Below are 72089 nucleotides of genomic sequence, written 5' to 3'. Positions count from 1 at the left end.
TGGCAGCCGGATGCAGCCGCGGAGATTCGCCCTCAGTTTTTAAGTGTAAGAATTCAAATGTTGAACCCTTATTAAAGTTATATTTTATTGTCTCGTAATATTAATGGGGTTATGTTGTGCCAAAAAGTACCGTGTTTATCTTGTAGGGTCCGATGAAATAAAAAGTACAGTGTCATGCAGTGTCTTTTTTTAATGTTTTTCTTCTGATGTTTCTGTCTTAGATTTATAAGTTACCTTACTATAAACCCTTATGAAAATAAACACCTTTTACTACACTAACCATAGTTTAACCACACTGACTTATTTGTTTACTATAGTAAAAGCATGGTTCATTTTCATTGGGGTATTTTTGAGTATTATACATAAGTATAAAATACGTTAAACAATAGTTATACTATAAACTTTAAATATTTTAGCTTTCGTTACACACATCACGTCAGAACCAGGTCAGAACCAGCCGCCTCACAAACGACCTGCGTTTGGTTGATCTACGACGACGCCCTGCTTCACTCCTCAATTTGATAGGACACATTGTAAATGTATTTTGGAAAAAACTATGAGGAAAAAAAGATGGGAAAAGTAAATACAGTTATATTGGACATATAAGAATGAATGAAATGTAAAATGTTTTGTTAACAGTCATGGTGTGCGTAACTAGGCAACCACGTTCTCGTTCACGTTGCATGACGTCATCGAAGTATGTCCCAGAACGTGCATACTCTTTTGCTACACACTCAAAAGTATGTACTTTTTCCTCACAAAAAAAGTACATACTTTTAGGTCGTAGTGTATAAGTAGGTGAACTGGGACTCAGCCTCAGTTCACTGTTGCACGTCAGTTTTGGCAAACACTCACTGTCCACAGGCCAGGACGAGAAATTGACATTGGTCAAACTTCTTCAAAGTACTCCAGCATTTTCCAAGCCATGCCAGTGGTGCTGACAGCCTTAAAACACACACTAACATTTGGTGCATTGACTGCTATGTGCGAGAACTCTTTCTCAACGCTTAAGAATGTATTTTCTGAGCACAGACGCAGCATGTTGCATAGACGAAAAGCACATCTGATCCAGCTGGCATTTGTAGAAAATTCAGAGATGAATGAAAAGAGTTACTGCTGAGGAGGTTTCACTCATCGAAGATTGCAGCTCTACTGAGACTACAGGTAGCCTACGATCTAATATTTTGCTTGTGATTTAAAATGTTTGATAATGAGTCGCAGACAGTTGTTTCTAATACAATGCTAAAAATCAGATGTACAATAACATTAGACCTACGATGTCCAGCAATGGACTTAAATAGTAGCCTATGTAAGAATTGATAAATTAGGAGATTCCAGACGGTCTGTTTTGGGGGTGACCAGGCCCTGAGAGAACAAAAGGACCTCTCTGGAGATTAGCATTTGAACTGGCTCTCATGCACCATCGAGACGAAAGTCTCACCCCCGAGTCATCTAATCTGCATCTCCTTCCCTCTCCCCTCACCCCCTCTCTCTCATGCTCAGGTGACTACCTGATTTCACCCAAGAAAATGTACAGTTTAATGTGAATGATTATCACAGAGTATATTCATGTTTGGTATCGTTTAAAATGTCACAGTGCGACTGGTACAATTCTCTCATCTCAGAATAAGTAAAACACAAGGTAATAAGGTTTTTGAAGGTTTATGGATAACTAGCATACAAGGAGGGGTTGATCTCTCAAGCAAATGGTCACACCCCCCCCCAAGAGGTGCTACAGTGTACCTCAGAATGCAAATTTACTATTGTTAGCACATGTTTACATGTGAAAGAGGTCTGGCTATTTAATGGAGTACAGCAGGCAGATCGGGGCCCTTTTCTGTACTTCAGATCGGTCCGTTAGGCTGGGAGATATAGATCTCTCAGCCTAACGTATTTCTTAATGTTGGGTTTGCATCTTCTCTCTATTCCAGAGCATTTGATGTTTTGTATCGATTATCTTTGAATTGATTATGAAATTGGCATGATACATTTACCTGACATAATAAATTGTTACATTTGATTATTCTCACTGACTTTGATATTATTTTCATTGAAGAGTTAAACGGAATAGTCAAACACCCACTCACTTTAAGTGAGGCACAGATATTATTAAACCCTTTCATTTATGGAGTCAGATGAATTAACGAGAGAATACATGATTAATGTATTACAAATTTAATCAACCAATACTTCGCATGAGTGAGGACAGAGCACGTGAGACCTTCCCTGTGTTATTGGAAAACCTCCATTGGACCAATTTCACGGGCCTTACAAAGTGGTGACCTCCGAGACGTGATCTCTAAACAGATAAAAACAGTTTCACGAGAAAACGTCCTTTCCAGCAAGTATTTGGGATTCTAAAATCAGCATGAGGTTTTGAAACATCTTCTCTTTCTTCCGCCGGTATGGTAAGTAAACCTTTTCTGCCCTTTATAGAAGTGTTGAAGAAATGTTTGCATTGTTTACTGGTCGGAATTAAAGCCCTGCTTTGTTTAGAAATGTGATGCGGCAGCCAGATGAAGATTGAAAAACCTTGTGTATTAGATTTTAAAGATCGCCTTGTTTTGCCTAAGCAACAAGAAACGAAACCTAAAGTGAGAATAACATCTCCCAAATAATTAATAACTCGATGAAGAGCTGAAAAAGTAAAGCCTAAAAAGTTTTAAAATCAGAAGCATGTTTTCTGGCCATTGTTGTGTTGGCTTTGTTTAAACACTAGCAACACTTGATGACAATGAGCAAACAACAGAAAGACAAATCTAAGTTTGTAAACAGTTGGAAAACACGTGATTTTATAAATAAAAGGCAGATCGATGCATTGTTTATGAAAAAGAAAGATTTTTGGGAAAACAGGATGATATGATTTACAGGCTAAAAAACTCAAATATCAAGGCTATGCTAAATGTTAAAGCAATGCTGCACTCAAGGCTAATGCTAAATGCTATTGTCCATGTTGCTTTCAAAACGCTCAAGGCTACGCTAAATGCTAAAGCCATGCTGCATTCAAGGCTAATGCTAAATGCTAAAACGTTAACATTGATGGAATTAAATTAAGATATTTAATTTGGCTTATTTCAGTTCCTCTGAAAAGTAAACCTCTAAAGTATTTGATATGCTATCTAGTCAAAAATTCACGAAAATTAGAAAATTTTGCTTGGTTATCACTGTTAGGTGGTTGGGGATATGGCGAGACTGTAAAAACGATGGCAGAGTAATCTCTAAAATATATCCAACACAACTGACAGGAGCTGTTAGATGTGGCGAGTCTGTAAAAACGATGGCAGAATAAACTCTAAAACATTGTAACACGCTGGGGTAATACAAGTATAAAAAGGCGCCGTTATAACTAGCTATGATCGCGCGCATCCTGATTCTGACCGTCAAGCTGTTCAAATATTTGAGGATACTATTCTGAGCGATGAATAATTCTGTTAATTTTCAAATTTGTTTGTGCTACAACATGCACATAGGCTAATTTAAAGTTTATTCTTTAAACACAGGATTACTTTACTGTAAGTGTAGTTGAAACACTTAGGCAAAGGTGATATAGATGTTGTATTCTATTGCTTTGCTGTGAGTGTATTTGGAACACTTAGGTAAAAGGTTGTTGATGTTGTATTCTAGGCCATGTGTCCTGTGTATTTAACTGAATTAAACACGCGTGTCTATGCTGAATTCGGTGGCTATAGTGTGACTCACAATGAATTTGCAGAGAACTAAATATTGTTACGTTTGAACTCATTCTGGATTGCTCTGCAATTATTTTTCCCAAATAGATTACCGGATTCGTATATTTCCACAAGTTTGCGCCAGACATTAGTGACGACTAATACTGGATATCAGATTCAAGTGTACTTGAATGAGGGGGACGAGTTAATTTCCGTCCAGAATCAGCTAATGCTGTTTGATCAACCTGGATTCGGGTGCGTTCCATAACCTCTGTTCTAATTTAATGTTCTTTTAGATAAGTGTACGTGGATATCCCACGGGCTTGACTAAACCAAAGCATTTTTAAGAAAAGTAAGTTGATCGGCTAACGTCTTTTAATGGTGGTCTTGACCTCTACTAATTGAAACGATTGAATTAAGTTCCTGAGGTGGCATTCAAGGGGGCTATTTAAGTGTCTGTTATTTTGTACGTGTGAATACGGCAGATTCCAGATATTTAGCCAATTACCTCTGTTTTGGTAAGCCAGACTGGCGAGATTGTGTCGTGCATCCTTAGGAGAAGGACTGCAAAGCGATATAGTTTCCTAATCTATAAAAAGAAAATATAAAGTAAGAGCAAATAGAATAATCAAACATTAAAATGGCCATTTAAAAAAGACTAAATGAGAAGAAAAGGTATTTGAAACCTAGCAAAGAAAAAAGAGAAACAGCAAATGTACATCTTATCAGCCCTGAGCCAGAAAAGCCTTTTTCATATTCAAATGTATTGACATGAGAACAAGTAGAGATTTGACCATGCGTTAAGTTGTTCCAGACACTCTTCAGAGACTGAAAACAATATAATTTGACTTGTATTGTTAAAGAATATAATTATATTATAACCTGAATTATAATAAACATTATATTACACTCACAGAGTAGGATAATAATTGGAGAAGTGTGATTTTCGTCATTAAAACTGAATTTCTGAAACAGAATTTCATTTGTGTGCTACCCAGTGCCAAAAAGGGGCGGGGTATGCCTTTATTTTTCACCGTTAGAAAACACGGCTAGAATTGTGGCACAGGTAATAGCAAACCAAATTGCGCAACAACTATAATGTAATCTAATCAGAGAAGTAAATTTACAAGGAGGGTACCACAGTTTTTTGCAGGTCAAAAAATATCTGCACTAACTAAAATGTGTGAACGACACCATAACAGATCTGGCTGTAGTGAGAGAAAGCAATGAGCATTGCACATGCAGCGGACTGAAGGCTGAACTGAAAGAGCAGCTTCAGGTGTCACAACACACTGAAACAACAGCAACAATTCAGACTTGGTCAATGAAACTCGGTTTCATGTGACATCTGGAATTAAAATTGCAACTTACATGATAATGGAACCAGTAAAAGAATTCCACACGTCTGAATTTAATGTTTTTGAAATATTGGAATTATCTGTGGTTCGCTCTCCTCTGTTTTCTGTCTCAGGCTTAGGCTACTTCTGCAAAATGGTGGAGCCCACCTGGAGCAAATCCAGGACAGCGGAATTGTTCGAACATAACCTGAGACTCGGGAGATGGGTGAAAAGATATTATAAAAGGCCTTTTCACACGTCACACTATCACATTACTGCATAAATATGGCCTCCCAGTTTAGAACTGGATCGAAATTTGCAACACAATTGTTATAGATTAGATTCCACCCATCTCCCAGACATGAACACTGAACACACACCTCCATCACTACACCCTCACAGCATCACCACCTGGAGTAGATGGTCTATCCAGGCTGAACACTGCACATCAGACGAAGATGTGTCATCTTCACACTAACAGATCCAGATAGCTTCACACACACAGGGTGGAGCTGATCTCATGATCATGGTCTAACAGAGACACAGAGAATAGCATACGCTATTCACAACAAACTGCCAACTAATGCAACACACATGGACAACTGAATGGCTACAGTCACAAATCAAGACAAATTCTAAGGCAGACCTGCCATTAAATTTCAAACTCCATGATTGTTGGTGGGAGTTGGAAGATCAGAGGGCCCCTGATTTCTCAACTTACCACTAATAACAGAAACATAATTAAAATGGATAAATCTGAAGTGAGACCGCTTCAATTAATAACAAAAATTTACAATTTAACCGTCATCGACTGCGACTTAGCCAGCTCTCTCTCTCTCTCTCTCGCTCTCTCTCTCTCTCTCTCTCTCTCACACACACACACACTCTCTCTCACCAACACAAACACACATACACACACACACACAACACTGTTGCAATGAATTAACAATCTCCATTCTTATATGCCTAAACATGTTCCAAGTTACTTCTTAGATCTGCATATGTGGCTTGCATTGGAAGATTCATGAACAGACAAAGTGATTATTATATATATATATACGTGCACTTCAACTGTTATTACAAGATTTATTGATGCATACCATTGATTTTATTATTTAGGTTACACCGACCTCTTGCTGCATTTCCTTTGAATAATTCAGATCAAGAATATTTAAATTCCACTACCATTTAATATCACAGTGGTAGTGAAGAATTGGATATTTAAAACAAGACCATCCTACTTGACCTTGAGAAACACTTGAGACCAGATGTACCATTCGCACTCGCTGACATGAACATGATATTTTATATTAGACATGATATGATTTTGTTTTGTTGCATTATGTGTTCCCATGCATTTCCATACGACTTCAAGTTCATAAGTGCTCAATCGTGAAGTGGACATTTAAGATGCTTTTCAGGTGTCTCAGGCTTTTCACACAAAGCAGTGTGAACCAAGGAGAAGCCCTTCATCCACTGAGGTCTGCCCAGACAACCGCACCGCTGAAGGTGACAGGATTGGTCAAGAAGGGTCAGATCATCATCGTGGAGAAGGTGCCAGAGAAGCAGAAGTTTCTCCATGGAGGAGTGACACATCAACTGAACAAGTCACAAAGGTCCAGATTGACTATGAACTTTGCTCACGTCCCAGGATTACAGGAAGAGAACCTGAATGCATTCATCCACCTGCTGGACTCAAGCAACATACACCTGGTGAGACCAGGTGTTCTGCAGGTGAACACAGCCCTCTGCAAGCTTCTACAGATGCTAACATTGAAAAGACAATTTTCGGGTGGACATCTCAAGAATGACAACAGACGTTTATCAGTGACTCCATAGGAGCTCATTTGAATTTGACCCACGGAGTCAAGGAGGGAAAACTGTAAGAATTGATAAATTAGGAGATTCCAGACGGTCTGTTTTGGGGGTGACCAGGCCCTGAGAGAACAAAAGGACCTCTCTGGAGATTAGCATTTGAACTGGCTCTCATGCACCATCGAGACGAAAGTCTCACCCCCGAGTCATCTAATCTGCATCTCCTTCCCTCTCCCCTCACCCCCTCTCTCTCATGCTCAGGTGACTACCTGATTTCACCCAAGAAAATGTACAGTTTAATGTGAATGATTATCACAGAGTATATTCATGTTTGGTATCATTTAAAATGTCACAGTGCGACTGGTACAATTCTCTCATCTCAGAATAAGTAAAACACAAGGTAATAAGGTTTTTGAAGGTTTATGGATAACTAGCATACAAGGAGGGGTTGATCTCTCAAGCAAATGGTCACACCCCCCCCAAGAGGTGCTACAGTGTACCTCAGAATGCAAATTTACTATTGTTAGCACATGTTTACATGTGAAAGAGGTCTGGCTATTTAATGGAGTACAGCAGGCAGATCGGGGCCCTTTTCTGTACTTCAGATCGGTCCGTTAGGCTGGGAGATATAGATCTCTCAGCCTAACGTATGTCTTAATGTTGGGTTTGCATCTTCTCTCTATTCCAGAGCATTTGATGTTTTGTATCGATTATCTTTGAATTGATTATGAAATTGGCATGATACATTTACCTGACATAATAAATTGTTACATTTGATTATTCTCACTGACTTTGATATTATTTTCATTGAAGAGTTAAACGGAATAGTCAAACACCCACTCACTTTAAGTGAGGCACAGATATTATTAAACCCTTTCATTTATGGAGTCAGATGAATTAACGAGAGAATACATGATTAATGTATTACAAATTTAATCAACCAATACTTCGCATGAGTGAGGACAGAGCACGTGAGACCTTCCCTGTGTTATTGGAAAACCTCCATTGGACCAATTTCACGGGCCTTACACCTACAGTTGTGTTTATTTTTCGTTTAATGAGATCTTATATACTGTATTGTAGCAAGTCTAAAGACTTAAAGTTTATGTTCTATATCAGTTGTGATCTAGGTGCATGTATGTTCTTTCATCTGTTACGTGTTCTGGGTGTGTGGGCCTTAACCCTCTGGTCCTTCTCATTAGGAGTCACACTTGTTATCTTCGCGATCAAAAGTGAGCGGACACCTGAAAATGAAACTTCAAGTTCCCACCAGTAAAACCAATGTAATATAGGCTATTTTTGTTTAATAATATGTTTTCTTTTGTATTTTGATATTCTTTTTATTGTACTTATTAATGTTTATGGCCCATTTTTGCCATCGAAAATAATACATTTTCTTTCAATTTCAATATATTTTTCAATTAATGCAGTATTTCAGAATAATATAGAGAGACTAGGCCCTCGATACAGAATGATGCCCTTAAAAATGATCCAGAAACGATTTACGGTGAACAGGGAGACAATAGCACTGTTACTGTTTAGTGTTCTGGACCCAGATGGTGTTGCCTAGACGAGCACGAAGACATGTAGGCTACGAGTCAACGTGGCCCATAGGCTAAAGTTTGGACCAGGATTGTCGTGCTCGTCTATAGGCAACGCCACCTGGGTCGAAAAATATATAACAATATATACAAACTTTAGCCTATGAGCCACGTTGACTCGTAGGCCTACGTGTCTTCATGCTCGTCTAGGCAACACCATCTGGGTCGAGAACACTTAACAGAGCTATCGTCTCCCTGTTCACCGTTATTCATTTCTGGATCATTTTTAAGGGCATCATTCTGTATCGAGGGCCTAGCACATATATATATATATATATATATACAGTGCCCTCCACAATTATTGAACCCCCTGGTAAATATGATCAAAATTGGCTGTAAAAAATAAATCTGCATCGATTATCCTTGTGATCTTTCATTCAAAAAATGTGCAAAATTCTAACCTTTCATTGAAGTAAAAGAATTGAAAGTGGGGGGAAATCACATTATGAAATAAATGTTTTTCTCCAAAACATGTTGGCCACAATTATTGAAACCCCTAGAATTTTTTACGAGTAAAATATCTCTGAAGTATATTCCCATTAATATTTACCTTTTTTAGTACACCAGGGTGACTAGGAACATGAAACTGTCCAGCTATGACTTCGTGTTTCACAGGAGTTTAAATATGAGGAAACACAAAGGCCAAATCCCCTTAATCATCCATCACAATGAGTAAAACCACAGAATACAGTTCTGATGAGTAGCAAAAGATTGTTGAGCATCACAAACTAGAAAGTGGCTGTAAGACAATAGCTAAAGAATTGAAAATCCCCATTTTGACCATCAGGGCAATAATTAAGAAGTTATAACCAACTAAAGATGTTATGAATCTGCCAGGAAAAGGACGTGTGTCTATACTGTCTTAATGCACGGCGAGTATGAAAGTTTGAGTGGCCAAAGACTCTCCAAGGATCACAGATGGAGAATTGCAGAGATTAGTTGAGTCTTAGGGTCAGAAAGCCTAAAAAAAAAATTATCAAACAACCCCTACATCCCCACATGTTGTTTGGGAGGGTTTAAAAAAAAACCTCCTCGCTCATCCAAAAACAAATCCCAGCAAATTTAATTGTCAGACACGACTGGATCTTCAAACAACACAGGGTTCTGTGGTCAGATGAGACTAAAACAGAGCTTTTTGGCAGCAAACACACTAGATGGGTTTGGTGAACACAAGGATAAAAAGTACCCCATGTGTACAATTTAATATACCACTGGATCTTTAATGTTGTGGGCATATTTTTCTGCTGGAGGTCCTGGACTTCTTGTTCAGATACATGGCATTGTGGATTCTTTCAAATATCAACAGATAAAAAATCAAAACCTGACGCCTTCTGCTAGAAATCTTATAATGGGCCGTGGTTGGATCTTCCATCAGGACAACGATCCAAAACAAACATCAAAATCAAAACAAAAATTTGTTGTGGAGCACAAAATGAAGCTTCTGCCATGACCGTCTCAGTCCCCTGACCTGATGAGTGGGCTGAACTGAAGAGGAGAAGCACCAACATGGATCTGGGAATCTGAAGGATCTGGAGAGATTCTGTATGGAGGAATGGTCTCTGATCTCTTGTCAGTTATTCTCCAAACTCATCAGGCATTATAGGAGAAGACTCAGAGCTGTTATCTTGGCAAAAGGAGATTGCAAAAAGTATTTAATAAAAGGGTTTCAATAATTGTGGCCAACGTGTTTTGGAGAAAAACATTTATTTCATAATGTGATTTTCCCCCCACTTTCAATTCTTTTACTTCAATGAAAGGTTAGAATTTTGCACATTTTTTGAATGAAAGATCACAAGGATAATCGATGCAGATTTATTTTTTACAGCCAATTTTGATCATATTTACCAGGGGGTTCAATAATTGTGGAGGGCACTGTATATATACAGTAGCCTATATAGTTTTTGGACAAAATTAATAACTTTTAAGATGTGAATTTGATTGTATATTTTTAGTAATTCTCAAATAATACTTTTTGTCAATGTTGATAATTTTTTTATTTTATTTGAAGTGTACACGTTTTTGCATTATTATTATTATTTTAACTACAGTCAAACCTCAATACAGAGAAAGCTTTTTGTTACACACGTGTAAAATTAAAATGTAATTAAAATGTAACAAAAATAAACAAGAATGCTTTATCCATCTGGATCTGATCTCATTTCAACCTATTTTTTTGCTGTAATAGCACTACCAGTTCATTTGTATGTATAATTGTGTGTGTGTGTGTGTGGGTGGGTGGATCTGTTTGGCACATTTTGTTGTGATTTCACCAGAACGAAACGAATAGGTCAGTCTCCGCAACGGATTTGACTGCGCGAGCCACAAGACAACACTAGGCGCGTTTCCATTAAAGATTTGCGCAAAACTTTTGCGATTTTTTCTAAATATCGATAAAAAACAATTGCGAAATGACGGCATTAATGGCAAGGAAAGACCTGTGATCGGCACATAAGAGGTGTTTCTGGGTTTTTCTCACTCATTTCTGCTCCGAGGTCTTGATTGTGGCATTTCTTTGAGGTTTAGAATCCAGTATTTCTGTCGTTCTTTTGTCTTTTATGAATTGAATATAGAACTCTGTCTCGTATTCTGTCCGGTCCAAACACACCGCGCCTTCTAAGTCAGGTGACTGCAAATGCGCAAAAACTGTTTCCATTGCTGTTTTGCGAAATATTAATTTTTTGAATTGTCTGAAAAACAACACATTTCAGCGCTAGAACGACTCTAATTTGACAAACGAACAAAATGAATGCTCTGCTAGTTAACTGGATATGTTTTATTAATTTGTATTGGTTCGGCTCTGCTCAAAAGAAGTAATAAACACTCAGAAGAAGAAGGTTTTGTGGCGCAGTGAAGTTTGTCCGGGAAGCTCTTCGACTACCGCTGGTCCGCTATGTGATGAACGGTTAGCCGTCTCTGAAATGGCGTCACATAAGACCTTCAGAATCAAACGCTTCCTCGCTAAGAAGCAGAAGCAGAACAGGCCGATTCCACAGTGGATTAGGATGAAAACTGGCAACAAGATCCGATACAACTCTAAGAGGAGACACTGGAGAAGGACCAAGCTGGGCTTGTAAAAAAAAAAGTGAGTTCAATATTATTCCTTATTAGTGTTCATTATGAATTTACTTTAAAATTGTGTTTGGTTTATTAAGTTATGTAGTATTGGATGCACTTTCTCAGGCAAATGTTTCAGACATACATTCAGCTGATGTAATACTGTGTTATTTCCTGCCGCTGCAGAAAGAAAAATGAATGTTAAATATGTATGGTTTACATATGTTTATAAGGATCTTATGCAGCATAACATGTTAAGTCAACATAATTGTTAAATGCATAAAATATTCTTTTGACTCATTTGAGTAAGTTAGATGTACAAGAGTCTGTACAAAATGTATTGCCAAGACAGCACACCTTGATCAAGCTAAAACACTAATGTTACTATCAAGTCACTAACTATCCTTATAGCTTTGATGCTTTGAATCTTTTCCACCTGTGCATTTACATATGCCCCTATAATCACCATGTATTTTACAGGTAAAAATGAAGAAGGCTGCAGCATTGCTGTCAACCGTGGTAAATAGCCTACAGGAACATCCTAATATACAAATGTTCTCTATTTTTAATCACTTTAAGTCCAGTGTCAGTGAAGATGGTGTGGTCAGTGGAATCTTGGTGTTTGTGGGAAATAGAAGGAACCTTACCCAGCACTACGATGTGACCCTGATGACTGAGGTAATTCATCACACATTCATCAACAGTTAGCAGTCAAAAGTTTATGTACGCTTTACAGAATAAACTACTTCATCAGGGTAGTACTAAATAAAAAGAGAACATATACATTTTTGTGATCTCTCTTATTGCTAAAATTAACATTTTGCAGATACTGCAAGGTGTATATAAACTTTAAAGCACAACTGTATATCTATCAATTTCATTCATCTGAGCCAAATAGAATAATGGACTGGATCTGTTTTATAAACAAATGTTTTCCTTCTGTTTTTTTTTTCTTTCTCAAGGTATTTTTTTCTGACTTTTCTGCCTCTTTGGAACATTTCCATTCATATTTACTCTGGAGAGCTTCTGGGACATTGACATAAACAGCACTTTCCAACAACTTCAAAAAAATTGGTGACATGATTTTGGTTTTCTTGTTTTTGTGCCATTGGTTTTCTTCAGTTTTTGGTTTGTTTTTAGACAAACTTATATTCACTGTAATGCTGGAGTAAGCATTTTGTCCTGTTTAATGTTTGTGCTATGTTAATATTAGTTTATGTATTAGCCAACATGATCTGACAAATTTTTTTTACAGTATTTATTAATCTTTGTTAATATTAGTTCATTAAAATATAGTTTAAGTTAGTTAACACAAGGGGGGGGGTTGTGCATTAACAAAGGTTTTTATGTATTTATTTTAGAGATTTTGTCAGTAAATGTAAGTAGAGGGTTTTAAATTTAATTTGTGTTTGTAACTAGGTTAAGATTTTTTATTTATTATTATTCAAATTTGAAATAAATTGCAACTTTATTATTTTTTTAATTACAAATGTATTTAATTATATAATACTGTACATGTATATTACATTAAAGTATATTTTAGTCCACATTAATTGCTTGTCAGTATATTTGGAAGTACACTTTTATCATATTTCAAAGTTCAAATAAAAATGTATTAAAGTCCCACTTAAGTTGTTCCAAAAAAGAACTCTTAATTTCAACTAATTGCATTTAATTTGAGCTTAATCTGTGATACATTTGAAATCAATTACATGCAATACGTTTGTCGAAAACATTACACTTAATTCACTTTTAAGTGTATTGTTAACTGATATTAAAGTATATTTTAGTTCACATGAATTGCTTGTTCATTAAACTACACTTTAACTATATTTAAAATACACTGAAAGTACTCATTAAATATGTATTAAAGTCCCATTTATGTTTACAAAAAGCATTCAAAAGTTCAACTAATTGCATTTAATATGAACTTAATTTGTGATACATTTGAAATCAAATACAAATAAAATGCAATTAAGCGGTGAAAACAATACATTTAATTCACAATTAAGTGTTTTGTTAACTGACATTAAAGTACAGTTAAGTTCACATTAATTGCTTGTCAGTGCATTGAGAAGTGCACTTTAAATCAATTTTAAAGACACTAGAAGCAATAATGAAAGTAAATATAAAGTTGTATTTAAGTCCCACTTAAGTTGTACCAAAAAATCACTCTTAATGACAACTTATTGCATTTTATTTCAACTTAATATGTGATATATTTCAAATCAATTATACTTAATGTGCATTCAGACCGGTGAAAACATTGCATTTGAGTTACACTTAAGTGTATACATTTAAAGTATATTATTTGTATAATAAGTACACTTTATAAAAGTACACTAAAGTGCTTTTTTTTCACAAGGGTATGGATCAGCCACTATATTATAAGAGTGGAGACAAACGGCCTCATATCAGGTAATCAGAATAACATTTCAATAAAAGATGATTTTAATCTTTTCTACACCCACATTTATGTTAGAATGAAATGTGTTTTTGAACGTTAGTTGAATGAACGGTTTAAGGTCTCACTCAAAGACAGTCCCTTGCCGCCATCTCGACAGCTCAGGCTTTTTAGTGGCACCCAAATGAGGTGCCGAAATCTGAGTTCTGATTTGGTTCGTTACATGCCGGTGTTGTGCCGAATTTCGACTCCCTGCCAAATTATTACCCCCCTCGTTGAAGTCAGTACCTGATTGCCTAATCCTAACCCCTCCCCCACAACTAATCCTAAACCTACCAATACTAGGGGGGTAATAATTCGGCAGGGGTCGAAATTCGGCACGACACCTGTTTTGATTCAACAATGCGATTCAATGCAATACAATGCAATGGAAAAAAATATTATGCAATGTAATTCAATATATTACAGATAGTTAGCTTTTATTTATTTTTGGTTCAGACAGACAGAAATCATAAATTAACTTATGTGCTTCTGAATTGTGTAACGTGTGTTTCCAAACATTGGATTTGTAATTATTTGGTGGAAGATGCAGCTCTACCTCTGCCATGTTAATCTATATTCTACTATGTCAGTGGATCCTAACCTTTTTTACTACAAGGCCCCCCTCCTCTCCGAATCAATACTGCAAGATAGATTTATACCCTCAGGTTTCTTTTTTGCAAACATAATTCTCAGACATTATTTACAACTTAAAAGTACTTTCTCTGCTGATATATATTGTAGCTTAAATAAGCTCAAGTCAACCTGCCATACCAAGCAAGACCACAAGGAGATGCCAAAGGACTGCATTCGATACGGATCCATTATGAAGTATTAAACACACCAAAATACAAATGAAAAATAAAAACATTCTGAATGTGGAAACTCAGCGACGTCATCAGTGAACAGTTCATCTGATAGAACAAGCAATCGTGTCTATGTTTGGAGCGTCTGATGTTCATGTGTACATAAACACCACACTGATCCTCACAAACTTCTCTAAAACATGCTTCTTCGGTGAGCATCCATTATAAAACACCAGCAGAACATTAATTATGACAACTATTCAAATATATAATAATAATAATAATAATAATAATAATAATAATTTGTTACATTTATATAGCACTTTTCTCGACTATCAGAGTACTTTTTACATATAAGGGGGAGGGGGAATCTCTTCAACCAATAGAATAGAACTGTGTTCATGAAGAAATACAATGTTAAAGCGATCAGTGAGCCAAGAGCGCACTTACTCAAATTGTTTGCACATCAGTAATAATTGGCTTGCGCATGCCGAATGTACGACTCCTGAATGTCACTGTAATCGTCTTTACCTGTATTACAATCGTAATAAAGTGGGTCGCGGCCTACAGGTTGAAAACCACTGTTCTATGTGACTCTCAGGCACGCCTCGGTCTCCGTAGTGTTGTGAAACATCATATTCTCTGCTGATGAGAGAACGCGCTTGAGAAACAGTTTAGAGATGAGAAATCAATCTACATATAAAATACTGGTCACAAATTATTGGTCACTTTCTGAATAATAAAAGTATAGCGCATCTAGTCTACTAATAATTATATATAAATAAATAGTTTTTTTCCCACTAACACAGAACGTTTAGGGAACGTTAGTTTATGGTTCTCTAAAGGTTAGTTCGAACCAAACCAAAAACTAACGTTTAGGGAACATTATAACGTTCCCTAAACGTTAAGGGAACCAACCAACTAAAACGTTCTCCTGTGGTTGCACTGTACCTCCACACAACATTCCTGTTTGGTTGTTTTTGGTTCTTCTGAGTGTGGTATTGAAATATTTATTTAAACCAGCTCCATTTAAGTTTTTGACGTAGCAAATAAAAGGTTTACAGTCACTTGATTTCGATTCACTCAAAAATGATTGGTCTTATGAAATCGAAGTAAGATAATCAGCATAGCAAGAGAATATATTTATTTTTAGGCTGATATCAATTTAGCTAAAATGGTAATTAAGTGGCCATAGTCCTGCCCTACCCTGCTTTAAGATTACACTGCATAATTTCAAATATCATTATAACTGAACTGACGGCTCATACAAAATGAGATTGTACAAGCTCTCCACTTTGTTCTACATGTATAATCTATATTTCTATATGTTTTACAGCAACTTTTCTTGACAATCCTTGGAGGTTCGACCGGAGGAACTGCCATCCGTCGCATTCTACGGCGAGTGGCAACCAACGACGTGCTGAAACAGTATAGTCTGCGGGACAGAAAGGCAAAAAAGGCCTTCCAGGACCTGACAATCTGCAGGGTTATAACAGGCATGTGTTATTTTATTGTTAACATCAGTATTTTGCTTAGCTTGGAGGTTTTAATTTGACTTGTAACTTTGCTTAATTTTGACTTCTACTCTAGCAGCCTCCCAGAAAAACTTCCCTACGCTGACTGCAGCAGACGTGGAGGACTTGATTGGGCAAGTGCTTGATTGGGCAAGTTTGCCCCACACAGACGGTAAATTGAAATTCGTCTATGTGATGTTCATAATAATCAAAGGAATGGGAAAACTATCAATATTTGTGATCATAAAAAAAAAAAAACAGGGTTGTTAGTAAGTCTTGCTTTTGTCTATGTTTTCATTTTTAGTATGACATATCAAACGTTTATTTCTTTCTTTTTAGGCCAGCTGAGAAGGACTGAGCCTTTAAAACCATGGAGCTCTAATGTTTTTTTTTTTTTTATCTTCATGTTTTGTATTTTTTTTATTAAAGCAATTGTATTTTTGGCACGTTGGCCATTCACCTAAACATTACATACTTTATCATTCCAATATGCATCTTGCACACTACATTTGTACTATTACTTTGCACTCTTCATCCCACTCCATTTGTACTTGTATTGATATTATGTCTTATTTGTATAGTTGTATACTAAAACTGTATAAAATTGATTCTGATTCTTGTATTATATTTTTAGGCCTTTTATTGTTCATTTTATATTGTATATTAAAGTATTATTATATTTAAATCCCATCAAGTTTGCTCATTCATTCCTGCTAATATATAATGATTCAATCTTGCTCATGCACAGACAGTTTAAAGTAATAATAAAATTGTTAAAGTTTTTTAAAGGTTAGGGGAATGTATAAAAGAACGTTAGGGGAACGTTACCTAAAGGTTGCAACGTTAAGAGAACGTTAGGGGAATGTTACATAAAGGTTGCAACGTTAAGAGAACGTTAGGGGAACGTTACCTAAAGGCAATGTAACTAAAAACTAACGTTCCCTGAACGTTAAAGGGATAGTTCACTTTGAAATTAAATTTTGGTATATTTTAGCATACCTCAAGGGCATCCAAGATGTAGGTGTCTTTTTTTTCGCAGTAGTTTCAATTTTGATATTTTTAGGTCAAACCGTTCTTGTCTGTCAGTCAGATAATGCAGGTCTATGGTCACTGTCTCAAAGAGCATGCACAGAGTCCAAATTAAAACAATTCCTCATCGTCCAAATTAAACAATTCCCCATCATAAGTACACATTGATGGCCTAAGACACGAAACGAGCGGTTTGTGTGAGAAAACGAACAGTATTTATATAGTTTTTACCTTTTGTACACAGCCACGTCCGAGTGATCTGAAGGCGCGGGCGCTTCCTATTGTGTGACGTGTGCGCAGACTGGTGCATAGATATATATACACTAGAATTCGCCTCGTTCCAATGAACTGCCGTAGCCAAGGCGGCATCTATTGTATATGCACCAGTCTGCGTCAGGAAGTCTCGCGTGATATCAGGTCTCGCAATGTAAACAATTGCTTTACGGCCAAAATAAATCTGCTAAAATGCCGTCATTATTGCGCTCCCTCACGCTGTTCAAACCCGAATGAAGAAGACGTTTTAAAGAATATCCCATCTGCTTTGATGTCGTTGATCTGCTAGCCTCTGGTGTCTGAGAATAGCCAACGAGTTTTTACAACAGTGTTGTCAAATATCTTTTCCGAAGCTGTGGGGGGAGCTCTAGAGAGAAACCTGCGAGCAAAAAGTGAGAATACAGCGAAGAAATCCCGAAGTTACTGAGCCCCGCTTTAATAAGACTAAAAACTGATGTAAAGAAAGCATTAGCAATAAAAGAGGTGTTCGTGGCAGTATACTTCGATGTTGAAAAACTATATGATATGATGTGGAGAGAAGGATTGTTATAAAGATTGTTATAAAGATTGTGTGGGGGTGTGGGTGGTGTGGGGGGTCCGAAAACCAGTCAGTATCTGGTGCCATCAATAAAATGCACCTGTGTTCATTGTCCATTACATACACCTGCCCATACCATAACCCCACAGCCACCATGGGCCACTCGATCCACAACATTGACATCAGCAAACCGCTCACCCACACAACGCCATTCACGCTGTCTGCCACCTGCCCTTTACTGTCAGTGAAACCCAGGATTCATCCGTGAAGAAAACACCTCTCCAAAGTGCCAGACGCCTTCGAATGTGAGCATTTGCCCACTCAAGTCGGTTACGATGACGAACTGCAGTCAGGTCGAGACCCCAATGAGGACGACAAGCATGCAGATGAGCTTCCCTGAGACGGTTTCTGACAGTTTGTGCAGAAATTCTTTGGTTATGCAAACCGATTATTGCAGCAGCTGTCCGGGTGGCTGGTGTCAGACGATCTTGGAGGTGAAGATGCTGGATGTGGAGGTCCTGGGCTGGTGTGGTTACACTTTAATTAGGTAGGATAAAGGAAAAAGTATAATTAAAGAACCTTGCAATCAGAAATGGCAAGGAAATTGGAATGCATGTAAAACAGGAGCACATTTTTATAATATACACAACAGCGTGAGACAAAGTAAAATGGCACAAAAATTTAAGCAGAATATCAGATACTTTTTAATAAGACCATGGGCCATACAAAACTTCATATAATAGGAAAACACAGTACAGGATTGTGTGACCTATGCCAAATGGAAACAATTGATCATGTGTTGTTATTCTGTTCTAGGTATGAACAGGAAATAAATCAACTAAAAATTAAGAGAACTACAGAACATAGTATGTAAAGAATTTACAACCAGCAACATATAAAACACAATCTGGTAAAACTAAAGGCAGTTTTAAAATTCATTAAGAATAGTAGAATATAGATATCATCATGTTGTACAACTAGACTGAAATCCCGAAAAACATGCTGATGGCACGTGTAGTGATTGCAATACTCAAGAAACTATAGAGCATGTGATAGAATCCTGTAGTAAGTACCAGTATGAGAGGCAGAAGTTACTTAGGTGTCTTGAAGCTGAACATATACCCTTAAAGGGGTCATATAATGGTACATGCACTTTTACAAGTTGATTGCACTGAAATGTCTGTTGGCAGTGCCTGTACACAACCATCCTATCATGATTAAAATCCATCCAGTGGTTTTGTTTTAATCTCCTTATATGTTTGACCATCTATGAAATCAAGCCGTTCGATATTGTGACGTCATAAGATCGTACGCCCCTCCCGCTATTGTGATTGACAGCCGTGCTTCAACACAAGACCCGCCCTGAGCAAGCTGTGACAGCCGTCGTCATAGTAGTCCGCCATTGTTGATATGCTGGAGTAGAATGGCGTCTACACGATTGTGGTGTTCTGTTCTTAGATGTAATAAGGAACACAGCAGTCATTTGGATGTTCCTAAATCTGAGCCGTTATAGATGCAGTGGCTGAGTTTTGCCCAAAGGATTGGCAGGGATTCCCTCACGAGGATTCCTCACGATCGTCCATGCTTTCATGTTACGCGAATCATTTCACACCAGACAGCTTTACAAACGAGAAAAAACGGATCGGTACCAACGTGTTACTGCTGAACCTCCAGAAGATGTGAGTGTAATGTTTTATTAACCTTTATATTAGTATTTATATTAATCTTTGCGAAATTTGCAAACCTTGCTGCAGGCTTCACGATGAATGCATCTAAGGTTTACACTCAGGGTACATTACAGCATGTTTTCTATGTACGACGTTCTCAATATAATTCATAATCCCACGTTTATAATGAACAACGTGTGGTTATTGTGTTACAAACGGTGTACGCACAGAACAGAGGGGCGGGGTGAGCAAAGCTCATTATCATTTAAAGACACATGCACTGAAACGGCGTGCTGAAAACAGAGCTGTTTTTGACCAGGTAAAATTAGTGTTTTCTTACAATACTAATGAGAATTTTTAATTAAAGTATATTACAAACTTTTACTTTAGACCCTAAAGAATCATATTAGCTTGTACAAAAATGGCATTATATGACCCCTTTAAGGATTAGAGGGTTATTACAGAGACAGTCTGAAGAAACATGCTACAGCTCTCTGTTCCTTTTCTTAAGAGAAACGGGTCTACTAAGGAGAATATACATTTTTTTTTTTTTTTTTTTTTTTTTAGAGAGTAAGTAGTCCAGATCCACACTCCTTTTCAGAAGGTGGCGGTAATGCACACCATTCGTTGTTTGCCAACCGCCAAATAAACAGAAGAAGAAGAAGAAGACTGAAATCCCTTCACACTCCAGCACAGAGGTGGCGCACCTAAAAATCTGCGACCCGCCAAGAATAAACACAGAAGAAGAAGGTTTTGTGACGCAGTGAAGTTTGTCCGGGAAGTCTCGCTACAGTGTTTATCACAGGCCGTGTGCGTTCACTCGAGAAAAGTGAGTTCAATATTATTCCTTACATGTTTAAGATTGATTAGATATATCTATATCTGTATATTATAATCTGTATATTATAAATAATCGAGTATTCTGGTCAGAAATCCGCTCGAGTGAAATTATGAGTCATGGATAACTTACTCCCGTGTCATTAGCAAATGAGCGAAACGTCTTAACGAAATGAGCGAGAGAGAACACCAAATCAAACAATTACCCCCCTTCCCAAAAACAAAACAAAACAACAACACATAGCCTAACCCCCCAAACATATTCTCTCGCTCTCTCTCTCCACAAGTGGAAAGTGAAAGTAAGTTAGGTAACCTGTCGCCATTTTAATCAGATAAAAAAAATGAACACGAAACAGAAAAACAGAGCACAGTGTTTAATAGAAACGTTTATCAAAGTTTATTCAGGAATTTATACTTTATGATGTTAAAGCTGGAGGATTGGAGAACCGTTATCTTGTAAAAGTTTGATCAAGGTGAGTGTTCATGTGTGGTGACTTGCTCTTATAGTAATATTAATCTCTGGAGGACATTTTAAGTGCTTGTTTGTTTGAATCTTTAATAACGGGTTTCTTTCACTTCAATAGTTCTTTTGTGTTTGGTGATGTCTGCGATTCTCAGAAGTTTAACAGTACATGTGTAAACATATGACTGAGCTTAAAGCAGTCACATGGTCCTGTTTCTCCCACATTCCAGATATGTTCAGCTAAATTATGAAGGTTATTATTGAAGAAAATGATTAATGTTTTTTCATTCAGAGTCTGTGGAGGAGATCAGACTTGTCAGATTCTCCTGCAGCTTCATCATGGCTGATTCACAAGGATCCAGAGATGGAGCTCTTTCTACAGGACGCAGGTACTTTCAACAAACACTGTTAAATATTGTATTACAGAAAAAGATTGTGCCCTTTTGCAGCATTGGTCTTGGCTATAATCGGCCATATGCTAATCAGACAGTCCACCATGAGCAATTGAAATTTTTTTTTTTTAAATGCAGTGCAGTAACATAATTAGTTACTGGACAGACACACTGATAACCTTTTTTTTTTCAGCTCTATATTTGGAGAGTCTCTTGCATTTAACAGGCAGACCTATGCTTGGTATGTTTTTAAAAAATGTGTGGGTTTGCGGCGCATGATCTCACACTTCGTCAAGGGAAATTAAGACTGAAATGCAATCACACACAAATGAGCTTTTTTAACTCCTCGTGAAATATTAATTTCTTTATATTTGCTATTAGGATTCAACTATGAATCCATAGTGTTTATTGAACTATGTTTGTAGGCCTATGTAAAATGCAGGACAAATTGCCCCAAATAAAAAATAAATTAATAAACTAATTTTATTTAAATATAGCCAAAATAGCTCCTTGTCACAAAATTAATATATAGTTCAGCAACAAGGATAAAGACGTTAAAGACGTTACAACTCCCCCAGAGTTAAACAGATGAGTTTTACCGTTTTAGAATCCATTCAGCCGAACTCCGGGTCTGACGGTACCACTTTTAGCATAGCTTAGCATAGATCATTGATTCAGACGAGTCCAGTAGCATTTCTTTCAAAATGACCAAAGAGTTTCAATATTTTTCCTATTTAAAACTTGACTCTTCTGTAGTTAAACTGTGTACTAAGATCGACAGAAAATGAAAAGTTGCGATTTTCTAAGCCTATATGGCTAGGAACTACTCTCATTCCGGCGTAATAATCAAGGAACTGTGTGGCTGTACCATGAGTCCAGCAGGCGTAATGATATGACGCAGCGCCTGAAAATAGGTCTAATAGGTTAGACAAACTTAGTCCCGGTCACGTTGGAAGAAGTTACCGAGCTGGGGACTATTTTTAGGCGCTGCGTCACATTTTGAAAGAAATGCTACTGGACTCGTCTGAATCAATGATCTATGCTAAGCTATGCTAAAAGTGGTACCGTCAGACCCGGAGTTCGGCTGAATGGATTCTAAAACGGTAAAACTCATCTGTTTAACTCTGGGGGAGTTGTAAAATGAGCATATTTCCGAAAAAAGTGGAGTATCCCTTTAAATTAGGTGATCCCCAAATTGGAAACACTGGTGTTACCCTTTTGGGTTGGGGCCGTGTTTGTTTTGGTGATTTTAACTTATTGCACCTTTTAAATGCACGTTTTATCGTAAAATAATCATAAACGGCAAAACAACAGGTGTGGCAGCGGCATATAAGCATAATAAAAACAGAAACGTAAAATGTCTCAGTCTCTCGGCATGCCCTGCTTCATACCACAGAAACATTAATAAAACTCTAATACATTACCTCATCTATGAATATGATTGCTTTCCACTGTTTAATCTGTGCCTTTGTTTTGTATGGGATCTTTAGCGGCGAAACTTACATAATGTGCCTTTATGCTAACATGAAATATTAAATAAAAATATCATATAGTTTCCTCAAAGTGCTTTTTGATGAAAGATGAATGTGTTTATATTAATATGGTTCCTATCATAAAGAATGAACACAGTAATATAAAGGATTAAACTGAATCTGTTCTCTGTTCCAGTTCAGTCCAGCAGAAGAGCTCAAACCCAGAGTCCAGCTGTGTGTCTATGAAGAGTAACCACTCTATGGATCAGCCACTATATTTGAAGAGTGGAGACAAACGGCCTTATATCAGGTACTCAGAATAACATTTCAATAAAAGATGTGCTTATAGCACAGGTGTCAAACTCAGTTCCTCGAGGGCCACAGCCCTACAGAGTTTTGTTCCAACCATGCTTCAACACACACACACACACACACACACACACACACACACACACACACACACACACACACACACCTGCAGTTTTCAAATAAGCCTGAAGGACTTGATTAGCTGATCAGGTGTGTTTAATTAGGGTTGAAGCTAAACTCTGCAGGGCTGTGGCCCTCCAGGAACTGAGTTTGACACCCCTGGCTTATAGTATTACATTTTTGTATGAGAACAGGGTTTTTTTAAAGAGGAGCTGCGGAGTAGGGCTGGGCGATATGACGATGTCAATAGATTTTTCGACGTAGTTTATCTGTTTGTAAATGTATCCATGCAGCGCAGGACTGCTTAAACACCATAGAGCAGCACCAGAAACACTGGATGATTGAGAAGAAAAAGCGGAACGTGTTTGAGTTATTAAAAGCACAATTAACTGCGACAGAGAACTGAATTCAGTTCTGGCAGGAGGCTTTCTGTGGTGCACATCCAAAGTGCGCATGTGCTGAATTCAGTTTGGCCGGACTGGTCAAATACACACATTTATGTGTCAAAATGAAATGATCCATGTATAAGGTCTTAAAGTGACAGCAGCCTCACACAAGCACGTCATTGTTAATCAAACAACAGAAAATAAAAATAAAATAATTCACCGACTTTGAAAACCTCTGTATTAGAATACAGGGAAAGATTAGCTAGACAGGTTAAAATGATTAGTTAGTATTAATCGTAATTACCTGATTCATTTGGGGAACCTTGAAGGAATCAATTTCGGATATTTAATCAATGTATTCGTCCACCAAATCTCTCATACAAATATCTGTCAGTTCTATTAAATTAGCACCGATTTGTCCATAAACCATAATAATTCAATATTGATCAGATTGATATTCTGGGCACGGAACTGGGTAGGGCTGGGCGATACAGCAAAAAAAAATTATCGTGGGTTCAACTGTGTAGGCTAACAAAAGTATTGTTGGTGATTTTCAGTGATATAACCTTTGGTGATGTTGAGGGTTTTTTATTTAATTTCTTTCTGACATTCCCTGTTAGCCCAAAGGTTACAAAATCCTGTTTAGGAAATATCCATAGTGGAATTTTTACAGAAGAGATTTCAGTTTGTTCTTCCTTTATTGAAACTCTTGAAAAGCTTTTTTTTACTATATTGTGAATTTACCTCAAAATGTTTGGAGAATGTCTTTAATTGGCTTTAAATGAAAAATAATCATAGTTATTCCTTAGTTTGATCAAATATCCTGTTTTTGAAGAATATACTGAATCCCCAGTTTAGTGCTGTCCTGATTTACATCTTGCTTTTTTGGGATGTTAGTAAGTGTGGTGTGACTAATGATATTGCTATGCTCTCTTTGTAAATTTTCAATACAATTTTTAAAAACACAAGTAAAGTCATTTTATGTTGTTAACATTTCTATAACATTTCTATTACCTTCCTTTCTAGATGACAGGTGAACATAATGACTTATCACACAACTCTGACACTAATATTTATAATAAATATAGCTGGAAGCAGCGATGACCGGCCCAAGCCCCGGTGCCACTGCCAACTGTGCACAACAGGCAATGCATTTAAACTGTGTAAATGGAAATGGACTGTCAAAGTGATTTGAATACACCACATTAACAGCAGCAGCTGGTGCCATTATCACCATTAACCTAATTATTAAACAAATTAAATAGAACTAAAGATGACAACTCCCATGATTGCTATCTCATTCACGGTGTCGTCAAGCTACGCCTTTGTTTTAAATAAGCGATCATAAGTGGCGAAACTTAATTAATGAGCCTTTAATACTAACATAAAATATTGAAGAAAAATATCAAAGTTTCCTCAAAGTGCTTTTTGATGTAATATGAATGTGTTTAGATTAATGTGTTCATTCTGTATAATAGGAACCATTTTAATGTAAAGAATTAAACTGAATCTGTTCTCTGTTCCAGTTCGGTCCAGCAGAAGAGCTCAAACCCAGAGTCCAGCTGTGTGTCTATGAAGAGTAACGGCTCTATGGATCAGCCACTATTGTTTAAGAGTGGAGACAAACGGCCTTGTATCAGGTACTCAGAATAACATTTCTATAAAAGATGTGCTTATAGTATTCGATTTTTTGTATTAGAACAGGTTTTCTTTTTTAGAGGAGGTGCGGAGTAGGGCTGGGCGATATGACGATGTCAATAGATGGAGATTTTTCTACATAGTTTTTCTGTTTGTAAATGTATCCATGCAGCGCAGGACTGCTTAAACACCATAGAGCAGCAAAGAAACACTGGATGAATGAGAAGAAAGAGAGGGACATGTTTGAACTGAATTCGGTTCTGGCAGGCGTCCTTCTTTGGTGCACATCCAAATAGGGGTGTCAAAATTAATCGTTTCTACGATGCATCGCGATGCAGACGAGGACGATTCGGTATCGGTTCAGTAATAGACCATAACGATTATAATGTACGGACTTTTCTGACGTCATTTGTCACGTACGTGCATTGTGGCGGAAGCATACAATGGCAGAGGGAGGCGAGACGCGAGTGCGAGAATATTAAAAATTCTCCAACTACTTTAAAAGCCGACATCTGGCACGTTTCGGCTTTTAGGAACAACCTGGTAAGCACGACCTGCAGAAGACACGCGCTGTACTGTGCGCTCATGTCACACACAAATAGAATATGCAGGAGGTAGGCTAATACCAATAACTTCATAAACCACGTTAGCCGTTTTCACCCCAAGCTGTTAACGCCTGGCAGAGTCAGAGAGATGCGCGGATGAGCTCCAACGCCGAATCCGCAGCCAAAAATAAACAGTCCACCCGCCCCAATAATATTCTCTGATTTAAGTATCCGCACCCGATATTCAAATTACAATTGTTCTGTGTTGTTACGCGTGATTATAAATGGATGATCGTCACCTTCAACAGCGGACTCGGCGACGGTTGATGCGCGGATCTTTAATGGTAACATAATAGCCTACACTGATTAATGAGCGCTGCTTTTAAATGAACATTTTTGTAAAACAAAATTTATTTGACAGATTTTCCTTTTCTTAATGGCATAAACAAGCTTTACTCCCTTGAAACTTTAACTGGAATGTCACTGTTTCTGTCACTGCGACTTCCCAAGCACACACACACGTGCGCACACATCACTTTTGAAGAGAAATTTTAAATTGAGGATGCGGTGCATCGCGATGCATTGTGATATCGAATTGAACTGAATCGATGACATGATAATCGTAATCGAACCGAACCGTGAGACCAGTGTAGGTTCACACCCCTACATCCAAAGCACACTCGTGCTGAATTCAGTCCGGTCAGACCGGTCAAATACACACCTATGTGTAAAAAAAAAAAAAAAAAAATCATTATTATATTAGATCAATTTATATGGTCTTAAAGTGACAACAACCTCAAATAAGCATGTCATTAATGATAATCAAGCAACTGAAAACACAAAGCAAAAGAAAATGATTCATCGACTTAAAAACTGAAAAAGACACAAAAACCCCCCCCCTGTATTAGAATACAGGTAAAGTTAAGCTTGAAGGGTTAAAATTATGAATTAGTATTAATCGTAATTGCCTGATTCATTTGGGAAAATTTATCAATTCAAGGAACCTTGAAGGAATCAATTTCGGATAATTAATCAATGTATTCGTCCACTGAATCTCTCATACAAATATATATATTGTGAATTTACCTCAACATTTTTGGAGAATGTATTTAATTGTCTGTCAATGAAAAGTTATTCCTTCGTTTTAGAAAATATCCTGTTTTTGAAGAATATACTGAATCCCCAGTTTAGTGCTGTCCTGATTTACATCTTGGAGTCCATTCCATTTTAAATCTTGCTTTTTTTGGATGTTATTAAGTGTGGTGTGACTAATGATATAGTTATGCTCTCTGACTCGCTTTGTAAATGTGCAGTCAATTTTTAAAAAAGACAGTGAAGACATTTATGGTGCTAAACATTTCTTTAACATTTCTAGATGACAGGTGAACATAATGACTTATCAGACAACTCAGGAAAACTAGTTCACAGGGAAGCACAATGAGACACAACTATTTATAATAAATATAGCTGGAAGCAGCGATGACGGGCCCAAGCCCCGGTGCCACTGCCACCCCAGCATCTTTAGGGCATGTAATATGAATGTGTTTAGATTAATGTGTTCATTCTGTATGATAGGAACCATTTTAATGTTAAGAATTAAACTGAATCTGTTCTCTGTTCCAGTTCAGTCCAGCAGAAGAGCTCAAACCCAGAGTCCAGCTGTGTGTCTATGAAGAGTAACGGCTCTATGGAACAGCCACTATATTTTAAGAGTGGAGACAAACGGCCTTGTATCAGGTACTCAGAATAACATTTCTATAAAAGATGTGCTTATAGTATTAGATTTTTTTGTATTAGAACAGGTTTTCTTTTTAAGAGGAAGTGCGGAGTAGGGCTGGGCGATATGACGATGTCAATAGATGGAGATTTTTCTACATAGTTTTTCTGTTTGTAAATGTATCCATGCAGCGCAGGACTGCTTAAACACCATAGAGCAGCAAAGAAACACTGGATGAATGAGAAGAAAGAGAGGGACATGTTTGAATTGAATTCGGTTCTGGCAGGCGGCTTTCTTTGGTGCACATCCAAAGCGCACTCGTGCTGAATTCAGTCCGGTCAGACCGGTCAAATACACACTTATGTGTAAATTTTTTTTTTTAATTATTATATTAGATCAATTTATATGGTCTTAAAGTGACAACAGCCTCATATAAGCATGTCATTAATGATAATCAAGCAACCGAAAACACAAAGCAAAAGAAAATCATTCATCGACTAAAAAACTGAAAAAGACAACAACAACAAAAAAAAAACCTGTATTAGAATACAGGTAAAGTTAAGCTTGAAGGGTTAAAATTATGAATTAGTATTAATCGTAATTACCTGATTCATTTGGCAAAATGTATCAATTCAAGGAACCTTGAAGGAATCAATTTTGGATAATTAATCAATGTATTCGTCCACTGAATCTCTTATACAAATATATATTGTGAATTTACCTCAACATTTTTGGAGAATGTATTTAATTGTCTTTCAATGAAAAATAATAATTTATTCTTTCGTTTTAGAAAATATCCTGTTTTTGAAGAATATACTGAATCCCCAGTTTAGTGCTGTCTTGATTTACATCTTGGAGTCCATTCCATTTTAAATCTTGTTTTTATGGGATGTTAAGTGTGGTGTGACTAATGATATAGTTATGCTCTCTGACTCGCTTTGTAAATGTGCAGTCAATTTTTAAAAAAGACAGTGAAGACATTTATGGTGCTAAACATTTCTTTAACATTTCTGTTAACATTTCTAGATGACAGGTGAACATAATGACTTATCAGACAACTCAGGAAAACTAGTTCACAGGGAAGCACAATGAGAGACAACTATTTATAATAAATATAGCTGGAAGCAGCGGTGCCACTGCCACCCCAGCATCTTTAGGGCATGCAATATGAACGTGTTTAGATTAATGTGTTCATTCTGTATGATAGGAACCATTTTAATGTAAAGAATTAAACTGAATCTGTTCTCTGTTCCAGTTCAGTCCAGCAGAAGAGCTCAAACCCAGAGTCCAGCTGTGTGTCTATGAAGAGTAACGGCTCTATGGAACAGCCACTATATTTTAAGAGTGGAGACAAACGGCCTTGTATCAGGTACTCAGAATAACATTTCTATAAAAGATGTGCTTATAGTATTAGATTTTTTTGTATTAGAACAGGTTTTCTTTTTAAGAGGAAGTGCGGAGTAGGGCTGGGCGATATGACGATGTCAATAGATGGAGATTTTTCTACATAGTTTTTCTGTTTGTAAATGTATCCATGCAGCGCAGGACTGCTTAAACACCATAGAGCAGCAAAGAAACACTGGATGAATGAGAAGAAAGAGAGGGACATGTTTGAATTGAATTCGGTTCTGGCAGGCGGCTTTCTTTGGTGCACATCCAAAGCGCACTCGTGCTGAATTCAGTCCGGTCAGACCGGTCAAATACACACTTATGTGTAATTTTTTTTTTTAATTATTATATTAGATCAATTTATATGGTCTTAAAGTGACAACAGCCTCATATAAGCATGTCATTAATGATAATCAAGCAACCGAAAACACAAAGCAAAAGAAAATCATTCATCGACTAAAAAACTGAAAAAAAAAAAAAAAAAAAAAAAAAACCTGTATTAGAATACAGGTAAAGTTAAGCTTGAAGGGTTAAAATTATGAATTAGTATTAATCGTAATTACCTGATTCATTTGGGAAAATGTATCAATTCAAGGAACCTTCAAGGAATCAATTTTGGATAATTAATCAATGTATTCGTCCACTGAATCTCTTATACAAATATATATTGTGAATTTACCTCAACATTTTTGGAGAATGTATTTAATTGTCTTTCAATGAAAAATAATAATTTATTCCTTCGTTTTAGAAAATATCCTGTTTTTGAAGAATATACTAAATCCTGATAAAAATTATATATATTTTTTTTGTATTTATCAGCAGTTTCTCGGCAGGAGAATGTCCAAATGTAATGTAATTTATATTTTCAAAAAATTTGAAAAGAGTTCTATCAAACGATACCTACCCTTTTGACTCTCCTTGTTATAGTTTTGGAGTTATGAGTCTTTAGTTTTGTGTTAGTCACTCAGACAAAACAACTCTAAAAATGCCTTCAGTGGTTAAGGGGTTAAAAGCACAACAGCAAATTTGGTGTTATGTATACAAGATCAGATCAGGTACAATAATTTGATTAGACAAGAATTATAATTATCTTAGGATATTTTGCTCAAGTTGTTAGCACTATTAGAAGACCAGGAGAAAAACATAACGGATAGAATAATCTACCAAATTGCTAATTCCGCGGATCAACCACTGTATGTAATTTGGATTGTAATTTGTAATCTACCTCTAGATAGCCCCTTTCACACATGCAGCCGTTACTGGTAAGAGAGAGGTGGTAAATTTGTTCTGGCAATTTACCAGTAAGGGAGGTTGTAACATTAGCCCTTTCACACAGTAAATGACTGTAGAATTGCCAGAATGACCTTCCTGGTAAATTCACAAATATGCTGTTCACACAAGCCCCTGCCGTCTGTTTTTTTACCTGTAAGAGACCGTTCACATTACGTTTATCCATGTGGTAAAACAAGAACAAGAAAAAAGCATATTGTGTTATATAGTGTCTGAAAGCTAGAAGTTGTTTTCACTGGAATTTCAGCAGCTGAGCTACAGGAAACTGACAGAAACACTGAAGTAAATAGTTATCATTATAACAACTATTGTCGCATTGGTGTAAACTAGCAGGTTACACACTTCTGACTACAATCAGTGATTCTGTCTACGCACGCCTAGTCGTCAACAGTAAACGAATGATACGTACTATATCTGACGCACTCAATCTCGACACTTGCATTCTTTGCACTTGACACAAATCCAGTTTAGGGACGCATAGTAGATTTCAATGAAAGTACAATTTGATTACAATTATTCCCACATGTACCTGCTACATTGTAAGTTTGAGACACAGATGTTAAAGCAAAAGTTTTGCAGCACTCCCTGGTCTTTCCTAAGACAGAATATTCCAGTAAAAAACATATACAAGTTTGTAGGTCTGTATACTTTTTATTTTACTTGGTTCTAAAACAGTTCAGTCGATGCATAGCGAACGATACGATACATTAAAGATACATATGAAGTTGCGACAACAATACATATGAAGTATACAGTTGCGACACGATTCACCCCTTTTACAATGCAGTGCGATCCGATTTTGGATTGTTATTTTTATACAGCAATTGTTATTAATATACAGCAGTGCATTTACACTCTGTAAAAGCTGTTGGTAAGTTACTCCGTTAATGACACAATTACATCAATATCAGTGTGTCTTTTTCAGTGTGTGATTTTTTTTTTTTACCCTCTTCATTCTGATTTAAGGTCAAATCTTCCATCCAGACCAGTTAAAAACAGAACTGTATTCAAGCCTGTGATTCAACCACAAGACTTTAATGAAAGCATGTATCCTGTTTTCAGGTAAAATATAGGACTTTTGTTGTTTTTGTTTAATTTTAGGTGTTGCGATGCACATCACTCAAGACTAATAATTGAAAGAAGCCCAATGATGTTCTGTGTCCCTTAATACAACAAACAAGTAATCCGTTTAGTAATTTATGGCTTTTTACTTCAATAACATTTGTAATAATCTGTTATTTTAATCTTACAGCCATGACTCTGAACTTCCTGAAGTCTTCAACACGTTGATATCAAATCTGAGAAAGAAGTTTGAGTGTTTGTATGAGGGAATATCAAAGCAGGGAAACCCAACACTCCTGAATGAGATCTACACAGAGCTCTACATCACAGAGAGTGAAAGTGGAGAGATCAATAATGAGCATGAGGTGAGACAGATTGAGACACAGTCCAGGAGAGCAGAAACGGAGGACACACCGATCAAATGCAGTGACATCTTTAGACCTTTACCTGGACAAGACAAACCCATCAGAACTGTGCTGACAAAGGGAGTCGCTGGCATTGGGAAAACAGTCTCTGTGCAGAAGTTCATCCTGGACTGGGCTGAAGGGAAAGAGAATCAGGACGTCCAGCTCATATTTCCACTTCCTTTCAGAGAGCTCAACTTGATGAAGGACAAAACACTCAGTCTTTCAGATCTTCTTCATGTCTTTTTCCCTGAAACCAAAGAAATGGACATATCCAGTGATAAGTATAAAGTTTCATTCATATTTGATGGTCTGGATGAGTGTCGTCTGTCTCTGGATTTTCAGAGCGATGTGAGGTTGTGTGATGTGACTGAATCAGCCTCAGTGGACGTGCTGCTGACGAACCTCATTGTGGGGAATCTGCTTCCCTCTGCTCTCATCTGGATCACCTCCAGGCCAGCAGCAGCGGATCTCGTCCCCTCTGAGTGTGTCCATCGAGTGACACAGGTACGAGGCTTCAGTGACCCACAGAAAGAGGAATACTTCAGGAAGAGAATCAGTGATCAGAGTCTGGCCCACAGGATCATCTCACACCTGAAGTCATCAAGGAGCCTCTTCATTATGTGCCACATCCCAGTGTTCTGCTGGATCTCAGCCACTGTTCTAGAGAAGATGTTGAGTGAAGCAGAGAGAGGAGAGATTCCCAAGACTCTCACTCAAATGTACACACACTTCCTGCTCATTCAGACCAACATCAAACATGAGAAGGACTATGAGAAGAAAGTGAAAGATGAAGACATGATTGTCAAACTGGGGAAACTGGCTTATCGGCAGCTTGTGAAAGGCAACCTGATCTTCTATGAGGAAGACTTGAGAGAGTGTGGCATTGATGAGACAGAAGCATCAGTTTACTCAGGATTGTGCACTCAGATCTTCAGAGAGGAGTTGGGCTTGTGTCAGGGGAAAGTCTTCTGCTTTGTTCATCTGAGCATTCAGGAACATCTAGCAGCTCTATATGTGCATCTCTCCTTTATCAACAATAACATCAATGTGTTTGACCAGGTTACCAAACCAACTAATGGAGACACAGTTTCCCTATCTGATCTCCATCAGAGAGCTGTGGATGAGGCTTTAGACAGTAAAAATGGGCATCTGGACCTTTTCCTTCGTTTCCTTCTGGGTCTGTCAGTGGAGTCTAATCAGAGTCTCTTACAAGAACTAAAGACACAGACAGCAAACAGCTCTCACAACAATGAGAAAACAATTCGCTATATTAAAGAAAAGATCAGTGAGAATCCCTCTCCAGATAAATACATCAATCTGTTTCACTGTCTGAATGAACTGGGTGATCTTTCACTAGTAAATGAAGCTCAACCTCATATGAGCCGTGGAGGATTACGTAATGTGAAACTTTCCTCATCCCAGTGGTCAGCTTTAGTTTTTGTGTTGTTGACCTCAGAGCAGACAATGCATGAGTTTAAGTTGTACAACTTAATTGGAGCTGAAAATGAACAGTAAGTAACACTGAGTACAATCATTACAGTCTAAAACATTATGAACAAAGAGAAACTAAGAGATCAGAGGTTTTTAAATCACAGGGCAAAGATTGATTTTTGGGATATTGTACTTAATTTGCGGGTGCTTCTCAAACAGAATTAAGTCCTAGTAAGGCTGCAAATATCGGGTGGCACATTTTCAAGCACCTGTGAAGGCTGTCTCAATTTGAAGGATCCTTTGAAGGCAGCCTTCATTTTGCATCCTTAATTCAGCTCCTTTTGAAGGATGCATCAAGTGTATCCTTCGTGTCCTATAATCTCCCACAATCCTTTGCACACCTTTCAATTCAGGAAAAAACTGATGGGAAGTGAGTCGGTACTGAGCTTATTCAAGTTCATTATGAAATAAAAGACAAAAATATTGTTTTTGGAGATGAAGGTATATGTTATCTTTTGTTTTGGTATAAAAATCACTTAACATTAAACTGGCAATAATGTAAGCTACTGGGAGACACACACATCTGTCATTCACTGTATTGCATTAATAAAAAGGGCAGTTAATATAAAGATTTTAAAACGATGTATTTTTCCAAAAATGTTATTTTAATAGTATTTTAGTGCCGAAATTCTGGGGGGTGGGAACATGTGTGATGGAACCATGCGCACCTACTAGACCGTCTCACTCTAGTGTTTAATGCTGAGGATTAGAGCCTACCCGCCTCAGAAGGACTGGACCAGGAAAGACACAACCTCACTAGGATGCAGCCTTCCGTTTGAGGAGCACCCAATATCAATATATGGGAGACACAGAACTTCCAGGAGAGTTGGGATGTCTGATTGTGGGAGTGAATCCATTAAATTCTTGTTCTGCGAGTCTCTCCTGAAATAGCGATGGTTGACAAAGTAATAACCATAACAACGCATTGGGACAAAAAAAAAATCTGGTATGTCAAAATAGACCTGCGCACTAAGTGTTGTAGTGTAAATGCAGACTAATAGACATGCCACAGCAACATTAACAATAAAAAGAATACGTTTAGTAGCTTCTACAGTTAGATACTAAACTTTTTTGCCTACCCTTTATAAAGCAGTGTGTAATTTAACAAAATATATGAGGGTGTTTAGTAAGGTATGTAGTGTTTGGTTTATTTATGATATTAATTATTATTATTATTATTAATAATTGTTTTTTATTTTCAAATAGTGTCACTCTGAAAGCACAAAATACAGCAGATGAAGTTCTTCAGAAGCTGCTACCTGTGGTTACAGCAACTAGATCAGCTGAGTAAGTAACACTGAGAACAATCATCACTGTTAAAACATTACAATTCTTAATTCTAAATTAATGGTTTAACAAAAAATATATAAATATCACACTTCAGCTTTTAAACCCTCCACCTTTCTGACTTAATTTGTGATAAACACAACTACATTTACATTTGTGTGAGAAATTTATTTTCAAATATATACATTTATATTATATATTGTAAAACTAACTGATATATTGAATAAATTGTTTAAAAAAAAATTCCTAACAAAATTAGGAACAAACATTTTTTTCTATTTTGATACGAGAGTGATCTGAGTTTCATTGTTCTCTACAGGTTTTATAATTGTGGTGTCACGGATGAAGGTTGTGCAGCTCTGGCTTCAGCTCTGAGATCAGACCCCTCACACCTGAGAGAACTGGTTCTGTCTAAGAATAATATAGGAGACGCAGGAGTGAAGCAGCTCTCTGTTGTACTGGAGAATCCTCACTGTAAACTTGAGAAACTGTGGTAAGTTCATACGTGACTCTCACATGAAACTGTCACTGCAAGTAACATCAAAATGGAATAAAATGCAGGGAAATGACTAATATTACATTAGTTACAAGCAAAGCTATTGAACCATGATCAAATTCATCAAATTGACATTACGTCTGTTCATATGAATTAAGAGATTAAAAATGTTTCAGTTTGAAGCGTTCAGGTGATTGATCTGTAAATTATTGAAAACATGAGCTGCTTCTCATTAAGGTGATACTGCAGTACTGATAGCTCTTTACTTTAAACACACTCAATCTCAGCAGTCAGGATTAACACTGTCCATTAATTTTAATTGGAGAAAACTGGATAATATAGAAATATAGAGGTTTAAGATCTACATTGTGTCAATGTCGCAGATTATGACGTGGTGAAACATTACAGCATGATTTAACGAGAACATACACTGCATAGTCTTTGTAATAATATTTTTAATGATTCTGAGTCATGAACTGTAAACGCCCAAGTGTTGGCTTTCTAAATATATGTTGGTTATATGTGTCTATTCAGAATGACTTATAAGCAGCAACCTTTTTATTTTGGGTATGTCTCATATGCCCAACATGCCAAAATGCGGGGTGTGCAGTAAGGGGTTAAAAGTAAAACAGTACACAGTAGACAGATGAATAAATGTGCTAAGCATTTATTCATCTTTTACCCTCATGCCATCCAAGATGTATACGACTTTCTTTCTTCAAATGAACATAAACAAAGGTTTTTAGAAACATAAATAATCTCTGCTAATGCAAGCTCATGGGTTCCTCAAAGTTGAAGCATCAAACAGCACATACAGCAATAACGATGTTGATACATACGACCCCAACATTTCTATAGGGCTGTAATCAACCAAAGAAAATCTTGGTCGACTGAAATCCTGAAGTTTTCAACTAAAAATCGACTAAAATGACGTTAGGAAAAAGAAAACGTTAAATTAATTTGCTGCGCACTGTGCGCAGTACTTGGTAGCCTTGTTGTCCGCCTAAATTAATTATAAATAAACAAAAACAAGTAGGCTATTTGCAGTATATTAAATTGTTTTTGAACATTATTTTGCACTGAAATGAGTCTGACACACGAGTCTGTCGGCTCTGACAGCGTTGCATCACGTGCACCTGCACAATATCATAGCCTGTGATTTCCGAAAATAGTACTGTTGTCAACTAGTGATATCATAACACACAAACTTTTGAGGAATATGCAACAATTTAGACAATTGTTTTTGTCATATGTATTATAATAACTGACAGACACCATAATTTCAGCCGCTCTGGGCAGGTCGCACAGAGCGAGGCTGAACCAGTGTCTATGGGCTTGAACATAGGAGCTCAGCTTTGCGGATGAGACACGAATAGACTATTAACTTAAAGCTTTTACTCTTAAACACAAAAGGCACGTCCACTTTAATAAAAAAAAAAGAATATTTATTAAACAAACCAGATCAAGAGCAGAAACTAAATAAAGTGCATAATGAAAATTAAAGCATAGACTCAAAACTAATACAAACAGTGTGCACAGCGCAAATTTGCATTCGACTTTTTTCCCGTTTTCTATTTAAAAAAAATGCTGCCACACTGCCGTTGTGTTTGTTGACATGGTAGAAGAGGACTGACTGACTATGAATTAAACGCTCTCACTATTAAATAATATTCAGCAAACCTTCTAGTAGCCTACTTTCTTCAATCTGTCTCTCTTCTCCAGTGGGTTGGGCTAATCCACAAGAAGTGAAAACAAGGGGGATGTTCTGAAGACAGACTGTTACTTGTGAAACAGGGGTGCTCTTAAAACACTCCCATTAGCAATTAGTGCTTTCCACCTGATGAAATGAACGCGGCAAAAAATTGACCAATCAGAATTTTGGTCGAGCCAGAACGTATCGACCAATTAATCGACTAATCGACTGGGAGATTACAGCCCTACATTTCTATGTATATTGTATTTTCTTTAAACGCATAATACAGAATCATAGCAAGAGACATGAGATTCTTTTTTAAGATTCATAAGTGGAAAGAATGAAAATGAAGAGGAAGAACAAGAGTAGGATGAAGCCAAGCAAGAGAAACAAAAGAACAGAACGTGCTACTTTCTATTAGGACTTTAGTATTTAAAATGAAAAGTTGATTAAAAAAAGAAATAGATGAATAAGAAGTGTTGTAAATGTGTTTAAGCTGTTTTTCAAGTAAAGGTTTCAGATTCAGTGATATCAGATTGTGTGTATGTATTTTTATTGTACTTAACCTTGTAACTTCATGAAACGAGGGTAACAAGCACCACTTTAATTTACTGTCTGCAGAAGACACGCTTGCCCTGTGAGTACATGGAATAACAAGCACCACTTACGCTTTAACTACATGGAACAAGAGCAAATTTACACAATAAAAAAAAAGCTGCAATCATTTTAGTTTTACTTGCCTTGAAACACGGAAGCCCAAACTTAATCAGTGCACTTTTGCTATAAAAAAAGACTGTATAAATGCACTATGTACCCTGTAATCTTAAAAACAGCCTGTATATATTGGTACACTATGCTGTTTGTTCTTGTTAAATTGCTCCCAAACATAAGATTGTCGCCTATCATAGTATTAGAATAAGTAACCCTTAGTTATAAATACTTGCTGGATAAATAGTTAAATTTTCCTGGTTGTTACTCATTTATTCCCCAAACTTTACATTTTGTTCCCTTATACCTACACATACATACTTTATAGGTACACTATAATTACAGAGATTTACTACTTTGTTTTACCTACGCAGTACTTTCCGGGCTGTAATCCAAAGCATTTCCCATACTGGTAAAGGTAAAAAAACAGATAGTGTTCAATGTATTTAGTAGGAATATAACTTTGTCAGCTATAAAAAATCCTGCAGTTTACTCCTGATATTTAGTGAGTCGGCATGGGCCGCTGACAGATGACAGTTGCTCTTCCCCCTCTTTCTCCCTGCCTTGCCTTGTCCTGCTACACCCACTCCCTCCCTTCTTCTCACAGCCCTCCACACACATTTAAGTTGATTTTTCTGAATGATTGAGATGTAGACTTGAGCTAAAAGAGGAGGATTCATTACTCTTTAATGTTCATTACTTTAACCTCTCCTGTTACAAATTTTCTGTATTTTCATGTGATATACAGTTTTAATTTGTTATAACAGTTTTTATATAATATTTCTCTCTCACACATATTCTTAATCTCTTGGAATAACAGTGACCTATTGAATTAATTGTTTAACCAATTTAAGTGTTTTGTTTTAAAGAGATACTGCTTAAAATATAAACACAATTATAATTTTTTCCTGCTTGAGTTTGACTGCAGGTGTGTTATGATTTATGTTTTGTGCTCTGTGACCGACCAAGATCCATCTAACATGGTGATTTGAGCTTATGTTATTGGTTTCTCTTTAATAATTAAGTCTCTGTTGTTCTGAGAGTGTTATTGTTCTCTACAGGTTTTATAATTGTGGTGTCACAGATGAAGGTTGTGCTGCTCTGGCTTCAGCTCTGAGATCAAACCCCTCACACCTGAGACAACTGAATATGTCTGAGAACAAACTAGGAGACTCAGGAGTGAAACTGCTCTCTGCTGTACTGGAGAATCCCCACTGTAAACTGGAGGAACTGAGGTAAGATTATATGAGACTCACATGAAACTGAGTCACTGTGAATTTTATAATTTAATTTATTCATAAAGTAACTAACAAAATTGAATATGGGATTCAAACTATTATTACACTTATGGCTGTCACTAACGATTATCTTGGTAATCGAGTAACTAGATAATTTTTTTTGTGGTAAATTTTTTTTACCAAAGCAAACAATAGCCTTTAAAATGACTTAAAATACATATATTATAACAATGGGGCAATGATATTTGGTTCAAATAAAGTATCAAAAGCAAGTAATCATATATAGAACAATACAGTTAAAATACACAATATATATTGTACAAACAATCACATTATGGATTATAACAAAGGCCTTCAAGAGGGCGCCAACAGCCTGGTGATTGTTGTTCCACTTTACAGCAGATCAAATCCCTATTTAATATAGGCCAAACGACATGAACATTTAAATGTTCACTTAATCTTAAATATTTGACATCATCTTTACGACAGTAATGCTACAGCCACTGTAATTTTTCGAACAAGAATATTTGGACAGCAAACATGCAAACTCAAACTCAGATATTAAACTTTTATTTTTAAACTGCAATGAACAGTTTGCATATTTCGAAAGATAATGACATTCTCCTGTGTTGGCGTAGGTTTATAAATGATTTACCTGATAAATTTGATGAAATGGTGCACATTGCGTTTCCAGATATACACTATAAGCCCTAAAGTCACAGCATATGCAGATTTTGAGTTAGAGACGCTTCACATATATAAATGATAATAGCTCATGTTGAGCAGCATTCACTGTGAACGAAGCCACTCTTAGATGCTGAGAAATATTGCAGCTTAGAGAATTAAAATACCGGCAAAGCATATATTTATTCAATTGAATCGCAGCCTAGCCTTAGTAAACGTTGTAATAATGCGCTTGATAGATTCTCATCCTTGGAATTAACCACTTCCAGTATTTTGCCGGAAACTCGACATGTGTAAATTGCATATGAGGAAATTACTCGAAATTAATAGAGTACTCGAGTACTCGAAATTAATAGAAGAATTGTGAAAGCCCTAATTACATTCATTAAAACAATTGAGAGTCAACATGATTACCATTAATGAATTTAATATCACATCTGTTTAAATAAAGTGTAAAACGAGCAAGAAGGTGGCTGGCCGCACTCTGGATTCAGTACAGACTACAGAAGTCTTTCAAAACATTCATTTTATTTTATGGATTGCATTGAGCAAAGTGTAAGTGAATTAAAAACAAATGAACAGGGGCAAACATTTCAGCACATTGCTGTCTTCAGTGCTCACTCTGCAACAAACATTCACCCTTTTCTTGATAAATTAGCAATTAGGGGTCATTAACTGAAATTAATCATCACAAGTAAAACTCTAACACGTGGTGCTCCAAGAGAGTCTGATAATCAGCATACATGACACAATATTACAGGTGTTCTATTATAACATATAAGAGTATAAAAACAATATGTTTAAGACAAAAATAATAAAAAGAGAGAAAACTACAAAAAGCAGGAAAGTTCTAGTTCTTCATTCATCTTGTTACTACTTGCACTAAATGTCAAATGTAAATCATTCACACATCTTTACATTAAAAACATACAAGATTAGATAATTGATTACTTGCAAGAGTATATATGTGTCATGTATATGAGTCTGTTGATTCAATCTATGTGTCTGATCTGAGAGAGTAAAGAGTGTGTCATTTTTCTTTACAGGTTGTGGAAGTGTGGTGTCACAGATGAAGGTTGTGCTGCTCTGGCTTCAGCTCTGAGATCAAATCCCTCACAACTGAGAAAACTGGATCTGTCATTTAATAATCTAGGGGACTCAGGAGTGAAGCTGCTCTCTGCTGGACTGGAGAATCCTCACTGTAAACTGGAGGAACTGGGGTAAGATCATTTCTACCATAAAGACTCTGAGTGAATAATGATTAATATGTATATGGTGTGCACAAAATATCATTTGGAATAAGCCCCATCCAGTGGTTTAGCAAGAGATTCCTGCTTGGCCCGTCAGATTCTGCCGGAGATAGATAGCAAGGGTGAAGGGTCTACCCGAAAAGGAACATTTAGATCTAATATATTAATATCCCCCTAAAGAAAGTAAAACTAAGATTTAAATAAGCCAAACAAACCAGACAACGCAGGATAAAATTAAGAGTTTTTATTTATTTATTTTTATTCACAAATATTTAAATGTAAATCAACTTACCTTGTAATGCTTGTGCAAACAGACCACCCTTTCAAAAGCATAAGCATCGCCTCATAATGTGTAGCTGCAGCTGAAAAGGGGAAAGTGGTGTGTGGACTGTCACCATATCAGATACTACACCACATGATAAACGTGACCAAAATAATTCATGATAACAATATATCACCATATCCATTTAAGTCTTGAAAAGCTAAAATAATGCTATCAGTCAAATTCATCTTTACTTTGCTAATTTTGTGAAATAACGGTAACACTTAATCATAAGTATACAGTAACTAGAGTTGGGTATCGTTTGAATTGTAACGAATCTGATTTCCATCCTGCTTATCGTTTCCTATTCTTATCAATTCCTGATTTCAATTACAATAAGGTAAAAAAACAACTTAAATCATTCACATTTTGTCTTTTTGCAGAACATTTAATTGTAGCTGAAAATCATAAACAAAAATCAACAGGCTAAAGAACACTTATGCAAGGAATGTAAAAAAAAACAAATAAAATTTAATCACAACAAATAGATACAACTAAGCAAAGAAACGATTGAAATAGTGTTTTAAGATTTTCAGGTATTTAGGTACAGAAACTGTAATCAAATGTAAAATAACAATGTACTTTATAAATAAAATATACATTACAAATATAGTTACAAAAGTGATTCAGTCAAGAGCAAGTGAATTTTGTCTTGTTTGATTTGTGTTATTATAGAGATTGCTGCAGGAATTAAAAAAACAAAAACAGCGTTTGTCGTCTCGTGCTGGAATGGTTTAAAATCACATTGAAATCACATTTTCTGTGAGCGTGCTTGGATGTGTGTGCAGCACAGAAAACATCGCGAGAGTCGTCTCTCAAGAGGCAAGATCTACCTATAGATTTTTCAATTCCGATACCCGCTGCCTTTTTTTTTTTTTTTTAAAGCAAATTTATTTGTTGTTAATTTGCTCTATAACAGTCCAAACTGTCCTTAAAAAACTGAAATTAGTCAACCACTGTATTTTTAATCACAATCCAAACAAAGATGCTACACGCATGTATCATGAGCAGTTGTGTTTGATTTAAATTATATTGCATAATTTCAAGACTTAATGCTAAATTCAGACCATATTGTATTTGCACTGTGAAATTGTTACATAAGACACAGACACCTGCATAAAACAAAAACAGACGGACTGAATGAAAATGCAAATTCACTCTGACAGGAGGTGGAGCTTATGGAAAAAAGTGTTTCTTTGGGTGTTTTTATTCCTTATTTCAAGCATTGCGAACAGTGATCTTGCTGTGCCTGGTATTTTCTCTGCTTCCCGTCTGTGCTCTCCTCTTTGCGTCTGTCTTCAGCGTGTCCCGTCTCTGGCCTGTGTTAACATCCTGTTAACAGACTTTGTAATATTTTCATACAAATGATATTTCGGGAAACGATTGCAATGCAATTTGTTTGCGAGTCTGGAATAGAGATCAGCCAAAATTAAGCTAAAAACAGTCCAGTTGCCGATCGTGTGTTTGGAGCACGAACCGTCCATTTCCAATTTATAGCCGGTCGACCAGTGCATCTCTAGAAAAAAGGTTGCATCACAACAATTATTTGTACTCACAAATGCTCCCAAATAAATTGAGGTTGCACAGTTCAATTTTTGAGCCTTGATGTGTTTTTTGTACTTACTTTTCTGTTATTTTTGGGAGCTACCGGGACAGTGATAAAGATCTAGATCAACGGTTTGGCGACCACTGGTTTAAAGTCATATTGAAATGCTCTCAAAGGAATCGATAAGAGGAATCAATTTTAATTGTAAAACAAGTGTCCTATTTGTGATATTAAGTATTCGATTCTAGTATTGGAATCGATTTTCGATTCCCAACCCTAACAGTAACAGAGCACTTGTATATATCATTTGCTATTATATCAACTATTATAGTTAATTATTTATAAACTGTAGTTAATACATTAATTGACTATATCAAAATTGAGTTCCTCATTCATTATCACTGTAATTAACAAAGTGCTCTTTTTTTTAATTAGCTCATATGTTGAGTTAGATAATGAGTTTACAACTTATTAACCATAAATAGTTCTCACTTTAGGTCACAGAAAATCTGAAAATGTCATTAAGTGCTTTAATACAGCCTTTAATAGACATTAATTACTTTGGTATTAAGAATTCCTTAATTTTTACAAACACACACACACACACACCAGGGGTTTTCCTGGGTCAAAAATGGTCTTTGGTGGTGGGCGACAGACACTGTCATCCTTTCTTACCCTCTTTTTCTTTTTTTTTCTTTTTTTAACCACTGGTTTTATAACTTTATAAGATAAAATCCTTCTTTGGTAGACCTGAGAATTATTTATTGGTAGCATTAAAAGGTTTATTTTAACTTATAGTCTAATTTTCTACCATATAAACAACAATCAAATAAAATTAGCAGCTAGGTAACAACAACTTGCTTTGCGCTTTTTTTATGGTTTCACCTCACTCCAGTCAGAACTAAATTATTTTTTTGGTAATTTTTCTACACATTGTCAAATAAATAACCTGAAAATACTGTAGATTATTAAGGCAAAATCTTGTTAACTTTTGCTAAATGAGGTAAGAACACTTACGTTCTCATTTCAGAGGTGTTCTGATTAAATTATTTGTTGGTAACACTTTACAATAAGCTTTGATTTGTTAACATTAATGTATTGGGCTAACTAACATGAACTATCCACCAGCAATACATTTATTACTGTATTTATTAATCTCTGTTGATGTTCGTTAATAAAAATACAGCTGTTCATTTTTGTTCATGTTACTTCACAGTGCATTAACTAATGTTAACAAATATAACTTTGGTTTTAACCCTGTGGTAAGAAGACATTTGTGCTTATTTCTGTTACTTGTAACATTTTCATGGCTAAAGTCTAATTACACTGTATTCAGCACAAACTCTGCTACAATAATATGTGAGCAGCATGTATGTAAAAGTTTGTAATTTTGAGAACTTTATGCGTGGTTTGTAAAAAATAAATAAAATGAAGTCACTGAAATAAGGCTATAAAACCCATACTGATTATTTGTTCGTTAGACTTTTGATAATTTAATCACGTAGCCTAGAATATTTGCTTCAAAACGAAGTGATAATCATCCTTCCCACTCATTCACAAAACAATGTATTGATCAAAATCTGCAAGACATGTTTTGTGTAAGAGAGCTGTATGCGGGGAGGCGTGAATCATCATGAATATTGATGTTTCACACCTGGGAAGACAAAGACCCTCCCATAATGGCCCTATCAGGTGGGACTGTGAGGGAACTTCAACAAAGAATGTGGAGAAATCAAAAGAATGACTTTTTGATTTTTAGGATTTATTTACAACACAACATAATGCAAAGATACATTATGAAGGACAAAAAGGCAGATTATTAAACACACACCTTTGTGCCATTCCTGAAACAGTTCCTGTTCTCCATACCTGTCATTTCCAAGGTGTTTGCTTTTTCATTTTTCCATGGTCAGGTACAGAGACTCGTATGAATGTTTAAGTAAGCAGGACTCATCAGTGGTATCTGGTCTCTGTACAAAAACAACAAAACAACTGTGAACATGCTAATAAATCACAATAACTGACCAAATAAGGCTTTGGCGGGACAAAAATTTTCAATGCAGGAAAAACCATGCACACACACGTTGGGTTTCTATGTTTTATGGGGACTTTCCATAGAAATAAGGATTTCATAATGAACAGACGGTATATTTCATCCCTTAATCCTAACTGATGTATTTTAACAAGGTGAACTAATGTGTATTTGCATATATTTCATATTGATAGCATTGTTATTATTATTATTTTTTAAGTGGTTATGTTTAACTTTGGAGATAAGCTTAATGTGTGTCATTGTTCTCTACAGGTTGATTAATTGTGGTGTCACAGATGAAGGTTGTGCTGCTCTGGCTTCAGCTCTGAGATCAAACCCCTCACTCCTGAGAACACTGGATCTGAATGGGAATGAACTTGGAGATTCAGGAGTGAAGCTGCTCTCTGATCTGAAGGATGATCCACATTATAAACTGAATACTCTATGGTAACGATAGTTTTTAACAATTTTCATCATATTTTCACTTCATAACACCACTTGTGTGTGAATATTTTGTCTGAGATAATCAGATGAGTCTTAAATTCAGCTTAAACTCTGAAGTTTAAATTCTGCTCATATTGTTATGACTGATAATAATATTAATGCAAATTTCAAGCTTTTATCCTTTAATTGTCTCTGTTTGTGATAATCTGAGACTTGGGTTGTTTATTAACTGATATTTGTAGTGGTGTGTAATGATCGTTTCTGCTGGTTATGTATCAGATGTCCGTTTTGTGAAAGTGATCTTTCATGTTAATTTTGTTTTTTTTAAGTGACTTTGAACATCAGATATATTATCATGTTTGAGTATGAATTAATATAGCTTATCTAGTTAGTGCTATGTTTTCTTATGAAAAGATTTGACAGCCGTAATATCTCATACTGCATACGTGACGGTTTGTGTTTTATTTTAGGTATTAGATGACAGTCTAATCTTCTGATGATCATCTGATGGTGAATAAGGATCCGATACAGGGACTCACAGTCAACAGAGACTGAAGATACAGTGACATCACTGTTATAAATTAAGACTTCATTTAGATTTCAACAATACTTTGGCAGACCTGATGATGTGGCAGTGAAACACCTTTTATTTCAGAGCAGAAAAATACAGTTTCTTTTTCATAGCTTGACCAATTTTATTTGTATAAATGCACAGTATAAATTTAAAAAAGGTTGGAGTTTTGTTACAGAGAAAATATAGAGCCTCAATATGTGTGTTTGTGTTTGACCAGCAGAGGGAGGCAAAGACTAATGAAAGATTAATTTACACACTCTCAAGCCATCCAAGGTGTATATGACTTTCTTCTTTTAGTCACTATAGCCGCACTTAGTTCTGCACTGTGCATATTTACATCATTGTGCTTTAGATTTTGATTTACTGTATCCTATTATAATGAATTTGTGTCATTTTAATTGCCAAATCTAAGAATAGCTATCAGCACATCTTCATGTAACACTACTGTAAAATAGTCACCATCTGATTTTTAGGAAAATTATTACAAAACTATACAGGAAACTGAAAGTGCAGCACCTTTAGCTTGTACTGGCTGGATTGATGAAACAATTTCATTTATGTATTCATGTTTATTTTTTACTTGTATGAAAAACACTTTAAATTAACATTGTACATAAAATACATACAGGTTTAATTTGTTCAGTATCAGAATTATCTGTGATTATATTGGATCTGTGCTGAAATAAACTCACTGCATCTGTCCTGTTAAACACATTCCCTTATTATCCAGTCATAATATTTGTCTGCATTATTAAAGTTAACTTTTGGTCCTCTAATCAGGATAAGACAAAAACACGTTTTGGAAGATGGATTGATTGTGTATTGATTTATTATTTAAATGTAGTTAATTTTGAACAAAATTCTTGTATAGAATAAAGCATTAGTTGCTCATTTGCATCTAGAGAAAATGTGCTTTAAACCAGTTATCAGAGAGGCAGACGGGTTTAATCGGGTCTTTGAACACACACACAGGTCAGTAATTATAGTGCTTTGGTGTAACTGTGACAGCAGGGCGGCTGCTGAACTGCCTTACCGTTTTGTTCCAATCACACACAAACAGATACACTACAATCTATTTTACATAATACTCATTAGGATATGCAGGATTCTCCAGCCTGTTCTGTTGTGAAGCATCTAGATCAGGGTTTAGAGTAAGACATCAATCACGCATTTTACTACAAACAGATATTCACTAGACACAAAGGTGTGTGTGTGTGTGCGCGCAGAGATTGGCAGTATTTTAATTAAATGTATTTAAAATACGTATTTAATTACTTCTGAGTATTTTGTCATTTGTATTTCTTTAAAAAAAAAAATCTAATGTAATTTGTAATTAAATACTTTGAGAGGCTGTATTTTACTGACTAAAATACTTATTCAAATATGTAATTTTATTCTCACATATAATAACTTTAATTATCAAGCTTAATAGAACCATGGACATATAAAATACAAATAGGACTACCAAATAGCCTATCACAGTTTTTGGCTAGATGCAAGCAAATCACGTAACACATCCTATTGACTCTTTTCACATTTCCGTTTTTTTTCAGAAGTGGAAGTCGTCATTGTTGGGTAAACTTGTATAGTGGTGAATGAGAGACTGCATTAAATATATACTTTTTTTGTGTTCCCATTTGCTCAAATAGAAGAAAAAAACAATGCCACAACAGTGTTTTCACAACTTTCAAAAAGAGGTAAAAAATAGAGAGAGATTGATTACGGCAGTCAGAAGAGAGAAAGATGTCAACTTTACTGTAGAAGCTCATTCTCGCTGTCTCGCAAATCTTCCCCGTTACAAGGGCATCTTCTGCACTAAACAATGATATTCTGATATTCTCTATACTCTTACGTGTATCTAACTCCACAGTTACTCTTGCACTTCAAAATAGTACTTAAGTATATTCTGTAAATGTTGTATTTTCAAATTGCAAATTACTTGTATTTTAATTAAGTACATTTTTCACAGCATTATTTTGTATTTTATTTAAATACATTTGATGAGAAAGTTTTTTAAGTATGTTTAAGTATTTTATGTACATAAATAATTTGTAACTAAAAACTTTTTGATGTATTTGTGACAATTTCTGTGTGTGTGTGTGTCTAATGATCCAGAAAGAGGGAGTTTAACGCCTCATCTGTGTCTGTGTGTAAAACTACACAACATAATTAACATGAAAAATACACATATGAAAGATTAGAGGATAAACATTAAAGCACTGAATTCATTCGTCAGCATTCTGTAGAAAGATCAAAGACAAAACTGAACAAATTATGTCAAGAGTGAACTAATTGAAAGAATGAATGAAAGATTGAAAGTGTGAAGATAACACAAATAATGAACTAAAGGAAAAACTTAGCACACAAAAGAAAGAACGAACAAAAGAATTGATTGATTTAAAAGAATGTTGGAAGTGCAAAAATATAATCAATGAACAAAGATAAAACGCTAAAAAAGAGCAGAATAAACTCAAAATGAGCAAATAAAAACATAAGAAAAGCAAGAGAATGAACAAAAGTGTGAACAAATTGAAAAATAAACAAAAGATCTAAATGTATAAGAAAAAATATGAACAAAAGAAAACAAATAAACAACAGATGAGAAAAAGATCGAATGAAATAAATACCAAACAAAAAGCAAATGAACGAAATAATAAATTAACAAACATAAAATAAGTGGAATAAATAAACACCAGAATAAACATAAAAAACAACAGAAAAGTATCAATGAACGAGAATGAACAAAATAGTAAACAGATTGTGGAATAAACATATATATATATATGTATATATATGGAAGTAAAAATAAGAACAAACAAACAAACAAGAACAAAAGAAAATTATTTAATTAACAAAAGAACAAAAGAATGAAACAAAATAAAGAACAAACAGAAAAGAAAAAATGACAAAACAAATAAATGAAACTGAAAATTAATTTTAAGGTAAACTATGTAACTTTTGGTTCTCCAGCTGTTAAAAAACAAAACTGCATACATTTTGCAGAGGAAATTTGTTTTGATTCGGCTCTGCGTTACTCTGTGAATGAACATGATTCTCCTACTGGTCATAAAACATTCACTACTAGACGCAAGTATGCAATTTCCCACGAAAATCATCATCTCAGGTCTAAAATATAAATACAACACTTATAAAACGCTTACATATTTTGAAAGAAGAATCAATTATTTATTGACTCTTTTCAATTTTGTTAATTCTGAACAAAAAATGTGCGTAGTGTACTTTTGAAAATATGATAAGATTGGACAAACAAAGAGTGAACAAGCTGAAGAATGAATTCATTAAAAAAATCAAATTAAAGACTTAGAGGGGTGATTGATTATGATTTCACTTTTATAACTTAAGATAGTGTGTAATGTTGCTGTTTGAGCATAAACAACATCTGCAAAGTTACAACGCTCAAAGTTCAAAGCTCAAAGCAAAGGGAGCAATTGCTTCAAATTGCTTTTTAAGGACTATAACAAATGGCTGGTGGGGACTACACAAGCTTCCTCCCGGGTCAGTGACATCACCATCCTTAAAATTTACATAAACTCTGCCCCTGGGAACGCAATTTATAGATTATCATGACAATATGCTAATCAATGACTAGAAGATAACTACACATAAGCTACATAAATTCATCATCTTACCATTCAGAAATGTCCTGTTGCTTCTACATGTTGTCACTTCTTGAGTCTCTCTATCATTGTCTGACTCCGGTTTGAACATAAAAGGTAAAATGACACAAACTGTTGAAGCTCCGCCCCCTGTGCTGGGAGCAGCAGCTCATTTGCATTTAAAGGAACAGACACAAAAACTGCGTTTTTGCTCACCCTCAAAAAGTGACAACTTTAACATGCTATATAAAAATATCTGTGGGGTATTTTGAGCTAAAACTTCACATACACACTCTGGGGACATCAGAGGCTTATTTTACATCTTGTGAAAAGGGCATTATACCACCCATTTAAGAATTTTTCATCATTATCATGATCTTTTATGTGTCACAATGAAACAAAATCCTCTTTCAATCACAGAACTGAACTTCAGAAACACAGCGACTTTACTTTAAAACACAAGCAGTGAGTTTATAAACTTACTCTGCACAAGAACACAAACAGATAGAGAATCTATACTGGTCTCACACACATACAGAAATATATACGCTGCGCACATACATTCTCAGTGTGTTTAGTGCTGGTAATTACCTTTAAAGTTTGTTGCCCATAAATCAACTGTGAATTGTTGTGCAGGATTCCGGCTCCTTCATTTGTTGATGAAATATTTCTCAATCCTGTAGAACTGCAGCACAAGAGCAACACCAGATATATCATGCAGACATTAGATTGGATTATCTTTATAAAGGCCTGTGGAATGAGCTTCTTTTGAGCTGCATTTACATGTTTACAGGTACAGCGTCTCTCGCCTGCAGTGCAAACACAGGGAACCTTCTTAGAACTTCAGCTAACATTCTGGAAAGGTTCTTTTAAAGTTGTGAACAAAGATAATCTGATCTTTAATAATCTCAAAATAATGTTGCTACTTGTTTCAGAATTTATTTAACATTCCCATAATATTTGCTAAACAATGAAATGGAATGACCGTAATGACCGTAAAGACCAAAAAAGACTTCTTAAAACATGTATATATATTTTAAACCTTCAGAGTATTTCATTTTAATAACTTAATGGGAATGTAAGCTAAACTTTCTTTGAACATATTTTTGTTAGCTGTATCTTTGCATTTAGATTGTAGATCAGCACAACGTCTAACAAATCCACCATAATTAAAAAATTACCAACGATGCTTTCCACTTCAGCTCTAAAGCTTTTTCTTTTTTGAGTGTCGGTGATTCTTAACTCCTAATATACTCTATATTTAACTCCCTCATTAGGACTAATTTTAAGACTAATTTTAAGGCCTTTGCATTCACTCGCACGATTACAACAAATACTTTTTATAAAGAAATGTGTGACACATCAGGAAATGCAGAAATCTATAGCTGTAATCTTCAGTCCTCATTCATGTACACACACACACACACACACACACACACACACACACACACACACTTTTTAAGCTTCTCAACCAATATAGAAACATATTCCCTTTCATTTCAGCCTCAAGTGTTTAGCGTAGTATTCCAGAAAGCAGGGTTAACTTAAACCTTGAACTCTCAGGTTAATCAATTGATTAACCTGAACCTTTCTTACTTGCGGTAATTTGATAAAAATAAAAAAAGCAATAACATGCTGCAGTTTTTGGCCCCTTATAAAGGTGCATCTCATAAAAAGGTCCAGGTCATATTTCATCCTAAAAAAAGAAAAAGAAAGAAATGACAAAGAAAAAAAGTTTTGCAAACTACTTAATATTTTTCTTTACAGTTTTCATGAGATTCACCCATAAAAAAAGTATCATAACCTTCACCTGATTTTAAAGTGCTTGATTGTGGTTAGTCTCTGCATTTTCTGCGCAAATATCTGTATATAATGACTGCCAATGGTCATGTATTTTGTTTGTTGGCCACTGTGCCTTTAAGTACGGTATTTCTAGCAATCAAAAAAGGTAAAAAACGAAAAATGATATGAATGTATAAATATATATCACACTAGTGCTCTTAATTTATATAGCATTCTAATTAGTATCCCATATTTTTTCCATCATCATGTCCCTTTGGGGGCTCTGTAGTCTCTCCACTTCACATTATCATTGCTTACATAACTTAGTGAATCACTAACACAACTAAAACCAGCATAAACATCATGGAGATAAATCAAGAGTTTCAAAATAGCAAAAATGAGGCGAGATTTCAGTCAGGAAAGTTTGTGCTCCCTCTGGAACGGGTTCGTGTCTCTGCTGTTGTTTCATGTGTTTAAGGCTTTGAGCTTCAGTCCCTCATTGGTCCTCTCGCTCTTTCTTCTGCCTTTTCTCCTCTCCTCCATCCCAACCTTGTTGTCCTCTCGATCTCCAGAGTTTTTCTGTTGTGTATGCCTCAGTGGATTCTGCCGCTGCTGGTTTGAAGTTTTAAATCAATCATCTTTGACGCGTGTCTTTGAATGTCAAAGGAAACAGAAAGAAACCTGTCAGCTGCTATTATTATTAAAGGTTAAAATTAACAACTCATTCTCATACAATTAATATAGTGCGTTTTTTTATAACGATGTTATAAAATGTTTTGAACGTTCAGAGAACATTCAGAAACAACGTTTTCATAACCTAATGGGAATGTTAGCGAAAAGTTGTTGGAACATATTTTTTGTTAGCTGTGTATTTGGGTCATAAATAAAATAAATAAAAAACATTTTTATTTTTTGCATTCAGTGAGTTTTCACCAAAATAAACCACCAATAACCCTGACAACTCCGGTTCACTTCAGATCACACAAGGCTCTATTGTGTGAATTTAAATCAACTTTTGGTCACCCAGAGCACTTCTCCTCCTGCTTTTTTAACGCACGACAAGTCTCTGGGGTGTAATTAAAATTATTTTCAGGTTTTCGCTGCAGGGCAGATGCATCATACACTTGTTTGATGCGAACTGCTAAGAAATTAGCAACCATTCATTAGCATCCTGCTAATGAGAAACAAAGAGATGCAAGTTTTGCCTTAAATTTCTGTTTACTCTAACAAAACGCTGTGCGGACAGATGGCGCATAATGAATTAGCAAAGACTCACGAGAAACAGATCATACGAGGAACTTCGTCCACCACCTGCGAACTGAGGACAACTTAACTAGACAAATGTGGAAAAACTGCACATTGTCAAGAAAACAACTAGCTCTGACTAAACTAACCCAAACACCAGATGCTTGTGTAACAAAACCATCCTTTTTAGTTTGAGTCATCAGTTTGCAATGCTGTCTGTAGTTGGTGCCGTTTTCTCTGAATAATGGGATGCATCATTTAAGTGGCCCCAGAGAAAGTGAATCACAGTCGAGCTTCTGAAGACAGATGATTCATGCAAACCTTTAGCTATAAAGGGGAAGTATTTCAGCTTCTCCATTTGGTGGACGGGGCTGTTATTTCTATCTTTAACACAAACGAAAACAGACTGCTACTTCACATATTACCTTTACATGAACTCATGACACAGTATTCAGTCTTTCTGCACACTGGGTTAAAAACAAAACAATTTGGGCTGTTTTTTCCCCCAAGGGCTGGGTAAATATAGGACAGAAAACATGTTGGGCTAATTTTACCCAGCAAATTGGGTTGTTTATTTAACCCAGCATAATGGGTTGATTTTATTATTGAATTGTTTCTGTAATACTAGCTTTTTTTTTTAACTTCATACATGAATTAGTGCTTGCAGACTAATTTAAATCCTTGAAGGCATCAGCCGTTTCCATCACGTGAAAAGACAGATACGACACTCATTTGACTCACATTGCGTCTCTGTATGTTTCTTTGTAAATTAAATGAACAGTACAATTTTATAGATAAAAAAAAAATGTACACAAGCATTTTACAGATGACATGCACTAATTCGATGGTACGGAGAACAACTCTCTCCTAAAGAGGACGCAAAAAGGAACACAATAAACAACTGAACCACTGGGTTACGTCTGACCCAGGAGCTGGGTAACATAAAAACTACCCAAATACTGAAAATAATAACCCCAAAAAATTATCCAAAAGGCTCAACCCAGCGTTTGGGTTAAAAAAAGAAAAATAACCCAGGATTTTTTAGAGTGCAGGTTTAAGACATAAGACAACCATGACCTCATCACAGTTGACTTTTAAATATACAACCTGTTTTCTGAGCTGCTATTTTAATCGTTTATTCCTGTGCACTATTGCTCTCACACAGTTCACTGCCATCCATTTTGTTCTGTCTTATTGTCGATAAAGTTGTTTGTCTCTCGGCTTTTTCATCTGACTTTCCCTCAACACATCAGTTTAGTCCATTTAGTCACTTCTGAAGCAGACGTGGAGGGAAAAGTCACAGCAAATTACTGTCCATCTTCAGTCCTGTAGGCAAGGATGATGTTTTTCTCCGCTGTAAAACCGTTGGTGAGTCCAGGCAACACTTTCTGCACAGATGCAAAAAGAACCAATGACCCGTTGTTGAAGGTCTGCGCAGCGGCAGCAAATGAAAGGGCAACAATAACTAAAATTGTATTTCCTGATGCTTGTAGTAAAACCCCAGACGAATCAAATGTGCAGGCAAAATTTATAACGTTTATTTTTCTACTGATTCATTCAACAGTGTTCATAATTTGGTATTTAAATTTAACATTCTAAGAATGTCAAATAATAGTATGCAAATTTTACATTCACAAACAAGTAAAGTCTTCTCTGTCTTTTTAAAAGAAATGGAAAATTACCTGAATGTGATTTCAGTCTCTACTACAAAGAAAGCTTTGAAAACTGTTACAATTTGTTCTGCTTTTGGGCTATTTTTAAATATCTTTTGATATATTATATATTATATATATATTTTTTTACTATTCTAATTGTTATTGGACATTTTGTATTGTCACTGTACACTCTTGTTCATGTTCTCTGCAATTAAGCAACAAAAACAATGTTGAGTAATAGCAGATTCAAATGAATTAAGCTGCAATGCTCTTTATCCTGACATTTATTTCATTTACATTTACCCATGACAAACTTGATCTAAACACAACAATTAAACCTCTAACAGCATTAAAATTAAGATGGAATTAACTCCATTCGGAATGTTCAATTGGACTGTTGTTAAGCAACAGATGAATTTCATAAAAGGTAACAATCTCTTATTCAAACTCGTTCAGGCCGAAGCAATAGTTTAATTTTTGAATTAGTTTATTAACTAACATTGGTACAGTATTTATTAATCATTTTAATGTTAGTTAATACAAATACAGCTGTTCATTGTTAGTTCATGTCAGCTCAGGTCTATTAAAGGGCTGGTATAATGCCCTTTTCACAAGATGTAAAATAAGTCTCTGATGTCCCCAGAGTGTGTGTGTGAAGTTTTAGCTCAAAATACCCCACATATATTTTTATATAGCATGTTAAAATTGTCACTTTTTGAGGGTGAGCAAAAACGCACCGTTTTTGTGTCTGTTCCTTTAAATGCAAATGAGCTGCAGCTCCCGGCACAGAGGGCGGAGCTTCAAGAGCTTGTGTCCTTTTACCTCACACAGACATGCACTGAACATTTCAAAAACTTTTAGCCTTTTATGTTCAAACCGGAGTCAGACAATGATGGAGAGACTCAAGAAGAAGTGACAACATGTAGAAGCAACAGGACATTTCTGAATGGTTAATTGATGAATTTATGTAGCTTGTGTGTAGTTATCTTCTAGTCATTGATTAGCATATTCTGTCATGATAATCTATAAATCTTTATGGGGTTTATGTAAATTCTAGGGTTGGTGATAACCCAGGAGGAATGTGGTGTAGTCTCTACCAGTCGTTTGTTGTAGTCCTTAAAAACAATTTCTTTAAAAGCAAATATCTCTCTTTGCTCTGAACTTTGAGCGTCGTAACTTTGCAGATGTTGTTTATGCTTAAACAGCAACATTACACACTAACTAAAGTAGAAAAAGTGAAATCATAATCAACCACCCCTTTAAAGGCAGGGTAGGTAGGATTTTTCTAAAAAAAAAACATTCCAAATTTGTTTAAACTGTCTTTATATACCAATACATAATTAAAATGTAAGTACTCTGAAAAAGAAAATATAAAAATCGAGTGACTGTAGACCTTTTAATCTGCAATAAACACAGCTCATTATTTCCATTCACTCCCACCCCCTCCCTTCTGAGCTCCTTCCAAAGCCACGCCCCCAAAACACATGAACGCGCGACGCCAAACGCTCAGGCTCAGCTGGAAGACGCATTTATTACCTGAGACGAGTGGAGAGGAAGGAGCGCAGTACATACAGTGTCACGGTTGTGAATTCATTGTTTCCTCTGTGTCTCGTGTCATTGTTGTTTACATGTCTGTGAGTTTGCGTGAGTGGGCGTTGTCCCGCTCACGTGTTTGTTCAGTGCTCCAGCTGTTCACAATCATCTCATTCCCCACCTCAGCTGATTCACATTACCGTTCCCTATTTATACTCACTCATCTCTCCATTCCAGTGTCCATCCGTTGTTTGCTGTTCCTGCGTGAATGTTCGTGTCGTCTTCCGGGTTGTCGTGTCTTCAGTGGATCCCTGTTGTTTCACCGCACCCGAGCACAGATCACCGAGCACCAGCACTCAGCACCGAGCACTAGACCATCGACGTCCCTGTGTGTCAGAGTCTGAGCGTTTCCCCCTGTGTGGACCTTCCAGAGCTGTTTCCTGTTCGCGAGATCGCGACCGCACCCTGAGAGGAACTTCCATTCCTGAATTGTCTTATTCTGTGTTTGAGTTCCAATAAATATTGTTCACCTGCAATTGTTTCCAGTATTCTGTCATGACAGAACGGATGGACCAAACGATGGAAGCAGCGGGTGATTCATCTGCTTCACTGGAGGATTTCGTTCGAGTATGCATCGGCCGGATGGATGCACAGGAGCGCAGCCAGGGGGAGACAGGACGCGCAATCCAGACTCTGATCACACAGGTGTCCGAGCTCACCCAGCGGTTTCACCAGCTACAACCCCCCACTGCGCCAGCACCTCCTGCAGCACTTGCAGTTCCCCCCACACCACCTGTGCCTCTCTCCCAGTCGGAACCCAGACTGCCCACGCCTGAATTATACTCTGGTGAGCCGAATTTCTGCCGTCCTTTTCTGACACGTTGCAGTATGCATTTCTCATTACAGCCCAGAACTTTTGAAAAGGAGGAGGCGAAAGTAGCCTTCGTTCTGACGCTACTGACTGGGAGAGCGGCGCTTTGGGGAACTGCAGTGTGGGAGAATCGAGACCAGTGCTGCTCCTCGTTCCAAGCCCTCTCGGCGGAGATGAGACGTGTCTTCGACCGAGCCGTCGAGGGGAAGGAGGCTGCCAGGGTCTTGACTGACCTACGCCAGGGGGACCGATCGGTATCTGACTACTCCATCGAGTTTAAGACCCTGGCGGCCGGGTGTCGCTGGAACGAGGAGGCGCAGTGGGACCATTTCCTGCATGGGCTGGCCGAACGTGTCCAGAAGGAGATCTACGCCCTGGACCTTCCTTCAACTCTTAATGGACTCATCGACCTGGCCCTGAGAGTGGACGCCCGTCTGTCCAGGATTGGGCAGAGAACACCCACCAACCCAGTTCAGAGTCGGAATGAGAACCAGCGGTCCAGAGGCCTGGACACGTTCGGCTCCCACGATCCCGAGCCCATGCAGGTGGGGCGAGCTCGGCTTTCCCGGGAGGAGAAAGAAAGGCGGAGATCCCAGGGCCTCTGTCGCTATTGTGGTGGCAACGGACATTATGCCTATAGTTGTCCAGTAAAAGGCCCAGCCCGATAGTAAGTTTGAGGCTACTATCGGGTGGGATCTCCGCAGGAAAGACCTCATCCACTTCCACCATCCTCCCGGTAAGACTGAGATGGTCAACTCTGGATCACCACTGCACAGCACTCATTGACTCAGGGGCAGAAGGTAACTTTTTGGATCATCAGTTTGCACTACAATTACAGATTCCTCTTCGAACACTTTCCCAGAAGATCACAGTCAACGCACTGAATGGACAGACTTTACCCACCATCTCCTTGGTCACCGAGAAACTTACACTCATCACTTCTGGAAATCATGCTGAAACTATATCATTTTACATTACTGACTCTCAACTCACACCCATAGTTTTAGGACACCCCTGGCTCAGTTTACACAACCCACGCATCGACTGGAAAAGACGGACCATCTCAGCTTGGAGCACTGAGTGTCACAATTCGTGTCTTGTGTCTGCTTGTTCTGTTGTTTCTGTCCCTGTGTTACAGGAGGAAGTAGTGGATTTATCAAACGTGCCCGAGGAGTACCGTGACCTGAGTGAAGTGTTCAGTAAGTCTAGAGCTGCTTCTCTCCCTCCGCATCGTCCCTATGACTGTGCTATAGATTTATTGCCAGGTAAGTCTCCGCCTAAGGGCAAGATTTATTCACTTTCAGTTCCTGAGAGAGAGGTTATGGAGAAATATATTTCTGATTCTCTAGCAACCGGGTTCATCCGCCCTTCCTCTTCTCCAGCGGGGGCGGGGTTCTTTTTCGTGGGGAAGAAGGATGGTTCTCTGCGACCTTGCATTGATTACCGAGGACTGAATAACATCACGGTAAAGAATACTTATCCTTTGCCGTTGATGTCTTCAGCCTTCGAGAGGTTGCAGGGAGCATCTCTCTTCACTAAACTGGACTTGCGTAATGCTTATCATTTGGTCCGCATCAGGGAGGGGGACGAATGGAAGACTGCTTTTAACACCCCTAGGGGGCATTTTGAATATTTGGTTATGCCTTTTGGGCTTTCCAATAGTCCCGCAGTCTTCCAGGCACTAGTCAATGATGTGTTGCGAGACATGATCGATCAATTCATATATGTTTACCTGGATGACATATTGATTTTTTCTTCGTCTCTCCAGGAACATGTGCAACACGTACGACTAGTGCTTCAAAGGTTACTAGAGAATGGGCTTTTTGTCAAGGCGGAGAAATGCGTTTTCCATGCACAGTCAGTTCCTTTCCTGGGACACATCGTGTCGTCTGAAGGTATGCTTATGGACCCTGACAAGGTTAAGGCTGTGGTAGAGTGGCCAATCCCAGATTCCCGCAAGGCCCTGCAGCGGTTTCTGGGATTCGCCAACTTCTATCGGCGTTTTATTCGCAATTTCAGCCAACTAGCCGCACCTCTGACTGCCTTGACCTCTCCCAAAACTGCGTTCAGGTGGTCAGACGCAGCTGAGGCTGCGTTTGCCAAACTCAAGAGCCGCTTTGTTTCAGCTCCTATTCTCATAGCCCCTGATGCTTCACGTCAGTTTGTGGTAGAGGTCGATGCGTCGGAGGTGGGGGTAGGTGCAGTGCTTTCACAACGTTCACCTTCAGACGACAGAATGCATCCCTGCGCGTTTTTGTCACATCGATTATCTCCTGCCGAACGTAATTATGACATTGGTAACCGGGAGTTGTTGGCAGTCAAGTTAGCTTTGGAGGAATGGCGTCACTGGTTAGAGGGTTCAGGGGTACCCTTTACAGTCTGGACTGATCACAAGAATTTGGAGTACATTAGAACCGCTAAGAGATTGAACTCCAGGCAGGCTCGGTGGGCACTTTTTTTCGGTCGTTTCGATTTTACACTTTCCTATCGTCCGGGTTCCAAAAACGTCAAACCCGATTCTTTGTCGCGCATTTTTGATCGTCCCGAACACGAAGCTACTCCTGAGCGCATTTTTCCTGAGACCCTGATTATCTCTTCGCTCACATGGGAGGTCGAATCGAAGGTCAAGAGGGCCTTAGAAGGGGTAACGCCTCCGATCCGGTGCCCACCTAACCGCTTATTTGTGCCGGAGGAATTACGATCAGACGTCGTCCAGTGGGGTCATAGTTCCAGTCTAGCTTGCCATCCAGGGGTGAGTCGTACCATTTTTCTAGTTAAGCAGCGATTCTGGTGGCCCCTGATGGCTCGTGATGTTCACAATTTTGTTTTGGCTTGCTCTAGTTGTGCCACTGGTAAGTCGTCCAATCGACCCCCAGCTGGGTTACTTCAACCGCTGTCGGTGCCTTCGAGACCTTGGTCCCACATCGCTCTAGATTTTATCACCGCCCTCCCACCCTCCCAGGGTAACACGGTAGTTTTGACCGTGGTGGACCGATTCTCGAAGGCAGCCCACTTTATTCCCTTGCCCAAATTACCTTCAGCCAAGGAGACAGCGGTGGCAGTCGTTGACCACGTCTTTCGGTTACATGGCCTCCCGACAGACGTGGTTTCTGACAGGGGACCCCAGTTTGTGTCCAGATTTTGGCGAGAGTTTTGTAAATTACTGGGGGCGACGGTCAGTCTGTCCTCTGGGTTTCATCCCCAGAGCAATGGCCAAACTGAGAGAGCCAACCAAGATTTGGAAAGATCGTTACGATGTTTGGTCTCCAAGAATCCCTCCTCCTGGAGCCAACAACTTTCCATGGTGGAGTACGCCCACAATTCGTTACCAGTGTCATCCACGGGCCTATCTCCGTTTAAGTGTAGTGTAGGGTACCAACCACCTGTTTTTCCTAGTACTGAGTCCGAAGTCGCGGTCTCCTCCGCCCACGCCTTCATCCAGAGGTGTCACCGTACTTGGACGAGGGCCCGAGAGACTCTCCTCCAAGTGCGGGAACGCACCAAGGCCAAGGCCGATCGCCACCGGTCAAGACCTCCCGTATACGTCGTCGGTTCCAAAGTGTGGCTTTCTACTAAGGACATTCCGCTCCGCTCCGTTTCCAATAAACTGGCACCCAAATTCATTGGCCCGTTTTCTGTCACTAAGATCATTAGTCCAGTGACAGTCCGCCTCAATCTTCCTCCAGTGTACAGGAGGATTCGTCCCGTTTTCCATGTGTCCAAAATTAAGCCCGTCTTTTTTGCACGCATTAATCCGCCAGCCCCGGTTCCCCCCCCGCCGCGACTCGTAGATGGGGAACCATCCTATTCGGTTCGTCGTATCCTGGATTCCAGGCGGAGGGGACGCGGATTTCAGTACTTGGTGGATTGGGAAGGTTACGGTCCGGAGGAGAGAAGTTGGGTTCCTGCTCATGACATCCTGGATCACTCCCTTATCGATGATTACAATCGACAGGTAAGGAGTTCTGGGAATGCCGTGAGGCATTCCTAGGAGAGGGGGTACTGTCACGGTTGTGAATTCATTGTTTCCTCTGTGTCTCGTGTCATTGTTGTTTACATGTCTGTGAGTTTGCGTGAGTGGGCGTTGTCCCGCTCACGTGTTTGTTCAGTGCTCCAGCTGTTCGCAATCATCTCATTCCCCACCTCAGCTGATTCACATTACCGTTCCCTATTTATACTCACTCATCTCTCCATTCCAGTGTCCATCCGTTGTTTGCTGTTCCTGCGTGAATGTTCGTGTCGTCTTCCGGGTTGTCGTGTCTTCAGTGGATCCCTGTTGTTTCACCGCACCCGAGCACAGATCACCGAGCACCAGCACTCAGCACCGAGCACTAGACCATCGACGTCCCTGTGTGTCAGAGTCTGAGCGTTTCCCCCTGTGTGGACCTTCCAGAGCTGTTTCCTGTTCGCGAGATCGCGACCGCACCCTGAGAGGAACTTCCATTCCTGAATTGTCTTATTCTGTGTTTGAGTTCCAATAAATATTGTTCACCTGCAATTGTTTCCAGTATTCTGTCATGACATACAGTGACATCATGTCAGAATCACATGTAATAAAATACCTAACTTTATCACTATGAATATAAACAAATAAGATTTCTTTTAGTACTCACTATCAAGCTAGCATATCGATAATGGTAAAGTTTCATTCGGTAACGAGCTATATTTATAAGGCAAAACTAAAAACAGGTTGCATTGATACACGTTTTTCCATTACCATCAGTTACACTGTGATGAAGGTGAATTTCGTGTAAGATTCATAACATATACGGTGTTTTGCATGTAAGAGTTTCCATGATGAAAACATTGTTGACTCTAATGAAGACTAACGTACACTCCGAGTCCGGAGACAAGTACCGCATCGTCGGTTCGAGGACAGGTCCGGGGTTAAGGGCGAACTAGAGGAGGTCGTTCAAGAGTGCGGGCAGGGTCCGAGGAAGTAGTTTTTGCCTTGTTTGCCTTCGCTGACTGCATATGCAGGTGCTTTGAGCTGAATATTTCCGGAACGGTGACATGTGATGAGTGCACGCAGGGCAGCGCGCGCAGTGGGGCTCGGGCACGAGACATGAAGGCATCTGATTGGTTCTTTACATTCGCACCGAATGGCAGTGATTGGCCAGAGTTTTTACTGTCCTGCAGCTGCTACAGAGGTCTGATTTTTTTCATTCCTTTTTCTGAACACATAATGTATTGACTACTATCAGGATGGAAGGACCATTTCACCCAGTATAAAAAAAAGTGTTTCTGAACAGGATTACCTACCCTACCTTTAAATAAATAATGTTTTAACATAAATTACCATGAACTAAGATGCTTTAGAAGTATTTTTCTATTTCTATTTTTCATTGTTTCATTGTTAGTCCTTATTGTAAAGTGTTACCAAAGTTTGTTAAAGTGATGTAAACATCCATCCTGAATAACTTATGTAAGCTCTCGTGAGGTTTTTACCCGGCTCGATCAAGGTTCAGTCCGTTCAACAGAATGCAGTGCATTGGCTGAGAGTTGATCTGCCTAATGCTGGATGACATTCAGGAGAGAGCAGCGGATAATACAAACACCCAGTCTCAGGTGAGACGCCGGTGTCACGGACACAACCTTTCACATCTTAAGAGCTCAGCTGAGGAGATGAGATTGCCAGACAGCACTATCTCACTCTCCTCCTCTGTTTCTTTCATTCTCTCTCTGCACTGGTTCACTTAATGACTCCCCGTGGCTCCTGCACACTGATTAAATTAATGAACGGCTCACTTATTTTCCTCTGTATGTGTCTTCATACATCGACACAACTCATGCCATTAGACTGAAACACTTGATACCAGAAAAGTCAAGCAGAAATGGAAATTATATGAAACCCAGCGTTACTTTTGTTGTCTGAGGTCAAATTTATTGTAAATAAATGTGCCTTATTGATCCACAAGCATCGCTAAAAGTACTGAAATATAATTCCCTATATAATTCCCTATAAGCAGACTGATCCCAGCTAGAGCAAGTTCAATTTAACTTTCACTAATGGTTTTTAAAGGTTGTGAAAATGTTAGGATAAAACATTCTTAAAATATATAAAAAGTTATGTTTGAAACATTGAGAGAACATTTAAAAATAACGTTCTCATTAAGGTTTTTTTTAAATGACAAAATGGAATGTTCCACTAACGTTCACATAATCAAGAAGAAACATTCTCAATACATAAAATAAAAACTGGACGTTTGGAAAGTTTTCAAAGTAACATTTTCGAAACTTAATGTGAATGTTAGCAAAACATTCTTACATACACATAAACATATTTTTGATAGCTGCGATAATGTCTTTTTGCATTTGACCAAATGGAAAATAAAACATTCCAGCTTTCTATGGAGCTTATAATATGACAAAATGATTTGAATTTGAATTGTGTAAATTTGAATTATTGACAAGTGTAATCTAACAGTTGTGAGGCAGTTGAAAAAGTCTGAAATAGAGCAAGTTATTAGATTTTGATGAAAAAACATGACAACAAACTCTTGAAAATAATATGCACCAGTGAATCATTCACAATAATGTGCATTAAGGAAGCAAATAGAGTCAGTTCTGATTTCATGTTGACTTCATTCATCATCTGAACCAGAATAACCCAATGCACTGTTATTCAACGAACACTGTATATTACTAAAGCTGGCAAGATCTCATAAACTTCTCTGTTCTTAGTGGCTCATAATCAGGTTTCACAACACTGCTGAAAATCTACAAATAGAATCACACAGAGTTTTCTGTTTCTACCCTGCATAATTCACTCACGTCCAATTAGAGTGTGCAAATGATTGTCTTTGCTGAACCGGTGAGTCCTGAAGTCTCCTGAAGCTCTGAAGGACAGCTGGTGGGAGACTGGGAGCCGCTTCAACCCTCTGAATGCTTGTGCACAAAAATACTGTGCTTATAAAATCCTGCAAACACACACACACACACATGCACACACACACACAGCCTGGAAAGTGGCATGCACTTCTTTTTGAGTGTTTTTGTAGAGCTCGTTCTCTATGCAGTTCTCTTACTGCCTGTAGCCTACATACACTGTAAAAGCTGGTAACCTACAATTGAAGAGTTCAGATGCAAAAGCCTCTAAGTGCCATCTGAAATTTTCTTCTAGAATTATCATTTTTATGTCATTAAATGTATATTTAAGGTCAGTAATTTCACTTAAATGGCAATGAAAATGACCTATTAATTGTCATTTAAGTGAAATTACTGTTGAACTTAAATATATGAGCTTGATAAAAATGACCATTCTAGAAGAAAATTTCAGATGGCACTTAGAGGCTTTTGCATCTGAACTCTTCAATTGTAGATGTTTTTTTACTTCATTCAGTATAACTTGGCTGCCTATAGAATAGAAAGGTGATTTTTTAAAATAAATCTTTTTTACAAAACACAGGGAAAAGGCTGTCGTCTTCCCTTTTGCCAAATAGGAAGGAAAACTTCAACACGATCCAAGGCCACTCCCACCGGTCTGCTATGGATACGCTTACCAGAGTCAAACACCCTCTTGCTTTAGTAGGAAATACCTCTTAGCAAACTTTTAGTCATAATGGTGTCAACTTGTGTTGTTCCCGGCTGCAAGAATTTAAAGAGTGAGCGTTTAGCGAGAGTGAGTTACTTTCGGCTTCCAGTGAGGATCCAGAGCGTTGAAGGCAGTGTTGTAGATTAAGTTAGTTTTATATTTGACATTCGTGAAAATGGCCATTATATTCTGTGTTTTTATCACATACTCAAGCCAAAAGAACTTGGAAATTCATGAATAGGTTTTCTTTGCACGGCACAAAGCGGATTTTTTCCCCATAATTTTATTAGCTCTATAAATCAATTAAAAAAATGTAACCCTTTCTCATGACAAAAGTATTTAGAGAGTGTAGTGAGATCGACTGGATTATGTCATTCGCAGTGCTTTATGGGTGTGGGCGGATCTAAAGAGCTCTTTTGCCTTGTGTTTCTTGTTTCGACTCTCTAATTGGTGTAATTTTCTGTACAGCATCATGGGTATTGTAGTTTCTCACCAGGAATTCCACTGTTAAACACGATTATTTAAAGAAAATAAGTTGAAATAATGCGGGCTGACAGCTTCATCAGATGAAAATACTATTGATTAACAACCTTGTAGATCACAGTAGGTCTATAATAATTTTTACTACATTATTAGCTCTTTTTTTACCCTATGCATGGGTTAATATATCTAGAGTAACGTAATTCCTCAACACATTTGTTAAATATGCCACACAACCACTGTGTTTAAAAGATACCCCCTTTAAGGTGCATTTACATTTAGTAATTTACCTTACTAAATGAGGATAATCACAAGCAATTTGTCACATAACGATTTACTTAATTAACCATACTCCATAAAATCATTACAATACACAGCACACACAAACATTAATTTAAATTGTCCATTTTAAATGAAACTGAACTATATATTTCCAAGATCTTGTTTGAATCTTGTTTGCCCTCTTGGATGTTTTTTTCTTCTTCTCATCTCAATTCAGCCTGGGATTGCTTTCAAACAAGTAATAAAAACTCAGTGAGTGTTTTAGCGCAATTTTCTCACGTCATGGGATCACAACACTAAGAGATAGTAAATGAAAGAGAAAATAAGTTGCTCGAGAATATAACTTTCTCTTGAAATTCAAATGAACTTTCTGAAATCAAATCAGCAATGGATAATAAAAAAGGCACAATCACTTGACTAGTTGAACATCATTTTTTTTATTAGCTCATTATTTTTTACATCTTGTGTTCACTCAATATCCTCGATTTTCTCTGTATCAGCTTCCTTTTCTGCTTTGTCCTCTTCAGATTCTTCCTTCTTTTCTGCTTGACTATTGGCTTGTGACTTTGTAAACTCTTCTTCTGCTTTCGAGATATTTGCCAAAACATCCTCTGAAAGCCACGAGTCATCGTAGAAATCAGATACGCCTGATGAGGAAGCCGTTGGTGTGGATGTCGCCATCTTTTGTCGCTTTGCTGAACGTTCTTCCATTTATTTTGCAACAACCTCTTGTCGTTTTCTCATATATTCTTGCTCCTTCTCCAAATCTTGATCGATACCTTCATTGATTTCTTGCCGTAATTCAGTGGAATTAATTGTGCTCATGACTCTTGTGAATACCTTCCTTACGTATTTCTGTGGAACAATAGTTTTATAGGTGAAAAGGCAATATTTTTCTTATTTCCCTTCATATAAAGTTTTAATTAATTTTTGAAGCATAAAGGAAAGATTTTTGATCAATTCTTTTTTTCTAATATTATTGTAAATTTTAGAAGCTATCGATTGCAATTTGTTTCAACTCGATAGCTATTATGGTTGCCGAGAAATTTGCAAAAAACTGAATTTTTTCTGGAATTTCCAGGAAATCCAAAATCTTTTCCTGGATTTTTTTTGTGCGTTCCCGAGATTAGACCTTCCTTAACATAATGCCAAAAACCCGAAGTCTCTAGGTGGTCTGGTTGAGGAGTAGATAGAAGTGCAAGATTGCACAGACAGAACAGAAATCATGAGTTGTTAATCGCAATTTTGTCCGGTGGAAAATTGCGCTAAAAATACATGAGAATTTGGCCAGTATTGGTATTTAACTAGAATTAAATGGTAAGGTTTTAGTTTTAGTTAACCATAAAAAACCCTGTTTGGTACCTTTTCACTGGTTTTTGGAGCAGATCTTTGTGATTTCGTCCTCAACGCTTCACTACCTGAAAGAGTCGTTCCACTTCCTAATTTTTACCAGAGCAATAAAGTCTCTCATAAGGGCACAGATAAACTTTCTCTTGGCCTGAAGCTGAGTGTGACGGGTAAATCCATCCTGGCGTGGTCAATTAAGTCAGTTAAGGCCACATGTGTGCAGTCCACTGATAAGGTCAAGCATAATCGGACTCGGTGCGAACAGTGTTCACAGACATGTGATCATGTACCTTCAGGTGAAAGAACTTTTAGGTCAAAGGCCTGTGAAAAGCATTTCAACACATTTACTGGTTCTTCATAACAAGCAGCTTGATAAAATGTCACACGTCCGGCGTTGTGACGTGAGGAAAAGACCGCAGGGGGAGCTTTGGAAATATCTGTTGGTTTTTTATAGCATCTTGAAGGCATGTGCTTGACAGGTAATGAGAATGAGTTTGTTTCCCAGGCCAACGAGACGGGCTGTGGAGCGCCACTATTCAGATGCGGTTTATAAATCACACGAGAAGAGAATTTCCCTCCCTAAAGGGCAGAAAACTGGATGGGAATTGCCTGTCTGTCTTAAAAGCCTGTCCTAGTCCTGTCACAGCCTGTTATCTTAAATGAAGATTATCCATGCAAAGAGGTCTAAAACACATCCGTTTGGCTGTGGTATCTAGATAAGTGAGACGTTAAAATCTCTTGGGTATTTAAAGGAGACACATATGAGATTATCTGAGACTTTTTCTCATGAGAAACATCTGAGAAGCTGGAGACCCAGCTAAGTCAAGTCAAGTCACCTTCATTTATATATAGCGCTTTTAACAATATAGATTGTTTCAAAGCAGCTTTACAGTGATAATAGGAGATTACAGTAACAGAGATTGTTTAGGCTTTACAGCAGCTCTAGAATAAAGTTATTGTCCAGATAAAGTTAGTTTTGATTGATTCGCTTCCGTTGCAAAGATCATTAGTTAACTTAGGGGCCGCTTACACTACACCGTTTTAACAGAAAACAGAAAACTTTTAATGTGTTCTGGTTGTTCATTTGCACAACAACAGTGTTTGGTGGCTCGAGAACGCAAACTGTGAAGGTTCCAGGTACAAGTTTTGAATTTTTTTTAACAACTTTATCATCTCTGTGTAAGCTAACAGGGAACGTTCTCAGAAGGTTCTAGCAAAGTTATTAACAAACGGTCCTCCAGTGACATTCGTTCAGTGTTCTCAAAACAATAGCACAAAAACGTCATTCCCACATTATTCATGGGTAGGGGTGTAACAGGACATGTATTCATCCGGTTCAGTGCATATAGTCAGACGACGAATACAGTCAGTCAGGCGATCCACATTCCAATCCAGAAGGGGGCGCACAGTAACGAAACGCTGTTTGCTAACCGCCACAACAGGAGAAAGAGCAGAAGAAGAAGAGAAGATCTACGCACCGACCCAAAACAAGAGTTCAGATGAACGCAAGAGCTTGATAGTAGAATTTTGATTCATTTTTGTGACGCGAACTTCATGGAAAGGAAGTAACATCCTGTTTGTTTTCTTTATTTTACAAAAGCACAATGTTTTGTTTTTATTATGAGTGTATACAGAGAAAAATAGATCCTTTACAGTTTCAAATGATGTCTTACTCTTATCTGTATGACCAGAAATGACGGTGTATTTTAAGTTGTTTCCGCTGTTATAATGAGACAAAATCATTTGGCATTGTGCGATTTGTGTCGTGGAAGTCTCACTACAGTCCAGTGATGAAATATGTGTGTCCTGGAAATGGCAATGCTCAGGTGCCGCTTCACTCGCTGTTTACTTGTGGAAAGGTGAAGTAGGCTCTTTCTCTCTTTCTTTCCTATAGCGTAATATTAAACCTTGTGCATCCGCCATTGTCACCGCATGTTAATGAACGCTTACGCACAAAGAAACCTAATCTCTGCACAAGTTTTCATTCTATTTAGTTTGTACTTTTATAACACAAGAGATGCTTTTCAGTTTTGTGGCTGATTAAAAGAAACCTAGCATTTAAATAAAAAGAAACCTAGCATTGGGGATTTGTTGCTTTTTCCTGTTGCGCCAAACTCATATCGAACCATGACCTCTGTGTATTTTAGTTGGATGTTCATATAACATTTTTTAAATGTTACTACTTGTTTCAGAATTTTCAGAGAACATTCAAAATTAACATTCCCATAATGTTGGGTAAACGTAATGTTCATTTAAAGCATTTCAATAACTGGATGTTTTGAAAGTTTAGAGAACATTCAGAAATAACGTTTTGATAACGGGAACGTCAGGAAAGCATTCTTATAATGTTTTGTTATCTGGTGAACTCTCCCCTGTAAAGTAGGACAATGAGATATTAAAGAGACTGTGATGTTTTTCCTCTACTGTTATAAAGTTAAAGTGCGGCAAAACTGTGCAAGCTGATATGGTAATGGCAAAAGGAGAATTACTGCGTAATTGAGTGACAGATATATTAATAGGACAGATCTCTTCTCCTGTCATTCTGCTGGGCTGTTTTAAAATGTAATCGCACACACGTCCTATAATCCATCATGTTGGGTTTGATTACGCAACAGGAACGACAGTCAGTCTCTTTCTCACTCGACAAGGTTTATAATGTCATTTGAGACGCAAATATTGTGGGGAAGAGTCTCAGTTCATCTAAAAATAAAATCATTTACTCACCCTCATGTCGCTCCAAGATGACTCTGTATCTCCTGTGAATAAAAAAAAGCAGCTCTTCAAGCAGCTCTTTTCCATACAAAAATGATTTATAGTGACTCTAAACATGGCCAAAAACAACATAACAGTATCCATATGATGTGTGCACTACATTCAGTGAGGGACAGACCCAAATTTAAGTTATAATTCATATGCCAATAGCATTTTTCGTGTCAATAGAGTTAAATGATGATGCACTATTTTTGAAGTTCATATAACTTTGGTCGAGGTGATTATAATACATTCGCATTAGGAAGTAAAATGGGTTATAAATGGGGTTTATGTTGACTACGATTTCACAGATTATATTTGCAGAAATTTTAAGATGACGTTTTGACATGAAAAGTCAAAATTCTGGCTTAAAAATCCATAATTATGTTAATAAAATAAAAAAAATCTGACATTAAAAGTCAAAATTATTACGAACTAAATTGAAATTATGACAAGTCAAAATTATGATATGAAATGTCAAAATTCTGTCTCAAAAAGTCATAATCATGACATAAAAAGTCAAAATTATGATTAAAAAAAAAGTTAAATGATGACAAAGTCAAAATCATGACATGACACATAATATTTATGAGATGAAATTGAAAATTGATTGAAAGATTGAAAAGTCAAAAATCAGATTTAGAAAGTCATAATTATGACATAAAAAGTCTAAATTATGACATTTTTTATGAGATAAAAAGTTAAAATTCTGACTTAAAAAGACAATGTCATTTTTACTTAAAGTCAATTATGATATTAAAAAGTTGAAATGGATTTGAAATACTGGTGTGAAAGGTCAAAATTATGACAACTAAGAAAACTAAATCTAAGTATGTGCTTAATATAAAAGCACAGTGAGGAATTGAGAAAAGCAGAGAGAAAGACATCCAAGGGTAGATGAAGGATAAATGTGTGGTCCTGGTGAAATCTCTGTAGGACTGTGATTGTTGAGGAGTGACTCTGACAGTCACACTGAGCTGCAGAAAGCGGCCAGCGTCCTCCAGAGGTTCAACAGCCCATAAAAAAGCCAAGAAATGAGCAGAGAGTCCTGGAGGAGCTGCTGTTTACTGATGCGCTCTCACATCTGATGCTGTCTGAGTTTCATCTCTCCCACACTAAACAGAGAGAGAAGAAGAAAATCTTTCTGTTCAGACCTGCCTGACCTTCCCACAGCCCTCTGCTTCATGTGTTTAATTACAGTATTGACGTTCCTCAAGCATCCTGCTCTAAAAAACACTAATGATTCAACGTGTGCTGCATTCTGAGACATTTTGATAATTGCATCTATTTTTAAGAAAATTATATTTAAAAATCTCTCTTCGACGTTGTTTAACAGACAATGAGGACATCATTGGACTATATGCTAATAATTTGCTAATGACCGGCTCATCTATATTTCCATATTGAATTGGGATTGTTCTCTCTTTCTTATCTCTATGGTTATATATCAATAACCAATATTACATCAAATATAAATGAGTAATCCGTAATATGATTCTGTGGCGCTTTTAAAACATAAATCTGTTTGTTTGAGCAACATTGTGGTGTCGTTTTGTCTGACCAATGACAAACGGGCGGAGCATTTGAAATCCATTTGAAACAGTTATTATGTATTCTGTTATTTCGTTTATTGGTGCTAATGTAAAACTCATGCTTTGAAAATCACAATTGTGATATGAAATAGCAAAATTATGATTTTTTAAGCTAGAATTTCAAAGTCAAAATTATTAAAAATGAAGTTGAAATTATGACAATTATAACTTAAAAAGTCAACTATGACTTTTAAAAAGTTGAAATTATGACATAAAAGTCGAAATCATGATATACTACGTCATTTATGAGATGAAAAGTCAAGATCATGACTTTAAACATATTTATGAGATGAAATGTCAAAATTATGACTTAAAATGTCACATTTAAGAGATGAATTATGAAATTATGACTTGAAAACGTCAAACATGATATTCTGGTGTAAAAGGCCATTATTATGACAAAAAGTTAAAATTATGATAAAAAGTCTATGCGATAAAGTCAAAATTCAGACTTAAACTCATCATTATGACATAAAAAGTCTAAATTGTGACTATGTCATATGAGATGAAAGTCAAAAATAAGACACATTAAGTCGAAATTATGACTTGAAAAGTCAATTATGATAATAAAAAGTCAACTTGTAGTTTTTGTTTGTTTGGTTGGTTGCAACTGTTGATGAAACGACAAGACATTATTTAGAGTGTCCATCAGTGTGCCATTTTCTAAAACCTGGCACCAAGCACAAGGGTACATTGCACTTTGTACAGTACATAGGAGTCTTTACTTTGAGGCCTGAAAGTTGACATTCTGGCATAAAAGGTCAAGATGAAATGATAGTTTTTATGATAAACAGTCTATGAGACGAAGATAAAGTTTTTATGACATAAAAAGTTCAAATTATGCCATGAAAGGCTGAAATTCTGGCTTAAAAAGTCATTATGATGCTAAAAATCATGACATGAACATCAAAATTATGACATAAAATTTGAAATTATGACATGAAAAGTCAAAATTCTGGCTTAAGTCATTATGATCCTTCTAAAAAGTCAAAATTATGACAAGAAGTTGAAATTATTACAAACTTAAGTCAAAATTATGTAAAAAAAAAAAGTGTTTTTTTGTTTGTTTGTTTTGTTGTCATAAATGTGCTTTACAGAAATCACACTCTTTAATGAAGTGGCAACGCTGAGCTCTCTCAGAGGCAGGACCTTCATTTGCATGACTCACTGATAATTGCTCTGAGAACAGGACCGTCAACCTGCCAAACCAGTGCAAAAAACGGCAACACATTCAGGCACGAAACTTTACCTGCCAGCAGATATCAACCAGGCTGTTTGCCAACCAGTCTCCCTCCGAGACTGCAAATATACAAGAACACATCAGTGAGTAAATCCAATCAACTCATCGCGCTCAACACCCTTTCAAAAGCTCATTTGCTGCTAATGAGGATCCTGCGGCACAATGACTCGCTTGACACCAGAGATCGGATGTGTAAGCTATCAATTCCTGCCTCCTTCTTCAGTTCCATCCCAATCAATAACCACGTCCTCCGCAGCATTTTTAACAAGTGCCACATTATCAAACACTGTGGTGACTGTACAGAGAAACAAGCACTAATGTTTTCCATTTAAAGTTCAAACCTATCAACAACATCTGGAAAAAAACCTGTAAAGCTCGATATATAAAATCTAACATTTTTAAATTGATCAATTATACCATATAATGTGTTTTTTGTTGAGTATCATATTGAATGCATCAGGCTTTTATGGCTCATAGAGTGAGAATATGGAGGGAAAACAGCTCAATTTTATTCAGAGGTTCAAACTGAGCAAATATGTGCTGCAGATGCTGATATTTAAATGGCCAAAAAGTAAGATGAAATTCTAATGCAAGTAATAAATCAATGAGATCTTTATAACAGT

At 37.1% G+C, this 72089-nt stretch overlaps 2 protein-coding genes across 8 annotated transcripts; both read left to right on the top strand.

Moving 5' to 3' along the window:
- The first annotated feature begins 10717 nt into the window (after positions 1–10717).
- Positions 10718–13022, top strand: LOC311296916 (large ribosomal subunit protein eL39). 3 transcript variants are annotated; one of them, XR_014628723.1, is made up of 3 exons: positions 10718–11503; positions 12055–12153; positions 12438–12577. XR_014628723.1 is itself a non-coding variant. In XM_084418909.1 (2 exons), exon 1 carries the CDS (start codon positions 11340–11342, stop codon positions 11493–11495), a length of 156 nt encoding a protein of 51 aa, XP_084275035.1. In that variant the 5' UTR covers positions 10718–11339; the 3' UTR covers positions 11496–11503; positions 11956–11972. The 3 variants fall into 3 exon arrangements, 1 of the variants encoding a protein (XP_084275035.1); XR_014628722.1 differs by having other exon boundaries at positions 11067–11503; positions 11956–12153; positions 12438–13022; XM_084418909.1 differs by lacking the exons at positions 12055–12153; positions 12438–12577 and adding an exon at positions 11956–11972.
- A 7438-nt stretch (positions 13023–20460) lies between these two features.
- LOC311296913 (NLR family CARD domain-containing protein 3-like) lies at positions 20461–46247 on the top strand. 5 transcript variants are annotated; one of them, XM_084418901.1, is made up of 15 exons: positions 20461–20574; positions 21338–21434; positions 21631–21678; positions 23106–23219; positions 25251–25364; positions 27531–27644; positions 28880–28993; positions 31270–31365; positions 31556–33283; positions 34470–34550; positions 34870–35043; positions 38509–38682; positions 40416–40589; positions 44793–44966; positions 45434–46247. In XM_084418901.1, the coding sequence occupies exons 2-15, from the start codon at positions 21385–21387 to the stop codon at positions 45438–45440; spliced, it is 3162 nt and encodes a 1053-aa protein (XP_084275027.1). In that variant the 5' UTR covers positions 20461–20574; positions 21338–21384; the 3' UTR covers positions 45441–46247. The 5 variants fall into 5 exon arrangements, with proteins under 5 accessions (XP_084275027.1, XP_084275029.1, XP_084275031.1 ...); XM_084418902.1 differs by lacking the exon at positions 20461–20574 and adding an exon at positions 20946–21055; XM_084418903.1 differs by lacking the exon at positions 21631–21678.
- The last annotated feature ends 25842 nt before the right edge of the window (positions 46248–72089 follow it).

Source organism: Rutilus rutilus, assembly GCF_951802725.1.
Source record: "Rutilus rutilus genome assembly, chromosome: 9".
Lineage (NCBI taxonomy): Eukaryota > Metazoa > Chordata > Actinopteri > Cypriniformes > Leuciscidae > Rutilus > Rutilus rutilus.
This window is presented reverse-complemented; position numbering and strand designations above follow the sequence as displayed.

Bases quoted from the DNA above. Each gene is read 5' to 3' on its own strand.
- LOC311296916 (XM_084418909.1), top strand. From the start codon at position 11,340: ATGGCGTCACATAAGACCTTCAGAATCAAACGCTTCCTCGCTAAGAAG.
- LOC311296913 (XM_084418901.1), top strand. From the start codon at position 21,385: ATGGCTGATTCACAAGGATCCAGAGATGGAGCTCTTTCTACAGGACGC. The intron at 27,645-28,879 runs GTACTCAGAATA...TCTCTGTTCCAG, and splicing joins GACAAACGGCCTTGTATCAG to TTCAGTCCAGCAGAAGAGCT. The intron at 35,044-38,508 runs GTAAGTTCATAC...TGTTCTCTACAG, and splicing joins TGTAAACTTGAGAAACTGTG to GTTTTATAATTGTGGTGTCA.